We start from the raw sequence: 72089 nt of genomic DNA on the forward strand, positions 1-72089 counted from the left end.
TCAAACAGAATTTACCCAGCTTCAAATGCTCTGAACTCACTTTGTAATCCTTGTCTTCCATAGTATCAGCTGTTACCTCTTTGCTCTTTTTCTAATGCGTTAAGTACCAGACAACTGTAATATTTTATTTAGCATTATTTGCATTCAGACTTCAAATATCCCTTGAATAATAAAATATTTACATTATTGAACTTTACTTCTGTATATTCACTGGCATTATAAGATGTACCTACAGAGGACACCTGCCAGAAAAAGCATCATTGTTCCTATGTTTGTGGACCTCAAGTTGTACCTTTTCTCTCTCAGCCTTCCTCATTAAGACATCACAGCTGATGTGTTTTCTCCTCTGTGTTTTAACGCCTGAGCAGAAGATGTATTTTATTCATGATTTGGTAGGGAATGTGTCTGGTGGGAAGGAATTTGGACACCATTAAAGCAACCTGAAATTCCACCGTGGACGTTGGGAGCTCTTTTTCTTAGCCACATAAAGCATCTGCTTAAATTCTCAAGTGTGGAACGTGCAGACTTGTTAGGCAAGATTTTAACAGACTGTTTGGCACTGAGTGTAATTTTCCCAAAGACCTGGCAGTGGAAATAGTTGAAATAATGGTTTGTCAAATTCTCATCAAGAAAAATGCTAATTGATACCTCATCTGAATCGAGCTCCACACAGTACCGGAAAGGGAATGGGCATTTCCTGTTTCTTTCCTACTCAAAAAGAGACTCTTCCCAAAAGGCTGCTCAAGTTACATTAGATTTGTGCCACCTGTAGGACTGTTCTGTGGGGTAGATTAGTTCATGTCATACTGTATTTATAGGGTATTTCATGGAGTGATGTGTGGCTCCACAAGCCTGTAGTATACTCTTAGTGCCAGCATTGCTAGATGCCCTTTTACCAAGTGCCATTTTGAACCCCACAGCAACATTTGTGTCGTGGTGTCTTTCTTTCCTTTGTTGCTTGAAGTTTCTGGGTTCAGTTGAGCTCCTCAAGCCAGCATGGGGACATGAGGATAAAGCCCAGCTGTGGCTGTGGGACTGGAGTGCCAGCTGGCCACGGTGCCGTGGCAGCATTGCGGGGCCGCTGGGTGAAGCCAATCTGAACTTTTGCAATAAATATTAAAGAGACCACAACTTTGAATGGATTTGGAATCTGAAACCAGAAACCCAATCTAAATGTCAGAGCGGGTCCCTATCTGCAGACTAAACTGAACTGAATGTTCAGACCCCAGCTTTGGCAAAGAAATGAAAGCCGTAAATCCAAATCTGCTTTTTGTATTTCAGCCCCTCTCGTGATGCTAATAATACTTTGCCCTTTCACAATCTCCAATATTTTAGAAACTTTGAAATGATTTATCAAATGAGTCATACTTCCCAGTCAGACTCACAAGAACTAGTTTGCTGGAAATATCACCCAAAAGCAAGGGCAGGACTGGGCTGTGGCTGAATTCTGCTCTCTTGGTAGCTGTGTGTGGAACAGGACTGTGAGGTTTTGTCTGTACCTCTGTAACTCTTCCAGTGCAATCCCTGCGTGTCAGAAGGCCCAGCCCCATGGGCCTTGGATTCCCATAATTTCCAAGGTGCAGGTGTCTTTCCATTCCTCTGCTTCTGCCCAAGGGCTTCCAGAGAGAACAGGACAGAGTGGTGGAAGCTCTCGGTGCAACAAAGTCAACTTTGCTTTGTCACTGAGAGCCTTCCCCAATATTTGGAGTATTAAAAGATTCACCCGGGGCTCTGGGGGGAATGAGTGGCAGAGCTGAGGCTGAAACATGGAAGTGCTGAATCCATGTGTTCCTCTGAGCCTTTATGCTCAGAGAAAAAAAGGATTATTTAGCATCAAAGGTACCAGCAGCAGATACAGGGCATCTTCATTCATCATAAATAATGCTGTTAGTGAGGAATAATAGTATTCCTTAGTATTGGTGACGATATATTGAGCATTAGCAAAGCCTTCTGCTAGGAGAGTTCTCTAGTGAAGTGAATTATGGAATTTTACTACCTGAGTACAAGGACTGATATAAATGATCATTGCTGTGGCAATGAATTGGTTTAAAAAAGGCTTCATAAGGACTTGCCTAATGCTCATAAATTAACATTAAATATGAGATGGGTTATCTAATCACATGCTTTCAGGCAAATCCCTTTTTAATATGTATGTACACTGCTGCTGGAAATACAGAAGATATATCAGAGGAGATATTTCATGCCATAAACAGTTATGTTTGATAACTCTGTTATATTTTCATCGTTTTTGTCGGTTACGGAATTTCTTTCTTTACCATCAAAATTTGCACACAGAACCCAGGTTAAAATAATATTTAGTGATAACTTTAACCCTCTGTATGCCTGTGGCTTCAGACGAAGGAGGAATTTCACTGATCATTTGATATGAAATACTGGAATAGTGGGTGCCTTTGTTTTAAGGGAAAGTGGGGTTGAGTCGCTGAGCTGCTGCACATCTTCTGCAGACTGCTGAGGCTCAGGAGTATCCCAGGGCATATCCAGTGCAGCTCTTGGTTATTTAGTAAACAATGCCCCTGATTGCCACCCCCCGAAAACTTTGGTGGGAAAACTTGGTGAATACACCAGAAGCTGTTCTGAACTATTTTAATGCAGGGCAGATAAAGCTCATGGATTTAATCAACGAAGAGTAGGATGTCCAAAATTTCTGTCCTCTGGATTATCTGGGTAAGGGAACATTGGTGTACCAGGTAAAAGCTGATTTTTTTTTTTGTCCTGTAGCACATGCCACTGCCTTCTGGTCCATGCCATGATGAAAAACACCAGCTCAGGTCAGTGTTTTGAACTCTAAACAGAGGCATTTACTGTTCTCTGTGGTGCCTGTGATTCAAACTATTCCCTTCTCAACCTGATGGAGGAGATCTGCAGTAGAAAACTGCTTCCACCTGTTGGAGTGACTTGAATTTTAAGCTGGGTTAACTGTGAAGCCCCATTTGGAAATGTTTATAAAATGCTTGAATCCTCTGGGGGTGGTTTTATTATACACCTTGTAGTTGCTGAACATTTCAAGACTTAAACTTTATCTCTAAGTTAATCACCTGGGGATCAAGCTAGAGGACTGGATAACAGTTTTACTAATCAAAACAATTTTCTGAATATTGTTGAGTTCCAGGGACTTTTCCCTGCCATCTGAAAACACAGTGAGAGGACGCCAAGAGCAGAATTATAAAACAAACTTTTAAAATCATGTTGTACTTGGAGTTTGATTTCCTAGTCTGTACAGTGAGCAATAATAAACTAATTATGATTAGACTGATAAGGAGTACTCTAAGAGTCAGCCAGGAAAGTCTTTCATAAATAACCAAGAAGGAATGCTTGGTCTCACAGTTGACATACATCAGAAAAGCTTTTTGCCTTTTCAGAAAGAGCTCTCTAAAAAAAATCCTCAAAAACATCCAAAAACCCCCAAACAAAAACAAGTCCAAACCAGGGGAATAAAATATTTATTGTTAGTATTAAATAAATCCCATTTTATCTGAAATCCTGTGACATCTTTCTGACCCCACAGAACTGGCTCTCAGGCACGTTGAAGCAGCACTATTACTGTTGCTGCCATATAGAAAAATTCTAGACTTAGACTTCCTAAGAGAGCAAATAGTTTGGCTCTGGGTTTCTGTCTTTGGCCTATTTTGAACAGTATTTGGGTTTCACAGTTATAACAGGGCAGAATTTATTTGGCTTAATACATGAACATTTCTTCCCAATAGGTTAGGTCAGCTGTGAGGTTTAATCAGTGTTCAGATTTCTGACATGCTGCTCAGGGGCATATCATCTGAGCAAATAAACAACCCAGGAAAGGTCTGTATACCACGGGGATGATGTGGGATTGCAGGGGATCAGTTCCACTCAGGTGTTTATGGTGGTAGTGTCTTTTCATGGCAGATAAGAGCTGACATTCAGCATTACACCCTGTGTGGCACCAATGTGTAAAAAACAAACAGTTATTGTTGTTTCCCCTTTGGAGCACTCTTGTCTAAAAGTCTGAACTGAATATGTTTGCTTCTCTTTGAAGCATGCACATCATTCCCACTAACGTTGCAAAGGTTTGGTCTCTTTTATAATAGGAGCTTATTTTCAGCTCTTCACTTTAAAGAGAATCTTCATACTGAACCTGTCTCTGGGTGGTCCTAGTTCTTTTTCCTACATAGCTCCAAATTAAGGCCTCTGTTTTCTACTAGCCAGTGTGGCAAGAGCAGTAATGGGGACCAGAATCTTCTTTTTCCCTTGCTGTCCTACCCATATTTGACAGTACTTTGGAGAAGAAGGGGCATTCAGCCAAGGAATGAAACCTCGAGGCAACCATATCAGCCTCAAAGATTTATTTATTTAATTAAGTCATCAGCAGGATGGAAAAATACTCTCAGTTGCCAGAGAGAAACGTTCCAAGCTCAGGGAGGGTCAAAGTGCATGCCTGCAAGTTATATGTTACCAGGGCTTGAATGAGAAGCTTCACAAAATTCTGCCCTTTGGTCTGGAGTAATGATGCTGTGGGTGCAGCACTGAGGGAGAAGAGGGAGAAGGGCTGGGAAATGTTCTGGATTGCTCTCCCACTGGAGTGGTCCTGCCTGAGAACTCACTTGGCAGCTGCTTTAACGTCGAGGGGCATCGCTGGACATACAGAGCCAGCCTGGAAAACATTGGAGGAGAGGAGTGATGGGACAACATCAGGCAGTGAGAGCAGCCTCCTGATACAGGACACAGCTACTTGATCCACATAATGTCCTTCAGGAACAGCTCAGTTCCCTCAGTTCCCAAGTTCTGCACAACTTGCCTCTCTATTGCCAAGGCAGTGACAGAGGGCTCAGAATTCTCCATCTCATACAGCTGGAGAAATTGCTGCCATTGAGACATCAGTGGTCCAAAACAAAAATCCCCAATCCCTTTATCAGGAAAGCTCTCAGAGGGCTGGGGGGGGGTGAGCTTTGCAGTCAGTGATGCCAGAGACACAGGCCAGCAGCAGCAGGCACCTCTGTGCCTTGGCTCTTCATCTGCTACAAATTGGCCTCGTTCTTCTGGTCTGGCTAGGCATTAAATATTACTTGCTGTCATTTCAGATAGGACTGAGCATTTTTAAGAAAGATTTGGGAAGTACATATTGCCTCAGACAACTTCTAGTAAATAGCTCGTGTTTGTTTCTCTTCCCCAGTGGGAATGCTGCTGAACTTTAGAGACAAAAAATCCTCTGGCAGGAGCAATTTAGTAAAGTCAGGATGTATTTTAGTGGAGCTTCTCAACTTTCCAGTCAGTTCCATTGTTGATTTTTAAACAAGTCTTGCAAGCATCACTCTCAGCTTTTAATGCTCCTCTTATTGGCTTCATTTGTCTTTCTGAGGGGTGTGTTGCTGCAGTATTTTCCTGTTCCAGGACTGCACCAATTTCTCATGCAAATTAATCTTGTTAATCATCCCAGCCATGCAGTCCTTTAGCTAAGTTCTCTTTGCTCAATGAAACACATCAAATGCACTCAAAACATGGAGTTTTTCAATAACCAATTCAGACATATTTGCCCCAATAGCAGTGAAGAGGCTGTTCCTTGATTTTTCTTTTTTCTTCATTTTGCTTCTTTGACTTTCCTCAAAAGCTGGTCCTCCTGCAATCTGTTCTTATGGGTTCCTCTATGTGTGGAAGACTCAACAAGATTCACATGGAGGCAGAAAGTATAGGTTTGCCTTTGGATGATATCACAAATAAATGTCAGTCAGCTCTGGAATGTGAAAATCTAGCTAAAAAGATACTTTTGACTTCCTCCAAGATGCACAAATAGTTAACTCAAATTTTGTATGAATTATCAGCAACATAGATTGCTGCCTTGCTTGAAAAACCAGAAGAATTGGCTTCAAAATTTGCTATTTTCACCCAGCCCCAGTTCTGGTGATCTTCCCAGACACTGACCTTTTTTTAAAAAAAAAAAAAAAAAAAAATATTGCTTTCTATTCTCTCTGGCCTTAGCCAGAGTCATTACTTTTCTCTTTGTCATACTGAGACTCAATAGCATTGTAATTATTTCTGACATATGGTATCATCTATCCACCTCTCCTTCCAATATGTCCAAATGAAAGAGGAATGCCACTGCAGCCACTAGACCATGGTTTCCATTAATTCATAGCACCCCATGGCTGCCCATTCCTGGGGGAGCAGGGACCTAAACTTCGTGTGCAGGCTGATGTGCCCCACATGGAGCCCTGGAGTTTTGCTACCTCATTTCAGCTCCCTCAGAACTGGAAATTAAAGCCCCAGTTTCCTTCCCTAGTTTTGTGGCAGAAGGCCAATGATTCTATCTGAGAGATTTTTCTTTACCTTCATTAACCCCCAAATGTTGCTGTATTCAAAACATCCACAGAGAGTGTATTTATCATTCATTTTCTGTTCATGTTGATGTGGGAAAACACGTGCAATCAATATTGAATCTCTTTCAAAACAACTTAAAATGGGAATACATATTGCTCTCATCTAAAACTAATCAAGATGATAAATGATGAAAAATATGACAAAAAGTGATAATCCTGGGTTTAGAAGTTCTTTAGTTGTGGGTGTGGGTATGTGTATGGACCTCCATATATATCTATTGTTAACCAAGAAATTAGAACTCAACTCAAAATTCAATTAGAAAGGAAAAAATTGCCTTTAATGTTTAATTTTGTGCTCATAATTAAACCTCACATGCCTAGTTTTATGCATCTGCCATCTATTTAAATGTAACCTGATAATAGATTTTATTTACCTGTATCAAAAATGGCCACAAGTGCATGTTAAAAAAAAAAAGACAAAGGTATTTAGCCATATTAATCTGCCTTCCACAGTTCTTTTCTAAAGCAAAATAGAACTGTAAAGCAATACAAGCTATGGAACATACCTGTCCTTCTGTATATTTATGGTTCTCCAACTTGTTTGCTCTGCCCTTTCAGGCTGAAGGTAAATGCCATTGCATTGTTAGAGAAGTTAAAGACAAAATTAGATTAAAGACAAATTAGACTGTGGTTTGATGTATATCTTAATTCAATATTACCAAGCCTGCTAGGAGAAGTCTTGCCCCCACTCTGGACCATCTCTGTGGGTGCCAGCCCTGGGTGAACAGCTCTGCAGACACCCAGATCAAGGAGCAGATCCCTGAAAACCAAACTGTCAGACAGAGATATTTCTTTTCTCATGAATTGTCTGCCAGAGCACAAAAAAGTGGCCCAACAAGGGTGAAGGATGAGGATGAAACGCCATTTAAAACCAGTCTGGCCAGTACTCAATAGTTCTGGGATCTCCAGGACAGCAGATCCTAATGTGCCTGCACAGTCAAAAATATTTCTAGGCACTGTAACACATTGAATGGTTTGGACCATGAACATTTTTCATTAAAAAGTGGCTTTGGGGAACAAATTAGTTTTTCAAAGTAACTATTTTGATTCTCACACAGAAAAGGACTTTTTCACTTCTACATTTTAAAATGTATCCAAACCCATAATCGCTCCAAAAAGTTCATTTACTAATTACTGTTTATGAAGCTCGCAATAATATTATTTGTCCCGATTTAAGAAGAAAAAATCATGAGAGCTGCTGAGACATGAGATGGCCCTGTTCTTCCAAGTGTTTTGAAAGAGTAACTTCAACATTTGACTTAAGCCTGGCTTCTCAGGGCGCACAGAGTTAAGCAGCGAGACGTGGTTTTGCCTCATTAGGTCAGCCACGCCAGCCTGCGAGGCAATGCAGCTGGTTCTGTGATGCTATTAAAGAAATTATAACTACATGCACACATCCCTGTAGCATCAGCCCCCCAGTGAAGACACGAGATCACAGAATTGTTCAGGGGGGTGGCATCGGCAACATGGGTTACAGTTAGGAACATAGTGAGTCAATTTAAGGCTATAAATACCCTGGTTTTCTGTTATGCTTTTAATCTTTATTAAATTGAATGATTCTTATTTGTTTTCATTCGCATATGCATGTGTGTAATATATAGTTTGTTTCTGCATATATAGGCCTCTAAGACTGTAACAAATCTTGCAGAAGTCTTCTAGCACATAAATAGTGGGAGTCCAAATCCTTATCTGAGAAACCACACAGACACCAGCACAGACTCATCCTTCAGAATTTCCCTGTGCATTTTTGCAAATAATGACAAACCGGTTTGGGTTTGGTTGGTTGTTTTGTTGGTTTTGGTTTGGCTTTTTTTTTTTTTAAAGCATGCAATATTTTTTGCATTGCTTAGGAAGAAATTAGAACATCTTTTTTCTTTCTATCCTTCTTTTAATGGCTTTGCATATTACTTTTCATCTAAACTCAGTATTTGAACGTACTCTTACCAGGCGCCTGTTTTCTTTGTTGCTTGTAATTACTGAATAAGTCGGAATCATAGCCAAGGAAGTCTGTGTGGGATTACATCTGGAGTAGTGTACTGTAGCAACACTGCTTTGCAGAGCTTCTCCTCTCATAGATTTGATCTTAATGATGGGCTACACTTTCATCTTTAAAAAAATCATTTTCCGCAACGCACTGCTTTTTATACCTCAGCAAGAAAATGCTGTTTATTGTTCAGTTTCTCTTGCCTACAATGTTTGTATCTATAATTGAAACTTAAAAGCTACGAGCTTGAATAATTCAATCAGAAAGCATATTGTTTTTACTGTTCTCGGTATGAATCCAAACGATCGCATTATTGTGATGTTATAATATCAGAATGTATTTATTTTTACTTGCACAGTCATAGTAGGCAGTGTCTCTCTCTCTCTCTCTCTCCACAGAGAGAAAAAACAGCAATGAGGAGGGGAAAAAAAAAAAAAAAAAAGCTGAGCTTTATCCATGCTGGGTTCCTCTGGTGTAACTTAAGCAAATGAGATCTCTTGTCCCCTCCAGCGAGCGGCGGCTCTGTCGCTGAGGCTGCTTCTATCAGCGCTGCTGCTCGCTCTGGCAGTGCCCCCGAGGCTGAGTGTGATCCTGGCGGGGGGACACGCGTGACCTCCCTGTGTGGAGCCACCTCTGCTGCCCGGTGTGCCACTGACACCGCGCTCGTGGCGGCTCCGCACTCGCAGCTCCGCTTCCTCTGCCACCAAAGCGCCTCGCGGAACTGCGCGGGCAGAGCAGCTCCTCTGCTGTCTCAGGACACCTTTTCACCCCAGAATTAGCTGTAGAGCAACTTGAGGCTCGTGTGTTTTGAGCTCAGTGCAATTCTTTTTTTCTTTTTTTTTTTAATGGGAAAAAATCCCGATGTTTTATTGCAATTTCTCCATGTCAAGGCAAGCATAAAATAAGGGCTCTGAGGATAGGATGGATGAAACTGTGGTATCTAATGTGCCATGTATTTTAGCTCAACTACACAGCAATTTTTTGAACTGATAAAACATCAAATGTGACTTTTGGCTTAATGCGGTTGAAGCAGTTGGTAAGAATTAGCAATAATATGGAAAGTATCCATTTTTCTCTTTATTGCTATGTTTGGGCAAATCATTATATATAATCTACTCTTAGGCAGTGCTGTAGCTGTACCTGTGGAATTAGGCCCAGGAAGAAAAACTGCCCTTACTCCCTTAACCATGAATCTGAAATTTTCTGATTTGTATAGATTTTCATTATGTCCTTAGCATAATTTCAGCACAAACAGAGGGCTTAGCCAGGCTCCCATGGTGTGTCCTACAGGTATGGAACAGCTTAGCATCTTTTTCTCTGCTTACCAAGCTTAAGGCCTGTAAATCAGCCACTCCATTATGCAGTAATTCCCCTCATTCTTAATTCAAAACAGCAAAGTTAAAGCAGAATTTGGGTAATGAGGAACTATATCGTTTTGGCCTGTGTATGATCCTCATTCATTATCTTCTTTCCATTTAGGGGAAGGGGAAGTGAAAAACCCTTTTATTTGTAAATCCATCCATACCACTTTATAAGACATGGTATTAGGAAATAGCATGATTTATTGGACTGAGGCATTTCAGTAAGGCCTAAATGATAGAGTCTGCTAGGAAACTCATTTTTTCATGATGGGATCTGATGATGGGGGTAAGACCAGGAGCTTCTGCCAAGAAAACACACAGTAATAAACTTGCAGAAAGCTTTCACTACCACCTGTCAGTGGCGATGGTTCCCCCTTCTCTTACCTCAAACATTGCCCAAATGGGGAGGCACAAGAATCTTCCCACTGACTCTCTTGTGAGGTGAAATGAAGAAAGCCTTAAACTTCACAATTGCCAATAATGAGCAATCATTACTCAAATTACACCAAGCACTGATTAGGTTTAAAGTAATGAAGAAAACAACACGATCAATCATCATCAACCCAAAAGAAGTCAATCTGTGCTAGAGATACAGCAAGATCTTAGTGGAGGGCTCCATCTACAGGGTTTGGGAGATCAGAAAGAAAAAACCTTCACAACATCTGAAAAAGATTCCCCTTGCTCCCCTTGCTCTGCACATTTTCCTTACCATTCTCCAAAAACAACACATGTAAAAGGAATTTTTTTTTTCTCCTTTCTTTAGCTGCACAAAAAATTAAAAGTGTCTTAGCAAAAAATTAAGGCATAAAAACTATTTGGAAGGACATTGCACTGGTGTTGAACTGGAATATCTGTTTAAAAAAATTGACAAGAGTTAAATACCTAGCATCTATCAAATTGTAAAATTATAGTGAAAGCTCTGACTGTGTGAACAGCATCAATGGAAGCAGAGGTTTTTAATGCAATTTGTATTAATAGGTTCTAGCCACAGAAATAACACTGGAAAAGAACAAATTGCACAGGAAATTCCCATTTGTCAATTTTCATTGGCTGCTAAATAGAAAATTATAAATTAACCCAAAGCTTATTTTGAAAATCGAGAGGAAATCAGCCTACACCGTATTTCTTAGGCATGGAATAAGATTTTGATACCAGCTACAGACTCAGTCTATTGAAAAAGAACCCATTTGATTTTAAAAACAGGGAAATAAAAAGGAAGAGAGTAGCTATGTTGCTATTCCATGCACATGTAGATGTAAACTTTAAACTGTGCTAACGAGTAACATTAATACATACATTTTGTAAAAGATGTATTATTCTTTAGGAATAATTTCAGTTTAAATATATCCCCTTTCCATGTGCCAAAGGCTTTACATAACAATTACTTTAAAAGGAAATTATTTACAATTTAGGCATAGGAAAATACAAAATTAGGATTTCAATTCAAAGTCTGCTGGATCTATCAGAAGTTTCCCCACTGACTTAATTCACTTTTGAATTGGGGATAATCATTAGAAATAATGAGATACAAATGAAAGCCTAGTAAAAAAAGCATGACCAAAGGGAAATAAAAAACAATGCACAGCCATTCTAGTGTAGATTTCCATACTAAAGCCCCTTGTAAACAGGCTGAATTTAAGGGCAAATTTCCAACTTTTCATACTTTGAGCCATTCAGGACCATGGTTTGTCTCCTACTTAGAGTTCTCTAAATGGCTTGAGATAATCTGTAGGAATAATGTCATCATCACTAAAACTTTGCACTTCATTGGAATAATTTTTATTACAACATTTTTTCAACATCCCATATCAACAGTAAATTTAATTCAGTTTCTATAGCATGCTTAATATTTGTTGATAAATAGGAAATTATGAGCTAGTCAAGGAATTTTCATACTGAAACTTGTTTTTTATTGAAGACAAACTCAGAGATGAGCATGTGTCTATGTGTCTGGCTGAGCTACAGATTAATTTGAGTACTTGCTTAAATAAAGCACTGTGAGGAGCATTGTGAGGATAAAAAGTGGTTTGGGAGTTCACATATTTGTAGAAGTCATTTGGAAATAGTTGAATATTTTGACATCCTTTTGTCTTTACTCTTGGTAATACATAATTTTCATGCAAGTAATTGGGCTCTGCCCTTACAGAACTGTCACGTGGCCCCATAAATATTAAATGGCAATAAATTCTTTTAAAAGAAAAAATTAATAGATTGTTTATTAAAATTCTGACTTACTTAAATGAACTTGAATAATACTGATTACCTTTATCCCCCTTCTGTCTTGAAATAGAGGAAAAAAGTCATCTATACCAACATACATGAAAGATCATCTATGTTCTTCCAAGTTTTTGTCTTTTCACAGAGTTTCTCCATTTCTAAGTATGTTAAATTATTTTTGTCTTCATTGCTGGAGAGAGTCTTTTTACAAGGGCATGCAATGAGAGGGCAAGGAGGAATGATGGTAATCTGAAGAAGGGAAGGTTTAGATTAGATACCAGAAGAATTTCTTCCCTGTGAGGGTGGGCAGGCCCTGGCACAGCCCAGAGCAGCTGTGGCTGCCCCTGGATCCCTGGAAGTGTTCAAAGCCAGGTTGGACAGGGCTTGGAGCAACCTGGGATAGTGGCATGGCAGGGGGTGAAACTGGATGGGCTTTAAGGCCCCTTTCAACCCAGAAAATTTGGGATTCTGTGATTTAATGCAAACATTGAATCTGCTTATTTAAAAAACCCAACAAACCAACAAACAAGAAACAAAGTCTTGATGGAAGAAGTTGACAGCTACAAGTTTGTTTTGCAAAGTTCTTACATTCTACTTCTTTAAAACATATTTGGATTGCCCATCCTTGACAACAATATTAAACTATGTCATGGAAACTCAAGGGAGAAAGCCATGGAAATATCATCAGCAGGAGGAGCAGGGAGCAGCACTGATCGCTGAAAGAATGACTTAGCACAAGGCAAAGCAAGTCAGTTGTTAAGGTGTTCAAACCAAAACACATCCTTTGGTTCTGATTGCTTGTTTTCAGACCTTTTAGAAAAAACTGTAGAGGGCAGAGGCAAAAATTTATCTGTAATGAAGTAGAAGGTAGAGTCAGTCCTTGCAGCAGTGAGAACTCTCAAGGAGTTTGTGGACTTGGTGATCCCTGTGGGTCCCTTGACTGTAGTGCACAAGACATTGAATCTGGGGGAGCTCCTCTTGCTCAGCTCCATCCTTTGTGTTTAGTGAAGATATCAAGCAAGGGAATACAGAGCCAAATTTATGGGCAGTGGATTGGGAACTGTAGTAGAAGCAGCTGGGAATTTCTCAGAAAACACTTGTTGTAGAACACAGCCAAGACCAGCCTTGTTAGTGAAACCAAGATCAGGTTTTGCCAAACTGTTTTCATGAAGATTCCTCAAGTTTCAGACAAATATCCCTGGTCAAAGCCAGGGTGGGGTAGGTGGGAGCAGCAGAAGAAAGAGAGTGTGATGTCCTTTCATGTATAATTATTTAAAAACGTATAGCAGTGGAGGAGCTTGATGTATTTCCAGTTCTGTTCCTAAAGTCATTTATATCAGACAGGGGAGACAGTTCCTTTCCCAGCCTTACAGCATAAACAGCCTATGCTGGTATCTTCACCACACAGAGGAGAAATTGCTTTTGTACCCATGTGTTTGTTTTGAGAGCAAGTCCCAAAGAAGATAGGTCATGAGATAGTGAACAAGGTTTGCAGAGATCACCTCTAAGAAAACTCCAACCACCAAAACACCCTTGATAGGAAAGACTAATAATGTTGTGAATAACTTAGAATAATTGCATTAGAAACAGGAAAACATGAGCACATGTGGGTTGAGCCAAAGCTGGAATTCTGCTGATGCTCAGCTTGGTGGTCCTGTGGGCAGGCAACATACACAAGCAATTGCCCAAGGCAACAACATTCTTTATTAGATTGATTAAGCACCAGGTTTACTTATTGTCGTTAGTAATGGATGCCAGATTTCTGCTTTGCCTCTGGTAATAGGAACCAGCAGAGAGGAAGGAGTGTTGCTGTGAGTGTTGGTCCTACTACTTGTGTGGAATTTTCACACCTACCTCGATTTAATGTGGAAACAACCAGAAATGGTCCTCACCCAACACTTGCTGCATGATTCATTGTTTTTTCAACCTAAAACTGAGATTTGTGGAGGCTGATTTAGGTGAGATAAGAAATAAAGGCCTTTTGTTGAGCCATCCAAGGGACTCCCAGGTTTCCTTTGCTCTGTTATCTGGGATTTCATCAAGGGGAATCATTCTTGGGTGGAGAAAAAGGGCAGCAAAGGAAATAATTCCATTACAGATCTACTTTTATTATTCTTTTTAGCCAAAGGTACAATCCATGTGATAAATTCACTGACCAGACTTGTGCCTACCCCAAAGAATCACGAGTTCCTGACTGTAGTGTGTATTGTGGGAATGCTTCAGATCTCTGGGAAGGAGGTGTGGAGCTAAGGCAGCTGATGGAAGTGTGAATGCTTGCTGGGCTCTGGAGCAGGTCTATGTAAACTACATAAACTGCTCAAAAGCTGTTCTTTGAAAGCCAGACTCAAATCCTAAATCATTTGTGTGCTCTTGAGGACAGTGCCCATATAGTCCATGTCAAATCTCTGTCCTTCAACTATGAATGCCTTCTAGCAAACTTTTGCTATTGCATTAGTTTAAAAATTATGTAAAGATGTAAAATCAATGAATTCTTAGTTCACCATTGGTTTGTAACATAAACAGTCTCATAATTCAGATTTTGATTCATTGCATACTATCTAATGTAGAAGATGCAACATATTTTATCAATAAAAACTGTACTTATGTTTCTGTTTTAGTTAGCTGGGAAGCTTCTATTGCCAATAGTTTAAGTACAAGTGTGATTTGATTACTTTTTAAGGGTTTTACATATCAAACATCACTCATATATCTTTTTCACTGTAGAACAAAGATTATTAAACAAGAATTAATAGTAATGCACTATGTTAACACTTAAGTTTTAAATTGATGGGTAGAAGATGCCAGTAGATGAGCTTTTTAAATACTGGGATTTTTGCAGAGGAGAATGTATACAAATATAAATGTGTGTATGTATGCTATAATAATTTCAATCTGTTACTTCAATATTGATATAATGGTTTTTAATATACTGCAAAGATTATGATAAAATTTAATAATTTTCATCCAATCCCCAAACTGATAGTAGAGAAACTGCTCATTCCTTTGAGATAGAAATGTTAGAACAAGAAAGTAATGAGTGTCTTAAGAACAAAAATTCTCTCTCCTATAAATTTAGGTTATTCTTTTTGTATATTTATGATAGATTCAATTCCTAGCATTCAAGACACTTTTGAACTTTTGGAAAATATGCTGATATGTTGAATTACGTTTCCTGTGTTTATGTTCCTGGTCTCTGTCCACCTTACTTTACCTAAATTCAATTTTCAAAAATTATAGGAGAAAGGAGTCTGTGCCAAGTCATTTTGTAGGATTTTTGAATAGGGCTGTCCCCAAAGATCAGCAATGCCTGATGATTAAAAAAAAAAAACAAAAGTAAAACCAGCTGTATCTTAAACAAAATTACACCTGGCATTATAAGGAGGAAAATTGGAATTTTGTGAGGATTTAGGGCTGGTGGTCATCTTTTTGTTATGGGCAAGTGGAAAGTGGTTGGTTGGTGTATCTTCATTTTCTTGTTTTATCAAGTTCATGGTTTTCAGGAGATAAATCTCAAGCAGTTCAATTGAAGGAATTGGAAGTTGCCATCAATAAAATCTGGACTTGACTATAAGAACCCATTGTGTTACGTAAGAAACATTAAAGAAATCCTTTGTCCATACAAGTCAGCCACAGCTTTGCCATGGATTTCAGTTGTTCCAGAATTTTACCCATTGTGATTTGTTTCAACAAAAGTATTTTCATTTTAGGTAATGTTTTAAATTTTTTTGTGTTTTCTTGACATTAGGAGCTATTGCTGAGCAATAGCAGGGTGTTTCTTTGGTCTTTTTTGCCTCAAGTTGCACCAAGGAGGTTTAAATTGGGTAAAATTTCTTCACCCAAAGGTTTGTCCATCCATAGTACAGCTGCCCAGGGCAGTGGTGGGGTCACCATCCCTGGAGGGATTTAAGAGATGTATAGATGTGCACTTGGGGACATGGTTTAATGGTGGGTTTGGCAGTCCTGAGGGAACAGTTGGACTTGATGAAATGAAAGTTCTTTTCCAATCTAAATGATTCTGTGATTCTACTATGATAGAAATGATTTTCTATAGAATTCTACTGCTTTAATTATCATTATAATCAAAATAACTTGACTGTACATGATACAATGCCAAATAAATAAGGGCTATGAAAGGAAAGGATGTGAACTTTCGAAAACCTTCAAGACACAAAAAAAAGTACAAAATAATCAAAGAGAAATGCACATACGTGTGTGAGATGATATTGGCTTGGTTCTGACAAGAGCTGCCAGTTTTGTCTGTGTCATCAGATGAAAAGCACTGATGGCCACATGGACACCAAATCAGAGTTATCTGGAAACTGCAAGTGTTTTTGGCACAAAAAATTGAAAGGAATGAGGGAAGCACAGGGACACAGTGCTGAAGAGGAAGACAGGAGATTTTCTGTCTTTCCACAGATGAACTAGGATACAAAATACGGAATCTTGGATGGGCATTTTTATTTTCTAATTTGGTCAAATAATTTTGAGCAGATATACTATATTAATATTTTCCTTGAGCATATGTGTGTGTGCTTTTGGTGTGTGCTTCTCTGTGCCTGTCTTCATACATGGAACATTTCATGCTCTCTGGCTGGCTGTGATGAGTGAGAAAATCATTCTTTTTTAACTGTATTTTTTCTTATTTCATCTTGTATTATTGTCCCTTGTGGATAGTTTTATAGCTGTTTAATATAAAATTAAAAGAAGACAACTGTAGAAACTTATGGTACAGCAAATCTGGTTGTTCACTTTCCATTTGTGAAGTAGTTTTTACCTTTGGGGTACATCCTTTGTGCTCCTTGAGAGCACAAAGGTGAGTCATGCTTTAAATCAATTTGTTTGGAAGCACATAGAAATGACTTGAAATGGGAGGAGCAGAGCTGACTCTTGTAGAGATGAGGCTGCAGCAATTTCTGTTGTCCCCACAGAAAGAAAACTGGTGTAGGTTGTGTGGCCTAACCCTTAAACCATCCTGAGACACATGTCCTGTGCTCATCTGAGAGCATTTAATCCTTAATCTTACTAAAGCCAGGGTTAGGTGGACACCCAAGAATATGGGTGGCCACCTAGAGCTAATTCCTTGAACATTCTCTGACACTTGGAAGAGATTTCCTGGCTTTATATTATCATAATCCAGATTGATGTGGGCTATATAGACTCCTAAACCATGCAGATGATTTTATGAAAGCACAAGAGTGAGCATATGCTTCTGTAACAACCCAAATACAATAGATATGTGTAATACATACACATACACATGCATTTATAAGAGACACACATCACTTATATGTCAGAGGTGCCATCTATTTTGAGAACATTGCTTCTGTGTGTATCTATAAGAAAAAAATTAATGAAATTGCAATGCACACGTATTCGCCCCTATTTCTTGCTAACTTTTGCAATTTTGCACTCCTTACAGAGACTTGAGTTTTCTCCTCATTTTTGTAGAGCAATAAAGAAGGGGGCTTCTATGTTCACTTACCTGTTGTCAATTACTGATGCCTCATTACACAAATCACTTGGAAAGCTGATGAGGTTTTATCTAACATAGAGGCCAGGTCAATCAATCGTCATCAGACCTGTGGATCTGCAATGGACATTGAAAGGTTAACCCAGATCTTCAGGGCCTCCATCATGTCAGCAAAAATTAGCAAGAAGGTGGCCAAGCTGTCAATAGAGCACAGAGACAATTAGTTAATGATTAGAATGTTAGCACTTGGGGAGTTGATAACAAAATGAGCCATCTTGGATACATTTGCATGCATTTAGAAAATCTATATGGCTTGGTGGGATGGGAGGGAAGTCTGTGCATATGGTGCAGTAAGGAGTGCCATAAAGCAGAATTATGTGTGTCTGTCTGAGTGTATTGTAGACTTGGCTGTGCTAAATGAAGCCACTGTATCAGAAAACCTGCACATTTCAGTTTATGAGAGTCAGGTACTTGGCTTTACTGATCTACTTAGTAGCCAGCATTAGCAATGAGACTACTGCCCTGTCATCATAACCCCATTTTCAGCTAAATGATTTTGGATTTGACATCTTCTACAGTAAGCACTGGCCTTACCAGTTGTGATTAAACTTGAAGCTTGTTAAATTAGGGACACGGTAAAATTAAAAGACTTCCTCCTGTTTAGGATTTCATCACTTAATTTTATTCTTGACTTCTCTTCTTTCATAAGAATATTTTGTAAGACTTATGCCTGCAGTTGTAATTTCATTTTATATCCCCTGTTGGAACAAGAAATCCTCTGTCCATATCACCAGGCCAGGGTACCTCCTTGTGCTGGCTCAGGTTTCTTAACTAGTTTAGGCAGGGAAAATAAATGTTAGACATTGTCTGCATAATTACTTGGACAAGTGGGTTTTGATCGTTTCAAGGTCTCCTTTACCTTTGTGCTCTCCATCAGGTTCAGACACAGTTCTGATGCTCATGACTGCATTTAAAAATTGCTGAAACGTTCTGCCATTGAAGTATTGCAGAGATTTATTTCAGGCTGCTAGGTTTCTCTCTACCTTTGATGGAAGACTAGTGTAGGCTCTGTATCTGAATTGCATTGTCCACCATTATAAACACCCCCTTAATAAGAGACATCCACTCAGTGCCTAACAAAAGAATTCCTTGGATTCTGAGAACAGCTTTAAGAAGGTATATCATATATGCTATAGGTTACCTTGTGACCCAGTTGCCTTCCTATTGATGTGCTCATACCTGGACTTGTGTCCCTGAGTGCTTTGACATACAAGTATCCAATTATATTCAATTTAGATTCAGGTGGCAAAGACCTTCACTTTTATTTAGCAAGCATAGATTTCGTAAGTTTTAAAGGAAATGTCATGAAGGGAAAGGGAAGATTTTCAGATGGCTGACTCCAGCTTTATGTTTTCTACCCCTACAACCCTCTGCAAGCCATAACAATTGAAGTCATAATCATATTTATACGAGATTTAGTGAGAAAGGGGCATGTGATGACCAAGTGGTGGTTTCTGCAACAGTGAAAGTGAGACATTACAGTCTCCAGCATCTGTTCAGACAGTTTTCAGCCCTACATTTTATAAACAAAAAAGGCATATCTTTTCCTCCTGTGAGCAATAAAGGGGATGGAAATGTGCTTTAAAGACATCCGCATTTGAATTGTCGCATCTGAAGCAGAAAGTCTAATTGTCTGGAATATTAGTCCTCCATGCCATTGTGATGAGGCTTTATGGGTATCTTCCTCCAAGTGTATTGGAAAACTCAAGTGTGCTTGACACTGAGCACTAATGTTTCTCTCTACACGTTGATGTTGCCGTCACAAAAATGTGTCGTGCCTTAGAGCTGTAACTTCCAAAGCAATTACACACAGGAAATATTTTGGATTAAGTGAAAATAAAAATATCATGGCCATTAAACACTTTCATTACCAGGCTCATGATCAGTGTTGGTGTGTTTAAGCCATAGTCATACTGTGCTGTCTTTATTCTTTCAATATTCTCTTGATTTTTTCATTATTCAAAGGATTTTCTTTTTATCCACTAAGTTCAGGTTTAAATATATAACGGGACAGATTCCACATTATTGCATCTGGAGTTACTCAGCTGTGATGTGCCAGATTAACCAAGAGCAAGTTTTTGCCCACAATGTCATAGGAACAGGCACAAAGAGAGAGGCATTTTCTATAGAGCATTGCAACCCAGCCTGTTGGATTGCACTAGTGGTACCCAGACTTCTGGAACCAGATGCATCCCTCCTTTTCACCTGCTCCTCACCTCCTGCAGGGGAAGCCTTTTTCCCCTGGGAGGTATTGTCATTCTGCATCTTTGACCTCCAAACTGACAGAAATGGTTAAACTTCCTTGATGAAAGTTTTCTTCTTGGCAGTTTGTTGAAATGCTGCTCATACTTTAATGCCACGATGTAGATTCATTAAGGATGCTTTCTGATTCCCTAAAGAAATTCCACAATAGCTGTTGAGCTATTGCAACTATTGCCTTTCTTGTTTCTCATTTCTCTCTTGCACTTTGATCAGAAGCTTTGTTGAAATGTGTTGGTGTTGGGCCAAGGGAAGTTTTCTTTTTTGTCTCATGCCAGCTACAATTGAAGTATATTTCTGAGTAGAAGAATGGGCTAAGCAGGGAGTCCTGCTTGGGGAATGTAAACACTATTGTGGGCAGTATATTAAGAAATATCCTGAAGTTAAAGTCAAAACTTCTATCTAGATGGGAAGAGATGCCCATAGTAAAACAAAAACACTCTGAGGATTTCAGCTGAAGTATTTATTGACATCTATTTAACCACCAATCTCAGAGTGTTTTTACATGAAAATAATAAAGTCCTGAACCACTTCTGCCTAGTTTTTTTCTAGAAACAAAACAAAAAAAAAAAAAAAAAAAAAACAAACAAAGCAAAACAAAAAAAAATCACAAAAAAAAAAAACAATTGGAAAAGGACATTTTAATATTATTTTCCCTGTAGGTAAAAATATTAAGAAAACTAGCATGAAAGCTGTTCCCTTGAGATATCTTGGCAAGGAAGACCCATGAGCCTCATGTACATTTGGATAACAACAGCACCTCAGAGCTCTTTGAAGTTATACCCTTCACTACTAATCTGATTTCATTCAAAAGAGAAATCTAGGATGATGTTTATGAGGGTTTGCAGTTTCACCATGGTTTTGATCAGAAACAGATGGTGTATCTGAAACAATTAGAAAAACTTTTGTTTAGAAGCAGCCCACATGTAATTGACTGTTTGATGTAGACATCATAGCATTTGGTGTTGGGGAGTGAAACTTGTACATGCATTTAAAATTTGGTGTGCCAGGACCTCAGCAGGTGTCAGCTGGCTTTGCTTCTGGAGGCTGTGTCAGTTCCCATGAGCTGAAGATCCCAGCCCACAGTCCCTCCAGATGAACAATCAAATCATCTTTTTACAAAATGGCCAGAACCGCACCCTTTCCTAAGAATAATGGCATAGAAGATGCACCAGCCCCGGGCAGCTAAAAAATTGAGTTTGTGGCTAGAAGATGATCCTGAAAAATTACTTTTGTTAAGGATTCCTTTGACTGCAATTCCAGCTGGGCATTGCTGGGCCTGGAGTGTTTGTGAAGACTTCAGATCACGCCAGGCACTGAGATCAGGGCTCTGGGTTTGCTGCATCTTCAGGCACTGTTTACATCTTCCCTATGAATTAGTTCTTGGTTAGGATCCTGCAACTAAACCAACATTTTTCTATCAGAAGGTGGGAAGTTCTGAGTTATTGTAGGGGGAAAACACAGTGTACACAACATTAAGAATGCAAGTCCACTTTTCATGACTGGAGACTTTCAGGGGTGGCCGAAATTTAGACACGCAGCTGTGGGAATGGTGGGATCAGGAAGACACCAGCTGGAGACCCATGCCTGCTCTGAAAACTGTTGGTGATCACTCTTCTATAAACTCTAGTGAGACATACCATTTTCTCCTGGGGGAGTGTATTTGCAAGAGAGTTCCGTGAGAGGATACTTAAAATATTCTGCTGTTCCCTGTGAGTTTTCATTGCTAGAAGAATTTACCTTGGGCCTAAAATTCGGTGTCAGCCAATAATTCTTATGCATGGTTTCACACATCTGTATGTTCAAAATCTATACGTTCAGTATAGTTTTTTATAGATTTTGAAGGAAGAGCAAAGAGAACCAGCTGACCACTTAGTAAGGTCACCTGCTCAATAGACAGTGGGAATTTAACACTGCGTTCTGGGCGACCACATCTCTCTCTCACAAAGGAGATAAAACATTCTTTCAATAGGAACAGGAATAGACATGAACACTCTCTGTAATCCCACTATATATACACAAAGCCAGTTGTCTCAAATTAAATGCTGTTGAACAAACTGCTGTTTCCATTAAAACCCCCTTTAGCACTCCACTTGTAACAGGATGAAAATATATGTCATAATGGGCCCAGGTACACAAAAGTGCACATTTAAACCACTTCAGATGCATGTGTAGCATAAGAAAAACACATAAACATGAATAAACCCATGTATAAAATGACTTTCACCTATGAGGCCCAGATTTATTCCACCTAACTGTAGGCACTTAACCAAGATGCTTAAGGATATTCTCTCCTGTGGCTCTCCATGTAGTCAATGGAGTGAGAGAGGCACCTTAAGGAGGCAATTTTCCTGTCTAGGATCTGAATTGTCCTTATGAGATTCCCCTTTTCCTCCAGTGCCTGTTTAGTTATTTGCAGGGCAGCAGTGTTTTTTCTGGTGGAGGCTTCAGTTGGCTGCCTCGTGTGGGGGAGATAAATCTTGGCCAAGCAGGTTGGGTTGGAAGGGGCTGTTTACGTTGCACTGTTGCTGTGCTTTCTTTGAAGTTATGAACATTCCCTCAGGACTCTTAGTGATAAAAAAATAGTAATTTAGAGATAAGCTAAGAAATCTTTAGGGTTTCTTTAAACCTTTATGCCATCCTTTCTGCTTTCGTGCACAGCATTAATATTGCAAAATGCACTGCAATGAACTAGTTCCTCAGAATGCCAAATTTTCCTTCAATACCTCAGTTCTCCAAATACAAAGATCAGATTACTTGACTCAAAGGCAACAAACAGTGATTTTAAAAAACATTTGGCTATTTGTATTTCTAGTAATAATTTTCATGAGTTGCTGCAACAGCGTGTAATGAGTGTAAAAGTCAACAAAAAATGTTTTAACTAGCATTAAATTTGTTCCCTGCCAAAGTAAACACCATCATGATTCTGCTTAAAGAGAAAATCCATCCTAGCATGAGCAATCATTGTTTCCTTCTTGCATGGACTGGGAATGTATGAACAAGGGGAACGTTTCTCCTGGAATTAAATGATGGTTGAAGTAGACATCCATTTTCCCACTGCCTAAAATGACTTCACATCCTGCAAAGCTGTCAAGATGGCATTATTTTCTTCCAAACACGTGAGTTTGAATTCTTTACTTCTAAGTCTGGTTTGAGTATCTCTACCTTTGCTGCCATATTCTCCCAACAGCAGGGGAAGGTGTGTTTAATTTGCCCTTGTGTGAGGCTGCTCCTCATTACCAAAGGTGTAGCTACATCTTACCCCAGATATTCTTTGTTTGGGCAGTAGTGAATGTGCCTGTGAGGATCAGACCAATTCCACCTTCTTCCCTAGACTGAATCAGGCAGTGATCAGAACCAGATGCTTCACTAGCGAGTGAGAGAGACTCCCTAATAAATAGCATGATATAATCTGTTCATTGAGAAAAGCTGTTTCCTTTTTCCGTGGAGATTAAGTACTATTTAAAGTATTTAATTTTCTGTAATTGAATCAAGAGTCTTAGAGTACAGCTTCAGTAATTTTTTGTCTCTTGCTAAATTTTTTATCCTCAATAAATATCTTGTGGCCTAGAGCACCACAGATTAATTTGTGCATGCTGCAAGAAGTAAATTCAAATATCAGTTGTCTTTCATTTTCACAGAATATCCCTTCTCCCTGTGTGATAAAGTAAAAACTCAAGTTTTATCTGATTCAGGTTTTGTTTTTCTTATTTTTTTTAACTCATTCTTCGTTTCCTATAGCATCCTCAGAATCTGAAAATGCATACCTTAAGGTCTTACAGAGGATTTTGAATAAAAAGCAAATAATGAAATAAGTCATTAGGACTAGATAATTTTGCAGCCAGCTTCAAAAATACCTTCAGCATTAAAAAGGACTGGTGCTTTTTTGAAGTGAAGTCTACTGCAATATTGCCACTCATTTCCAAAAATCTGTGTACAAATCTGTTTCTTTGCTTTCAGTTGGTCACATTTTTTGAAACACTTGTGTTTTAGGGGGGGGAAAAGTCTTCTATATTCAATCTTTTCAGGGAAATTAAAGCTCTGAGAACAGTCAATTTTGTGAGGAAAAAAAGAAGAAGAAAAAGAAAGTTTCAGACAGATTAAAGAGATAAAGATGACTTCTGAATGGTTCTAGCCTAGAAATTGGTTCAGTTTGCATAATTGGACCCCAGCCTGTGAGATTGTAGAATTGCAAGTAGCAGATGACAGATATTAAATCAGTTATTCCTTTGACTGAGAATTAAGGAATGGAATAGGGTGTGCTACAAGTGAAATTAGTAATTGGATTCAGCTCTGTAGAAATAGAATTGACTTGCTTTGGAGCTAGTGAGAGCTCAACTCAAAACTTTTGCCAGAAATTTGAAATAAAATAGTTTTTTAAGGTTTGGAAAATGTCAGTGAGATGCTGTAGTTAACTTTACCATTGTTTATTTACTTACATTAAGGCAAAGCCCAGAGAGCCAGTGAGACCTAATAAAAAAAAGCATGTAAGGGCCTAAAACCTAATGTCTAATTTTATAGATTTAAGTAGTCCCCATTGGCTTGTTTACATGACAAGTGACAACAACTAAATAAATTCCAGATTTAGGGGAGTAGCACGATCATGGAATGACTAAGACTCACAAAATTTGTCTCCTTTTCTGCTTTGCCATGCTCTAGTGATTATGGTTCTTCAATCTTTCTCCTTTTTTTCACATTTGTGTATCTGCTGCCTAAAAAACCTGTTCCTGATCACCTTCACCAGTGTTGAAGTAGGTGATTTGGATAAAAAATCTAAAAGGGCTATTTCACTGATTGTGAAAGCTTTTTTTTTGGGGGGGGGGAATGAGATAGTGGAGTAATGAAAGGGTAAAGGTAGATATTTCTCTGAGGAAGGTTACAGAACAGCATCCTGTCTCACACATTAAGGGATGCCAGTAAGTACTCACATTTTTTCCACCAAAAATTAACACAAAGAAATAACATCAAATAAATATGAAGAAAGGTCTGTATGATCTTGGAATTCTGTTAGGTTCTTTCAGATTATGGAGCTTTCCAGTCCAAACGAGTACCAAATTTGGGGCCATACTTCTCAAAAAACCAATTTGAGCATGTCATTACACGTGAGTATTTTGGAGCTATCCAGGAGAAGATATTACACACCATTTTCACTTGTGGGCTGTAGAAACCAGAAATAGCTTTATGAAAATTCGGGCATTGGTGTAGAGTCAAAATCAATCAACACTGTGGTATGAGAGGAGCCTCTTTAGACACTAAAAACAATGAGGTTCAAAGAAGTCAACACACTTACATTTAAGGGAGCACATCACAAAGTGAATTGGGTCATCTCAGGGAGATATAAAAGCATTATTCTTCTGAGATTTGAAAAAAATACATAATTACTTCTTCCACCAAGCATGATTCTTTTAAATAACCTTCATTTTTGTCCCTTGGAAATGAAAAGAGGTTTACATTAAAAAGGCATTTCCTCTGACTCTCTGTCCTTGAGCAGCACAAAATGTAAACTATACCTTTCCCTTCTTCCTTTGAAGAAAAAGGAGTTTCAATCTTCTTCTGTGAGCACAGTCCATTTAAATAAGGAGATGGAGTCCCATCTTTTCGATCAGCTTTCTTTGTTTGACTTGTCAGTAATAACACTTTAGCTGAAATTGTACAGGCGTCCTGCTAATTTAGTAATTATTGACACGGTGCTGGGCAAGAAATGATAGCAAACACAGGGAACTGTTAAGAAGAAATGAAATAAAAGATCTTCATATCATTGTGAATAATGGTTGAGATCATTTGGTGCTCTAAGTAGGCCCAAGACACCTTTTTCCATTTTCTCGACACATTTATAATTTATGCTTTGTAATAGTTCCAAATATTTTTAGGACTCCGCACTTTGTTTGAGAATCCGGAAGAACTGAATGAGAATCACGGAGTGCACACACAGACAGATGAGTGAGGGGTGTGACCTGCCATAGCTTTTGATTTAAGAATGATCCCTCATTTTTATATATCCCCCTGCCTTGTTTCTCAATTTATCGTTGGATTTAGGGCTGCCTTTGCTCTGGCTGAGCAGTTTTTTTGGATTGCTTTTGGATTTTGCCCTGTTGGCAACATCGTGGCAGCTTTACTTAGCACGAGCAGCTTTCCAGGGACCTGGTGTGCAGAGGTTTTGGTGTCATTTCAAGGACCTCTGAGAGCTTCCACTCCAGGAGTGCATCATTCTGCCCGTTGTGTTGGATCCTGGAGCCCTGAACACATCCAGTGCTTGCTTTGTAGGTGAACAGGCTGTTAATATTAAAGCTCCCTATTGAAAAAATATGGGCTTGATGGTCTTCATGGGTCCTCTCCAACTCAGGATACTCTATGATAAAATCACAGTGAACTTGCACATGCTTTAACTCCTTTAAATTCCCTTTTCCATCTCCTCTAACTGGACCTCATCAGAATAATTTTTTAGACCTTCAATTCCTATAACCTTTATAAAGCTTGTTAAAAATGCTGAGGTTTCTCAGAAATGAAGACAAGACTCTTAACTAAGAGTTCTTTATTGATGCCAATCTGTATCTCAGCTGTGGGCAGCAGATCTTTGTTGCCACCATGGAGCTCTTGTACATAAGGACACAGACCTGTTGCTTCCCATTTGAATTTTAACTTGGGTCCTGTCTAAATGGCAAATGTTTGGTGCAGCCTGGCAGTGCCATTGCACTGTGGAATCAGCTGGTGGTGGCACTGGAATGGTGTTTTCAGGATTTCATGCAGATAGCAGGTGTCTCTGGCTTCTCAGGGTCTGTCATTACCTAGGCTCAGCTCTTCTTCATGGGCTGGAATAACATCCACAAAAACATTGTCTCCAGCTACACCAAGGGAAATATAGGTTGGATATTAGGAAAGAGGATGAGATGAATGGAATGGAATGGAATGGAATGGAATGGAATGGAATGGAATGGAATGGAATGGAGTGGTGGAGTCACCATCCCTGGATGTGTTTAACAAAAGACTGGATGCCATTGTTTAGTTGAGGTGTTGGGGCTGAGTTAGACTCGATGATCTTGGAGGTCTCTTCCAACCCATATTCTGGGAGTAATGTATTGGGGTACCCAGGGCTGGTTATTCCACACTGAACTGAGTGTTTTCTAACAGGAGGCAGGACAGGGCATGCAGAGCAGTTGACCTTTAAATCAAAGGCCTTAATAAAAGGAAATAGAAGGTGATGTTTTAATGGCAAGATTGCATCAGTGTCTGTGCCATATATTAGATTTCAATGCAGTTGTATATTGATTTATACACAAACTCATATGAGAGCTGTTCCCTCACACATTGGTCATGGCTGATAATACTCCTGAACCGTGGGATTCTGCACATCCAGGGACAAGAAACCCATACTTAGTGGCTGGTTAGAGAGGACAGAAAAGGTTTATTCATGTTGGAAATAATGAGGGCTTCTCTCCCATGATCACTGCTGTGATTGTAGCACAGGTGTGTCCTACCTGCCTCAATACCCTCCACCAGTGTCACAGAGAGAGTTTTAATCCAGAGCCACTTTATTTTTTGTTTTTAATCCAGAGCCACTTTATTTTTTGTTTATATTTAAAGATTTTGTATCTTTTTGTTTCTGTAAAGTCTCTGCAGCAAGAGGTTGCAGTGATAGAAAGAAAGCAGTGAAGCTGCATTAAACTTTGCACATTTCTGACTAATCTACATCTATCTGCCTGTATGCACCAATTATTTGGATATGAAAAGTAGAAATGCAGTGACAGATTTCATCATAGACATGCCTGCCTGCTGCCCTAAGGCTACACCCTGCACACACAGAATTCCATGAGCCACCTTGTTCCCATTCCTGGGAGCTGAGGGTGTGTCTGCCTCAAAATTTACCCTCTGGCCAGTGAACACTCACAGCTGATTTGTCATAAAATAGATGTTACATTTAATTTTTAATGTAAATATAGATAGGATTTTTTTTTTTTTTTTTTTTTTTAGTTAAAACTACCCAAACCTTTTGAGGATCCCTATTTTTCCTTTCCTGCCTATAAATATCCTTGCAAACAAACAGAGTGAACCCTCATGCTTTTGTGTCATTAGCTTATGGTTTTTGGATTATTTTAGGCATTTTCTTTTTTCTGCTTTTTTTCCCAAACTTTTTTTTTCCCATTATCCTACCTCTGTTGGGAGGCCTTTGAGGTGGTTTAGGGAAGGGCAGGGAAACAAAAAGGAAAATTATTACTTAAAGGAATTTCCTGAAGGAATTTCAGAAAATATAAATTAAAATACATCTCTTGTAAAGCAAAACACTCTAAAATATGTGTTAAGTTTTATTTCTGTGTGGCACTCTGTGCATATGAAGCCATTAATGTGCCCTTGGTTTATACCCACCCTCTTCCAAATTCCATTAGGACCTAAATTTTTTAATCATTCCAAGAGACTGCAAACTTCATGCAAATTGTTTCAAAATTTTTTTCTGTTTGTTTCATTTATGTGTGTTAAGTCAAATAAAATATTTAACAGAGCTTGGATGTGAATTGGAAAGGACCTCACCATTGGATGGAAACAGAAGATGTAGCGAAGAATCATATTAAAGAAAAATTTGTATCATTTTCAGACAAAAACTGAAATGAAATCTGTTTACTAACCCACCAGCTGTCACTGCTACTTCTAGTTGCAATGTATTGCATACACTGAGCTATAGACTTGCAGTCACAGGCATTACTGTAAGGTTTCTGCTGGGAAACTGAGCCTAATGCCTTTTCAACTTCCATTTTTTCTACTAGAATGGAAAATTTAATTTTAGTGCCTGCATGGTTTTTGATTTGCTGCAGCAGTTTTATTTTTTTCTTACACGTTAAGGCGGATTTTATTTAAAGCAAAGAAACCAAAGCTGGGGTCCAAGTGCTAACAAAGGTAAAAACGTTCAAAGGCATCAAAATTTACTAAATACTGTTGCAGCATGGCCACGGCTATTCTAAATTCTTTCAAGGTGCAGGTCTTTGATTTTAAAGCAAGATGAAATATTGGTTATATACTTAATATTTATGGCCTCTCTCAATTCACTGGCTGACAAATTCATTGCCCTGTGATGGACAGTTTGTGCTTGCCTTCTGAAAGTAAAAACCAAGGAGATTTTCACTTGTGTCAGGAAAAGAATGAGTACCAAGCATTCCAAGTGCTAGAAATGTTTAAGGCACACACTTACAGATGTGCCAAGCTAAAGCACATAAGCAGAGTTGGTGCCCGAGGCGCTGTGATGAGGACTTGGTCTCAAAATGAAGAACTAAATGCAGATCTTCTGCCTGCCTGTGCTTGAGCTGCTGCAGAGAGAGAGAAATTAAAAAAAAAAAAAAAAAAAAAAAAAGCAGTCAAAAAGAGAAACACTATTTGAGCTTAAAGGAGAAGTTTTCCTGGGATCTTGAATATTTTTGTTGAAAAAGAAGAAGAAAAGAGCAAAATTTCGAAATATAAAACCTTTTATACCACGAAATTAAAATAGCTTTGTTTTGACACTGTCAAAATGAAACACACTGATTTCATTTCGATATTTTTTCAAATGGTTTTGTTCTACAAAATATTCAAGTAGAACTAGGGAGAATGTGAGTTTTTGCCAAACAGTTTTGCTTGCCTGTGTTTCTATTCTGCTGCATTTATCCCACAGTCAAGTTTCTGATTCAGAGACCACCTAAGCCAAAGCGGGGCTTAGCGTTGCCTCCAGCACATTCAAAACAAGTTCCTAGTGAAAAATGAAATTTTCTGGGCTGTTGCAGTGGTCTGTTTTCCCAAGACTGCATTCATACTAAAGGCAAAAACTTCATAAAGCCCTTCATTTATGTGCATGCAGTTTTATGTGCTGAGACAAATGTGGTGTTCAGGCAGGGTGCGGGGTGTAATGGAATACTCTTGCTGGGGGCTCTGCTTTGTTCCCACTGTGGAAAACTGACCACATCCCCTGTCCACAGGGGCAGCTGATGATAACACACAGGCAGTGCAGCATAACAGGGTTTGCACCCACATGGGCAGGCTGCTTCCAAAAAACATTCATTTCTTGGTTTTCCCCAGTATCTCCAAAATAACCCTGTCTGGGTGCTGGCGTGGGGAGTTGCTGTGCTGAATGTGCAGCAGAGCACTAATGGATGTGCCCAAAACTTTCTGACCTGGGGATGGAGCATGAGAGAGAAAACCAGCAGACTGAATTGTTTCTATCCCAAATGTAAATATCCATGTATAAAAACACCCCTCAAACCTGAAGCCCCGTACCGACTGGTCCTTTTTAATCTTAATTTTGAACAGTTGCTACTCCAATTAAATTCTACCACCTAGCATTTTCAAACAGCTCTTAGTTGTTTCAGCAAACTCTTTTAATGGACAGCTGTTTTTGACAGCTCCTCCTGATTTGCCAGCGCTGTGTCATCTGCCAGAGCAGGAGGACCCATTTTGTATTCTGCTGCTGGCACTGAGGGGATATGTAAATGTACACATGAATCAGTTGTCACCAGCACAGACACACTGTGGCGAGATGATCAGAATGTGTTGGGAGTTTAGTTGGCTTAAAGTGGGAGGAAAAGAAAAAAAAAAAAAACCAACACAAAAAACCCACCACGCTTAGATTTCTTGAAGTGATTTTTTATTTCAAGTCTCTCCAGTTTATTTTCACTTTGTGGCGCTTGTTAGATTTAGTTCAGGAGAGTGCAATCTGCTACTCGCAAATCACCAACCTGAAACTCAAAAGTTGAGGAATTATAGAAACATTTCAGGTAAACAACGTCAGAACTTCAGCTACACAAACAGAATTTTATATAGGGCTCTGCTTTTCAAACATTTTAACCCCAGTGAGAGAAAACTTCACGTTCCCAGGAGCACAGAGTGGAGAGAAAGTTTGTTCAGCCTCCCAAGGCATTCTGGTAAATGGTCAGAGCTGCTGCAGCTCACAGGGTAATGCCTGAATTTCACACTACACAGAGAGTCAGGGTTTTTATAAAGGATAAGGAAATCACAGGTGGCGTTAATGTTATCAGATTTACTGCTGAGATGCCCTGATGGTACAGCCCCCACCTCTCTGTGTCAGCAAGTGGGAGGACCACAGTTTGGTCACCCTCCTGTTCACCTTTGTTCATCTCACCATTACAGTCCACTGACAAAATCAGATGCCTCTCCAGTTAAAGAGAATGCATGTGGGATTTCCATTTAGGAGATGCTTTGAGGTTGATTGCTGAGGTTTGGGATTGTTTTGGCCAATATCTGCAAATCTGAATTACTGGTATGAGTCTGAACCTCGTTTTAAACACCCAGAGAAAGTGGCAGGATAGTTTAATGTCCTGCAGACTTTTAAATCCTGTTCATGCTTGAATAAAAGCAACATTTAGTGCATTAAGTATTTACTTCACCATAATTTTATTCTCTTAGAAGATCTGAGTGCTTGAAAGATGCTACTGATGCAAGAATCCATTGAGCAATTGAGGTCCCCTGTGCCAAAGACAAAACCACTCCAGTGTGTCACATACCTTTTTCCACCAGTTCTTCTCAGAGATGTCCATCTCTGACTTGAACAGTGTTGTATCTCATTTCCAAATTTAGAGATCAGTCAGTGGAAGTCCTCTTGATCATCTCATTCCCATAAGGTTTGAAATTCATTGGGAGTGCTGCACCAGCCCCACCACAGACAGTGTCCAGATTTCTGCTTCTGTCCCAGAAACCAGAGTTCTGTGTTCAGTAAAAAAAGGTGATACTGTTCAACTACCCAGCTTGGAAGGAAAATGGGTCTTTATTATCACTGTTATGTAACAAAAAGAGAAAAGGCAAATGGGTAACACCACATGGCCTAGATGTTAGAATGAATAGAAAAATGGTGAGAAAGTACCAAAGTACACACAGAAATCTTTCAGTCAAGGCAGTGAAACATCAAAAACTGTGCATGTCTGCATGTGCACATGCATGGATTGCAGGGTAGGGGTTAATACCAGCCCACTGTGCTTGGGTATTCCTGGGTGGATAAGATAGAATATTTAATAACCATGCAGAAAAATCAGAAGTGCTCAAAAACATTTCTGTTCTGTGTGTGAGAAAAAGCCAAAGTACACAGGACCATGATGCTGCTGAAACAGTTTCTTTTCCAGAAATGCCAGAGTTGATCACTTTAATAACATTGAATCTGAACAACCTGTATCCAATAATTTTCACAGAGGTGGCCAAGGAACTGTCCGAGCGTTTAGTGTTGATTTTTAATGCCTTGGAACACTGGTGATTTTCCAGAGGATCCAAAGAAATCTTAAGTTGTGCCAGTATTTAGAGAGTGAATGGAGTGACCCAGGTAGCAGGTTTAAGAAAGGCAAGGTGACAAATACCAGTTAAAAATACTGTGACAAACCTTCTCCATGGGGCAAATGAGGACAGTTTTGATGAGATTAAAAGTGGTTTTGGTAAAAGCAGTGGTGCCTAAATCATATTGGGACTTGCATAATCACTCAGTGATAATCACAGGGGTATTTTCTGGCTGTCATTTTGGGGCACCTTTGTAAACAGTTTGATATTTTTCTCTTTAAATCTAGAAAATAATATTTTAGTCCTTTAGAACACATCCAGGCCTGTAACACCTGCCAGCTATAGATTGCTCTTAATAGGGGCTGTCTGGATGTAAAGAAATGGCACTTGATTTTCTTATAAAAATGCTGTAAAAGTGAAGTTTTACATTTCAGGTAAAATGGCATTTTTACTTTAAAGAATATAATTTAACTTGACACAGCTCTGCTGAGCTTTACAGTGGCTTAATCAAATACAGCACTGCTTTAAAAACAGGGATTGCTTCAAACAGTGGATTAAGTTATTGGTCTTTCACATCTCGAGTGCTGAAGCTCGTTAGGTCTCGGGGTGAGAGTGAAAAGTGATGTTGTTTCAGCTCAGACTGAGTGTAATAGGAGTTAACTCACAGGCCTCTGTCAAGCTGACACTTGGGTGGGTTTTTTCCACTTAAAAGAAAGCACTCTCAGGGTTATCTAAGTTTGCAGAACCTGCTCCTTACAAAGTCAGTGCTACTGGCTAAACAAAAAGGCTTGCTGTCCAGCACACATGAGGGCTCCTCAGCATCTCAGGCTCTTCCTCAGCTGTCCTGCTTCCCCCTCTCATTCTCCAGAATCAATCATGGCCTTGTAGTGCTGTTATGGCATGGTTTTAGCCAGTTTTGTGAAATGCCTAATTAAATAAGCATAGGTAAAGTCCTGTTTGACATGAAGCTATTGATTGACTTAATGCATCATCTGAAAAATGTTTTCATATCCTCCTGTCTGCACGAGGAGGGACTTCTGCACTCTTCAAGACAAAGCTCCTTACATGACTCCCGGGTTTGTGCTAATGAAGTTTGTGCTTCCCAACCAAAGAGCCCCTTCACAGGACATAGAGCTTTTGAAGGAGATTAAATCAGGTTTTGTTACACACAATACCCATAGTGTACCTCTCTGCTTGCTCATACACTGATCAATTGCTGATCGATGCTAATGGCTGCAGTGTCTGGTTTTCATCAGTGTGCCTTTCTTCTGCTGTGGCACTTCAGCATGTCACTGTGCTCTTCACGAGAGGCTTGTTGAAAGCAAAAAGTGTAAATCAATTGGTCTCTGTGTGGTAAACAAAAGCTCTTGGATCAGTCAGAACGAGCCCTGGAGCACCAGATAGCACTGGGGTTTAGTTTTATTTAATTAACAGAATGTTTTAATCAGGAGACTGTTAAAAACCCGAAGCTCCTTGTCCAGCCACAAACCTTTTCAGTCATGATGGGCACCAGAGGGAGGAACTGCATTCCTGTTTACTCCTCCACTGTGGAGTTTTAATGTCTGAGAGGTTTCTCACCAAACACACATGGCCTTGTCCCAGTCCTGTCACATACCCCAGGTCTGCCAGAAAAAGGGACATGGCTTCAAACCAGCATCCTGCCAACCATGCTGCAGGTTTATAAAGCTTTGTGTTATTTGATTTCCTCCATTTTAACCAGGTAGGAAGGTTTAAGGCAAGTGGTGTCAAACAGCAGCAGCTCAGTGGGTGAATACCTCCCACACCAGATCAGGAGTAGCCAGTCTAAGACCAGCCATCATTATGTTAAAAACATATTGCCTGTGTAAGGGGTGGGAACTTTGGGTGTTCAGAGCTAATTCCAGGCAAGAAATCCATTTATGCAACTGGGACTTGGGTTTTGATGATGTTTCCATTAGCAGGCAAACCCTGTGTGGTTCTGCCTGCTTTTAAATGAATTCAGCTAAGGAAAAATCAGCAGTGTGAATGGGACTGAAGAAATCAAATACCAAGTTATTATTAAGAAAAGCTGAAAATCTTTGTTCCAACATGTAATGTTGAGTTTGGCTTTCTAAAACAGTGCTTTCATTTAATGCTGATTTATGACCTTGTTGCAGTTATTTATTACAGAAGTATTAGTCTGTTATAAGTAGATATGAAGTATTGTAGGTGGTGAGTAAATATGATTGCTGTTCATTCACTGCCTATGACAACCATCATATATTATTTACTGTTAATCACATTTTACCTAAACAGCAATGTGTCATTTATCAATCAGTTATAAAATATCCTGGTGCGAGTCAAGATCTAAAAATGCCCTTGATTGTTGCAGAAAGCTTTTGTTTTGTGTGTCCTGTACTAGAATTTGAGATGTTCTCTTCAAAAGCTCAGTCAAAACGTTAAAAACTTAGATAACAACAATTTGATAGATTGAGGAAGGGGGAAAACTATGAGCATAGGACAGCATAATTAATATGAATGTTTTAGATATATTTGAAACATTTAACTCCTTTTGAGATGGATGGCTATTAAATATGTGCTATTTTGGGATTTGCCAAAAAGTCTCTGAGGGATGTCTCACGTGATAATGGCTTTTGGCTTTGCCATGTACAGTAATGAGAAAATTCCAGGAAAGTTTTGCTGCCAAATGTTGCCTGGCTCAGAGGACAGAGAATGGTTGGGCTGGTGCAGACAGGACAGCTTTCAGCTCTTGGGGAGGGAATCTACAGGTCTTTTCCAGCTTGATGGAATGGGAGGAGGAGAAAGGAGCAGCCACTCACCAGACTGAAAATAGAACTTTTAAAAGTCCAGAGCAAGAGCTGTAAAAAAAACTTCTTAAAAAGTGCTGTTGTTTTTAACAACTGGTACAAGCAGTGAATTTTACAGCTGCAACTATCAAACCAGGTCATGCCATGTCCTGCACAACCCTCTCCATCCCAGGCAGTGCTCCCAGGACTAAAGAGCATGGACTGAAAAGAAAGGTGAGATATCAGGTTGTGTTGGTACAACCTGGAGCATCCTTGCCAAACAGGTGGCACAGGGACAGAGCAGCAAAATCCCATCAGCACCCCAGGCCCGTGGACTTGAGCAGGCTCTGCAGCTGTACCAGCTGGGACCCTGCAGTGAATCTGGCCAGCCTGGTGGAAGGTGGAACACTCATGGTTTTTCAGGAAGCACGATGGCTTGGGAGCAGTGGGGTGAGAAAAGATGGGCTCTGATTGCCCCTGGCACAATGTACCACCCTCCTGAACTCCAGCCAGGGGATACAGGCAGCCACAGGCTGTGAGTGAGAGAGGCCTGTGGTTATTTTACATTAACTTGCATTACAGGACAGAAAGGCACTTGTATTTATCAGCTTTCAGCTGAGGGTTGAGGCCGGTGTGGCTAAAGACAATATAAAAGTTTTCCCTGTAAAAATCCTGTAATTGAAGATCTCAAAGCATTTTCCAGCCATTAATAAGTAAAGCCTCAAGTACAGCTACCAGTATTTCAGTCCCTAATGTTCAACAGTGCTTGTAAGTGCTGTTAAAACAATAACAGTTGTATCAGTGCTCTTGCAATCCCAGAAATATTAATGGCATCTTCCCTGTCAACAACCTCCCCTCCTCCAGGCTCTACTTTCCTCTCATGGGCAGGAAGCAAAATTTTGCAAGGCAAGAGCTTGCTGGGGAGTTTGGGTCATTTGGGATTTTGCTTTTGTGGGTTTTTGTGTGTGTCCAAGGCAGGGCACCAGCCAACTGGAGTGCTTTCTTGTGCTAAGAGGTGTTCTTCCTGATGTCTAAAACATTTGGATGGATGGTTTTTTTTTTTTTTTTTTTTTTTTTTTTGCCTTTCTTACTGGAATGTGTTTGTGGTCACAGACAACTAATGAAGAGAACAAAGGAGAGACAATGTTGTAAAATCATTAGAAAAGGTAGGCACTCTTCAAACAAATGCATTTTGCTATTAAAGTGCCATTTTCAGTCTTATTTGCAGCCCCTACTGTTCCTTACACTGGCTCTTCACTGGGGACAAAAAATTCATTAAATGGCTCTTCATTTTGCAATATCAATATGTTTTAAGTCAAATTGTGCATTCTTTGCTGTTAATTCTCTTTTAAACACAAAGGACCATCAGAAAGTTTAGCTGCAGGGGAGCTACAGGCAAGAAGGAAGATACAAACATCCCTCTTATGAGAAATAATAATAATAATGAATTCTTTTAAAGTTTAAAGGAAAATAGTGGCTTTTTTGCACCAAGACTGTAAGACCTGTTCATTGATCTTTTCAAAGAAGCAACAACAATAAGGAGAAATGAGAATGAAAGGAAATGAAAGCAAGGGAATAAAAGCCGTGAGGAGTTGGGGTGCATGGAAGCAACAATCCAGAATCTGACAGAATATGTGGATATTGATGAAGCCTGGGATGCAACCTAGATGTGATCCCAGGAAAAGGAAAAGGCTTGGCTGTATTACCTGACTTGACTATTAACTTTGCTTAACCACCAAGTATTTTTATTGAGAAATCCTTTTTTATCTTTATCTTTTTTTTTAATTCAAAACACTGCTCGTCTCATTTGTCAGACTACTCACAGCTCGTGCAGATTTCTGGGTGGGTTGGTTCTGTAAGGGAGAAGTCTTAGCTGAAATGGGACCTTGAATGTCCTGCAGAAAGCCAAACTTCCACCAGGATTGAGGTGGAAGGGAGAGAGATGTGCTGCCCCTGTGGAACACAGAAGCTTTGTGATAGAAGTTTGTGGTTTGAATCAAATTGAGCAACTAATGATTTGTGCTGTGGATGTGTCTGCTGGAATGTTTTCATCTGCAAGTGACAAGTGGTTCTCCTGACAATCAGTGTAAGGGGGCAGAGTGCCATAGCACAGTGTCTAAAGAAAAATTTCAGAAATATTCAAAATGGCAAGAAAGACAGGGAGAACCTAGTGAAGAGGTTTTTACACATTGTGGAGTTATGTAATTTAAATAAAAATTATATTTGTTTGTGCTTAAGCAGAAGGAAAATGAGAAGGGTCATTGAAAAGTTCAATTTGCTGTCTTTCCAGTGAAAATAGACCCAATCTGGAATATTTAAAAATCACATCTGAACAGATTTTTTACATTTGATGCACACTTGGTAAATTCCAGATTTGGATTACACCTGGTCCTCTAGTAGGGTGCAGAGCAGGGCATCTCATCCTGGACAAAAGGTTTGCCCAAGTTCAGAAACCAAACCTATTCTGTGTGGTTTTGGGGCAGGACAGTCACCAGATCCTGTCTGCCATGGTGAGTAGAATGATGAGTAGAAACACTGTTCTGGCTGCTAGTTAAAGGAGAGGAGCAGTGCTGAGGTGAATCCACTTCCCAGCCATCTCCTGGTGAGGCTCCATCAACTCATTTGGAGGAGAGATTTCCCTGACCTGATCCATCAGTGCCACACCTCTGAAAACACAGGAGGTTCAGCATGGGGAAGGTGCAGCTCTGTGGTTTCATGGTTCTGGGGTCACCAGCAGGGAGAAGCAGCAAAGGCTGACACCCTGAGCTGTGCCTGGTGGTGAGGAGGGGATGCCAGCACTGTCCATGATTGCTTCCAGCAGGAGTGGAAGCCATGGAGATGTCCAGCAGATGTGTGCAGGAGCCAGTCTTGTTCTCATATGACTGGGGGTTTAGGCTCCTGCTGGGCACAGACCAAAGTAAGTCCTGGAACAAGACAGATGATGAACTTGGGCTCTAAAATCCTCTGTGCTCCTCTGCCATTTTGGCCAGTGATGCTGTACCATATGTCAAGTGGGCTGCAAATCCCCATAAAGCAGCAGTTTGCTACACCAGACCCAGAACAAGGGAGGTTGTAAAAGGAATAAATGGCAAGTGGAAGGTGGAAATCATGCCAAATGTACAGCACAGGCTTATTAACAGCAGCACAGCAGCCAAAGGGAGGCAGGAGCTGCATATGGGAGTAGGACTGTGCATGGGGAAAATGGAGAGTGGCAGCACTGCCAAAGGGTTTTTCCTCTCTTTTTGCCACTTCTGAAACACTTCAGACATTCTGGGGTTTTGGAATGAGAGCTTTGTCTTCGTTTTTGGAACCATGCTTTTGTATTTCTGTATAGAAGGCAAATCTGTTATTTTCCTCCTTTTCTTTACTGAATCCTTGGACTGCAAAACCACCTTAGGTGTTGTGTGGACATAAGCTTTAATCATAAAATCATCCAATCATAGACTGGTTTGGGTTGGAAGGGACCTTAAAAATCATCCAGTTCCAGCCCAGTCTGCAGATGTGAGCCTGGAAGGGCCACAACAAGGAGTTCCTTTAACATCACCTGTTTCTACTGTAGGAGAAACAGTCCCAGGCATCTCCAGCAAGGCCCAGAAATGTTGATTTTTATAATGGGAATTACTATAACTTACAAAGGTCCCACAGGCTAAGCACTGTTTATTGAAATCTTTTTAACTCAGTGAATGCCATTTTGCCTAAATCACAAAGTCTTTAGGGAGCAGATAAATTTTTTAAAAAATGTCATTTGTAAATTTAGAGATGTTTTTACTATGACTTTAGCAATACATTTCAAATGGTCATTTCAAACTCACTTTCTCTTTTTATTTCTAAGTAAAACCAGGATGCAATATTTCAGCTTGTCTGAAATAAAACAGTAATCTGTAACAATTTCATGTTAACAACTTCATTTCCCAGGAATAATTTGATCATTGGTGGGGAGGGGAGGCTGCTTTTCAAATACTAACTGAGCCCACAGTTGGAACTTCTGTCAGAACAGAAATTCATTTTGATAGATTTGGAAAGTTATTGGGGTTGGCTTCCATGTTTAGACTATGCATTTTTCCATTTGTCAACACTTCTTGAAAAAGACTGGATTTGTGGCAAAATTATTATTGAGGACATTACTGAATTTCTCTGCAGAATTTAGGACTTCAGTGTATAAGGAGTGGAATAACTGACATGATAAGGCAGTAGCCAACAACACAAAACACAAAACAAACAAACAGGGGAAGAAAAAACAAGAAAAAAAGAAGATAAACCAAGGAGCACTTGCTGATTAAATTTAATCCTGTCTGGCCATAACTTGTTAGCCTTTCTCCTGTTGAGTAATATTTGATTTTACTGATGCACTTTAAAAGTACAGTTCAGTTCACTGATACTGCTGGTTGAATTTCCTCAAACAACACACTCTTATTTTAGTCTCATTTTACTGATGATTTTCTATCTCACACCAGCACTAAAGAGGGAGCTGTGTGTAATCTTAAGTGTTTACACATTACTGGACCTAAAGACATAACTTCCTACCTTCCTGTACCCTACAGAATAGCAAACCTGAGTAGTTTAGACAAAATCCATAAAAAAGAAAGAATAGATCAGAGAAATCACAACAGGGGCTGAAAGAAAAAGGGGACAGAGAAATCCATTACAAATGAAAATAATAAAGTCTCTCAAACTTTGAGGAAAAAATAGAGGCTTGTTTTGTTCAAAGATAGTGAGATGTGTTCATTGATCTTTTTAAGAGTCAAGGAGAAATTGGCCAGGAGCTGAATAAAAGAAAATGAAGTTCCCTTAATACAATCCATGGAAAGACAACTCAGGTAAATTGATCAGTGCAGCACAGATAATTTCTAACCTTTCCCTTCTTTGGAGAAGATGTTTGGGGTTTTGTTCTGATTTTTTTCTTCCCTCCCAAAGAGTATAAAAAGCACACAGCACCAATTTCATGTGTTTTTTGGATGGCTTTTCTAGCAATAACTGGAGAATTTCTGGAAGTAAGCATGGCAATGGCTTTTCTTCCATCTCCCTCTTTCATCACACCCTCATTGCCCTGAAAAATATTGATACATGGAGAAAGTTTGAGGGCTTTTTTTTCCCCACTTTTTCTTTTTTAAACTCTCAATTACTTCCTTCTCTGCCTTCTCCTTCAAAGAGATTTTTGAGCATTTGGCAATTAAAAAACTGAATTATTACTGTGTGTACCAGGGAAAGCTCATATTAACTGAAGTGCAGGAAGAGCCCAAAGGCCAAAAGATGTTTGGTCCTTGCCAGCCCCTGCTACAAGCCTGGCCCTTTACCTTGAACAGTAAATCTGCCTGTAGTAGCAGCAGAAATTTCATTTGCATCCTTTGTTTTGGCTAAATGTCAGATGTCAGGATAGCAGGAGAGTGTTTGAGGCCTGAAACTGCTGCTACACAACTGCAGCATCCTTCATCCAGAAGAATTATGCTGGAAATAGGCTGAAGGCCCCCACTTCCCTCCTTTTTCAAACTAAATATGCCCTGCTCCCAAAAATGTGAATAAGAAACAAACTCATTTACGGTAAAACAAACAAACTCCAGCTCTTTGGAGGTATTTCTTTCCCAACTCTGAAAAGATCTCTGAAAATCAAATGCATGAAAACCAAACTCGGCACTTGGGATTTGGGAGCTTCCCACAGCCTTGAGTGCAAATCTAAAGCTGTTCTAGCTTTGCTTACTGGGATAAAACGCTGCTATTTGCATGTTAGCCACAAATTAACAATTAGAGTGTGGCAGTTAATGAAAGAAAAGAAGCAATGCAGCACCTTTGTGAGTAGGCTGTAACCCATGTTTGTAGAGAGAGCTTTGTAGAGTCCCCCTGGGTTCTGTAAATGAAATGGGCCTTTGCATATGCTGCATAATTGTCAAAACAGGAGGCTTTGTAGTCACATAACCCAAAATACAATCCATCCTATAGAGCTGCATCACATAACCAGCAGCATCATAATTTTCTTCTCCTTGAGCAAGTTGTTCCTCACCCATGAGACAGTGCTCATTCAGGTCAGGTGTGAAGTTGTGTGAAGGTCAGTGTGGGAAAGATCAAACCACACCTGTCTAGATCACACCAGCTCTGCTAATGAAAAGGAATATTCCCTGCCTGGCTTGCACACAGAAATACTTACTAAGATCTTACACAGAATGGGAAGATGTTCCACAGAATGACTGGGTACTAAACTGTGCAGAAAAGTCCTCGAAATAAATCATTATCACAAAGTTTTAATGCAGACATCTCTCTGACACAGCTTTCACTGCATGCAAATATTTAAGCTCGTGCTTAAGCTGGTTCTGATGTCCCTTTGCTGGACCTGCAGAGGCCATTAGTGATTCACAACAGGATATTATCCACTGACAGATAATCATTGTCTGTTCAGAAACTTCTCCTTTTGCAGTACAGCTGGCATCTATCAGCTGTGCTAGAGTGGTGCAGGGAGACTTGGACAGTGTGGAGGGGTTTTTAAGTGGAAATGTAGAGTAAATATCAGCAATCACCATTTGAGTAAAATTAGCAACAAGCCAAGACTTTCCTTGCTCCTGTATAGGAAAGGATGAATCAATTTCCTTGTCCTTTATTACTCAAGTTACCCCTGCACAGAATTGTTCATGAATCTTTCTATATAAATTCTAGAATATGTTCTAAAAGCTTCTAAAAAGTTATTTTCATTTTTCATATTACTAAACATAAATACACATATTCTAGAAAAGCAAATGGATTAATTAAAGGAAGTGTTAAATGAGATATTTATAATTTTCATTCAGATGAAATCAGCCTGATTTATACCATGAGGATGTCACATCACACAGACTTCTTGATGTGTCTGTAAGGGACACACAAATAAAGAGATTCATTTCTTCACAAACCCAGTGAACTTCAAATTTTACAAGGTTGTATGAAGTCAGAGTCACGGGGGATTTTGGGAGCTAAGATCACACGGAAGATGTTTTATGACATGATGGGAAAACTGGGAAAAACTGAACTTTCAACCTTTTTTGTGAAAGCATATGAATACAAAAATCAAGCTGATATGCAATAGCAACTAATCATCAAGAAATACAATTGTTAGTGACTTGTGAAAGAAATCACCAACAGATAAGAAAGAATTGGAAAATATTACTGGTTTTCTGCACCTACTGCATTTAAGTCTGGAAAGCAGTACTACTCAGTGAGCTTTATGAGACAATCAGAGATGTTAAACAAGAAGGAAATCAGGTCTTCACCTCTCTTGGTTTTTAGGAAGAAAGCAAAGAGTATGTTGGTTAACACTGGCAGACCTTTTCTGCATAGCACGAGAAATAAAGATTTAAGTAATGGTGCCATCAGTGACAAGCTCCAGCAGAAGCCAGAGCCAGGGGATAAAAATGAGTCTATGGCCTCTTGGAACTTTTTTCCCTCCAAGATGCCTCTGCCAAAATAGTTCCATTTACATCTGAGTACCTTTCTAAAGCCCAGAAATTATCAAGGCCTTTCTGAAAGTAAATTTTATGCATACTGTGGCTAAATACACAGATGAAGATAATGCTGAGGGATGGCTACTAGTGATGGAAAAGGTCTTCTGAGCCCTGCAAGAGTGGAAGACTTTTTCTTTCCTCATCACTTGCTTGAGCCATGCAATCAGACAGATCTCCAGACTGACAATAACTTTTGTTTTTCTCCTGGTTTTGACCTGAGTGTAAAATGTACTGCACCAGTCTACTTGCTAATACTGCCACAGATTGTTTTTACTTCCCCTGTTTCCCCACAGTGCCTGGCAGCCTTTCCCCTGCCTTTCCCCTTCCTGGTTAAGGAGATGGGAGTTCTGGACTGCTTCTCAGATAAATTGCTGTAGATTCATCATTCTCCATCTCTGTCCTGAGGAAGCAGTCTCACATCTGATGTTAATCTTAAAACCATATTCTATATAATAAAATGCCTTGTGAAAGCTCTCCCTGCATCATTATATGTTAGAATGACAAGTTTAATCATCCAATGGCATTTGCACACCTACAGCATCATTCCCAAAATCCTCTGATTTTTTTTTTTTTAATGTGAAATCTGCAAGGTTTAATGAAGCTTTTAATGGACTGCATCAAACACCACCTCCAGCCCCCTCCCAATTCATAAAATGGATATATAGTCCTTGTTGGAAGAAACACCCTTTTATTTGGCAACAGGTGGAATTCCTTGGTGGTGTTTCCAACTATCTCTGATTTCTGTCACTTAGAAATAGAAACACTGCATCCAGAAGTGTCAATTTTTTTTTTTTTTATTTTGTAATAAGCATAAAATAAGCTAAACTCATCCAAAATCTTGATCCATTTTGGTACCCAGGCACAGTTACTGCAGAGCCCAGCACTCTGGCAGACATTTAAAGATGGAGAGGTGTAGGTAGATTTGTGTTAGTCACGTAGAATGAGGAGTCAAATTACAGTAAGAAGACTATAAACTGAGTTTATTTTAATTCTTTTTTCTTTTCTCAGTTTATGCCACAAATGTTCTACTTTTGACAGAATGTTGGTTATTTTGCCATTTTTTTCTCCTTGTCTGTTTAATAGAAAAATCCAATTATTATGTAAAGAGAGCCTTGCTATAATTGTCACAAACAAGTTAGCATAACAATGAGGAGCAACAACTTTCTGAAGTCAAAGAAAGCACTGATTTATGACTGTCTCTGAGGTGTGATTGATATAGAATGTTTTGAAGGAATATTTTCAACATTTCTTCTTCATTTTACAGCTGCTCCCTCAGATCATCCTAGCTGAAGCATGTTTGCAAAGGAAAGTTGCTTTGGAAGAGGGAACTTTTCCACAAATTCATTTTCTTTTCTTTAAAGAAGGGGGGGAAAAAAATCCCAACCGAGCCTACAAAAGCCATTATTTAAACAGCCTCCTTTTTCAAATGTTTCCGGCAGATGTTTATGCAGAGAATGTGCTGGAGCTCCTTCAGTAAGACACAGAAGTGACATTTCTTGAGGGTTTTAGCTGGAGAATTTGTCTTTCACATCATGTCTTTAAACATCTGCAAGAGGCAACAGAATCTTTATTATGCTGCTAACTTGGAGAAAGGCGCAATGCACAGTCCTGGGTCCTTAAAAGATGGTATTTAATGGGACTGACAGATGAGAAATATCCAGCTCTAATGTTTTCCTTCAGTAGAAATTCACCTCTTGACCTTATGGCTCCAGAGTATGGCTGCTGCCTTCTGAAAAAGAACATTTCCTTCCATTCAGATGTGCTTTCCATGGTTTTGTTGTTTTGTTTTTCCATATTGCTCAGTTATCTGCTTTAGGGGAAGGTTTCCACATCAGGATTCAAGCAAAAATAAGAATATAAATATTGCAAGAGCACTTGTGCTAGGTCTGCTTTATGGCACTTGTGCTTCCAACCTTCTTTTAATTTCCTCAGCTGGATATTTTTCTTCTTCCTCACAAAAATCAAAGCTGCCTTTTCTTTTAAATGGATTTTGAAGGAGTGGTATAATTCAGCTTTCCTATCCTTAGGCTTGAGTTTTGTTTATTTGCTGCTGTGCAGAAAATACAGACCGGGGCCATTGCTCAGGGCTGCCCAGGTTGGCCCTTCTACCTTACAAAATAACCTTTTTAAGGAGAATCCAATCCCTCTTTTGGTTTTCTGGCTTGTTTCAGATTCAGGTTGGAGGGGGGCAAGGTTTGATGGTGGGGTTTTGTATTTGGCTTCTATTGTATTTCAGTTGTCGAAGCTTTTTTCCCTCCTCCTTCTTTTGCTCTTTTTTTCTTTTTTTTTTCCCTTTTTTTTTTTTTTTTTCCTCCCTGAAGGGTTTTCTCTGGGAAAAGTTTTCTGGGCTTCCATCCAGCCAGTGTCACAATTCACAGCTGTACTGTTTGATTCAAGTGCTTCAAGCTGCCAGTGAGGTAGAGCCAAATGAGATTAAGGGGTTTTTTATTAAAGCAAGCACCCGCATGTGCTGCTACGGCCGAGGCTGCATCCAACAGGAACCCCAACTTCTGCAGACCTTTAGTTCTCAGGCATAAAATATTTATGCCAGGCTGAAACCTGACCTAGATATACTCATCTGGGAGGAGCTTTGCAAAGGAATGGTTTGGCTTTTATTAAATTGCATCTTCCAGGAAGGAAAATGTACTGATTTCTGGATAAGCAGCAAAAAAATTAATACAAATAGAGATTTAGCAATGTGTGTTTAAAGCAGCAACAGGCATAAATTATACAGATCTTTTAAATGATGGATTTTAAGGGAAGGCAGCAAGAGATTTATCTGTTAGCTCCCTTCTCTGGCACATGATGGATTTGAGCCCTCCATGCTGGTCAAACTCGGACACTTCCAGCACTGCCCGTCCCATTCTGCCCACTCCACCCCAAATGCCTCCTCTGGGGCACAGCCACAATGCCCAGACATTTAATTTACTTTTTCTGTTGGGATAAACCATGCAGAGCTAGTGATGAGAAACTAAATACCACTGTTACTTTTATTGTGGGTGTGAGCCAAATTCTGAACCCACATCTTCTGAGGGAGATGCATTTTTAAGCTCCCTTTCCTTTTGAAAAGCACCAAAATTAAACCAGTTCTTTTTATACTGATTCTTATCTTTTGTGTCAACATTTCTGGAGATAAATGAATTGATATTTTAAACACAGGCATACATGTGTCAATGGAAAACATGAAGTGCTGTAGTAGAGCTGATCAAAAATGCTTAAAAATAAAAAAAGGAAGAAAATTAGAAGCTTTACAGAATAAAAAAGAAACAGCAGCACTCTAATCTTTTTTTCCCATAACTTTGAGCCAGCTATAAAGTGGATCAGAAGGTTTTGAAGGGTATTGACATTGCAAACTTTGGAATTCTCAGACAGAACTATCTTTTTGCAATCTTAGATCACTTTTTTTTTCTGTCCTTTTTGCCCCACTGGGTTACTGAGCAACTCGTAGAATCATAGAATAATAGGTGGCCACTCCTGCTTGTCCTGTCCTTCCATCCCTTGTCCCCAGTCCCTCTCCAGCTCTCCTGGAGCCCCTTTAGGCACTGGAAGGGGCTCTAAGCTGTCTCTGGAGCCTTCTCCTCTCCAGGTGAGCACCTCCAGCTGTCCCAGCCTGGCTCCAGAGCAGAGGGGCTCCAACCCTGGAGCATCCCCGTGTTCTCCTCTGGACATGCTCCAGCAGATTCAGGTTCTTTTCCTCAGAGCTGCTCTCCATCCATCCTCTTTTTGTGCTTGGGATTATCCTGACCCACGTGCAGGGATATCCCCATCCCCATCTCTGCTGCTCACAAAACCTCAGCTGTGTTAGAGACTGAAGTGCTGAGAGACTGCTGAAGTCTCCAAGACTCTGAAATCAAAGGCAGCAACATTAATATTCTGTGCAAATGTGAAGAAGCCATGAAAGCTTTGTTTGTTGCTAAAGAAACCAACTAAATCAAACAAGTTGAAGAAAACAAAGACTTGTATAATTGTTTTAATTAAAACTGCCACTTATTCCAGAAAAAAAAATGCAGCCCAGTCGTGCTCTCCAAACATTTCTTGCTTAGACTTGCATGCTCAAAATCTGTGTATAATAAGTGAAATAAAACATTGCCAGCCATTTTCCAGGCCTGTTCGACACAAAAGCTCCAAAACAAATTGCAAGAAACCCATGCAAAACTTTGTGATGTTTACTTCAGATTTTATCCCAGAGGAATTTTTGGAACTTGCCATTCAACTGCGAAAGCATGTTATCTCAAATGAACTGCAACGCTCCCTAACTCTTCAAAGAGCATCATGGCAGTTGGCCATCAAGCTCACTGTGACTTCAGACATTCAAAAACAGCATTAATGCCAGGATCTGGCTGCCCTGTGTGGTTATTTTGGGTTTGGGCCCTCCATGCATTCAGCCTCTGGTAAAAGCCATGAGACTGCTTTGCCTTTCACGAGCTGCTTACCCCCTTCACCTTCCCACTCCACAAGGTTATTCTGGCATCTCAAAATAAGTCAGATACAGAAGGAATCCTGGTAGTTTCTCAGCTCCTGCAACCCAGCCCCTGTTTTTTCAATGCAAACTATGAGAGATATAAATACATCTTAATTTTATTTGAAGGAGAATGTCTGACCTTTCTACAAAATAGTGTCAGTCGAGGTTCCTGTATTTCTTGTGACCTTTACAATGTTCATTAGGCTTTTGAGCATGCAAGTTCAGCTTAAATTTGAAATATTTTGCCTTCCTCAAGCCCAGAGTTGCTTCCAGTGCAGAATTTGGTCCCACGTTCACTGTTAGTGTATGAGCCCAGCATGTTGTCACTGTGTGGCAAGGAGGATGTTATAAAATCTGAACCACACTTGCCTTCCCCTCTCAAATAATCTGTTCAGATACTGCACTTTGGCTTGAGCCTGTCTTTTATCTCCTTTTCTCAGCACTTTGGGAGCTCTTTATCTCCACCAGTACTGACATTTGTGTACAGGAGTGTTGGGAACCATTTTTTGTATATTTCAATTCGTTATGTCATTTCAAAGATCCTATTTTTTTCCCATGCTTCCTAAGCATTAGCATTTTAAAACTTGAGAGAAGAGGGGGGACTATTCGAAACATCCTACAGGAAGCCATAATTTATCATCAAAATACTTGCAAATTTCTTCTAAACATGTTACATTGAGCTCTCTGGAGACTGCAAAGAAGATTATAATAATGGTATTTTTTTTTTCTTTTCTTTCTTTTTTTTTTCCAGTGGCTGGATGACTGAAATAATTTCAAGTCTTTTTTTTTTTTTTTTTTTACTAGAACCTGATCACCACCTGTTTGAGTGAAGAGACTGAGGACTGTTTGAAAGCAATGCCTTTGGCAACACATACTCTTTGCTCAGTCTCTCTCACATCTTCATTTTATCATATAAAAGGCTTTTCCAAGTGGTGCCTGAGAACAGTAAAGACCTCATTAGGAGCTGAAAACTGTTGGGGATTTCAGTGTTGATAATGAAAATCTTATTTATGGAATTGCTGAATACGCACATGAAGTCTAAAAAGCAATAGCCTAATAGATGAAATAATAGTCCAAGGGAAAAGGAGTAATGTGATCACATCATTCCTATTTTCTAATGGCCATTTCCTTGCAGAGTCATGTTGAAGGAGAGTCAGAGAACTGTAAGGTGCAGTTGTTTCTGGCATCTTCCAGGCTGGTTTCAGGACTCACAGAAGTTTCCTGTCCAGTTAATATTTTGGTAGGATGCAAAAGGTGTGATCTGTCAGATCTGGAAGCATTCTTCTGCCTTTAGCCTCAGGTGAGAAAAGGTGTGAACCCCTACCAAAGGAGGAAGAAAAAAATAAGTATGGATCAGGAAACTCCCACTGTTTTCTAAAACAGGGCTGTAAATACATGGTAATTAAATATATGGTAAATACAGCTTTTCTGTGACTAAACCCATCAGATGCATGCAAAGCCAGGGTATATTTACCAGGGAAATGTGTGCTGTAAGGGAATAATGGCTATACAGTTTCCTAGCTCTAGTTCATTGCCTGCATTTATTCCACTGAAATCAGTAATCATGTCAGAATAGAGCTAGTTAAATATGATGGGAAATAAGGGCCTTTAATGCAAGCCTCTCTGCCTGTCTGTCCTTTTATATGGCACCTCCTAACACAGTGTCTGAGTGTGGAGTTCTTCACCCTCATCTGATTTAAAACTTAAAATGGATGTGGTGGGGACCTCTGGTCCAGAGCAAGCTGCCCGAGATGAATCAGCTGCTCAGACTGGCCTCACAGAAATGGTAATGGGGTTCTGTGCTCACAGCTGAGTTATTTAAACTGCCTGATTTGGTCCTTGGACATGAATGGGTTGGCTGCTCTGTCTCAGACCCTGGTGCAGGTGAGGTCAGCCTTTGGAAAGCTGGATCAGGGCAGTGCAGCCCTGGAGCCCCTCGGAGCCTTCCCAGATCTCAGTTCAGAGTGCTGGATCCTCGGATCCATGCTCTGGTTTGATCTCCCCTCCCCCAGGAGGCTGGGGGGGGCTCACATGCTAGGAGCACATGCTGGTGGTGGTGCATCTTGAGGGAGGAGGGTTGAGGACTTCTTAGGAGGCAGCTTTTCATCAGCAAGTGCAGGCTTAGATGAATTGGAAAGATTTCTCTGGACTACAGCAATTTTGCTGAAATTGCTGAGAAGCAACATTATCAGGCAAGGACTCTTTTAATTCAATAAAGATAGAATGCTTCAGCTGACTTTTGTTTGATTATATTGTGAATTCTAACGTACTATTGTGCACACCTTGAAGCCATTAAGGCAAAATGAAGAATTCAAAGAGGATCAAGATTAAATGTTTTCTACTGTCCCAAACAAAGCATAATTCAATTAAAGTACCTTTGATGATCTCTACACTGCAGCAATTTCATTTTTGAGATATAGTTCATCATTTAGATTATTACTCCTGCTTGAAAGAAAAGCAAATTTTGGCATGCTGATGTTTCCTGCAGACCCAGCAGCCCACGAGAGGGATTGGAAAATTCAGACTGAGAGCATCTCTCTTCCCTTTCCCCAAGTCCTCTCTTTGATGCAGGACCATGGCAGGAGGGAGAGGAGGGAGGAAGATAAGAAATGGGTTTATCATCTATAAATAGAGACAGCCCTTCACACTCACTTTCTTGAGAAGTCCTGGAGCACCAGGGGAAAGAGGAACAAAATAAATCTGAGAGAGGCTGGGAAAGTTCTGTACATTTCAGGAATGTTCAGAGGCAAAGTTAACTCTGGCAGTCCAAGTTCTTTAAAAAGACACCATCAATTAGTTTCTCCAGTTTAATTCTGTCCTGTTGGACAGAATTAAGCTGGAAAGTTTGTTGGGCAATAAGCATAAGAGGGTTGTAGAATATAAATCATTGCCCCTGACACCCAGGGAAAGCATCATTTGTTTTATACTGAGGTGGTTGTGGTTACTGCAGATTGCCTGGGCAGAACCTTGGGCAGAATCAGCAGCTTGGTTCAGGCCTAGATTTTTAGATTATGGGAGTTACAAGCTGAAAGAAATTGTTAGGAAATTTAGCAAAGGGAGGCTGTCATCACACTTTGACCTAAAATGGAATTAAACTCTCCAGTAGCAAACCTGTCAACATTTCTCAAAAATATTTTTAAAATTGTTTTATATGGACTGTGCTACATTGGATTTCTTCCTGCTTGTTTTTTTGTTTGCTTTTTTTTCCCCCCACAGGTGAAGAGGATGTGGAAAATAGACCATAGATGGAAATCTGTGAATCCTATGCTGGCATCTGTATAAAGGATCATTTTGTGGGAGGTAGGTAGGCAAATAGGCCATTGCTGGTGATGATTAAAAACAGTCTTATGGTTAAAAATATGATAACAAAAAGCCTCTCCTCTAAACCAACAAGCAAGTGACACCCAGGCCAGGAAGCTCAAAATCAACAAAATAAACCTTATTCCAAAAGCTGGATTCAGTTTTTAATTGACTGATTTCCTACCAATAAGAGGACATTTCAGGCTGGTGGGCCCGATGAGAGGTCCTTGAAAGCCCAAACTGAACAAGCATGTGAAATATTTAAGGCCACATTTTTATATTTATTAAAAACAGCCTAAATAATTAAACTAGTTGATTCACTAGTGGCTTTCAGGCTCATGCCCAGAGTGAAAGGTCATGACCTGACATACCAGGGCCCCACTTGGTACTGATGATTGACAGGAAAAGGAAATAAGTTGATATCTTTCACGTGGGAATCACAGCTTGTAGCAACTCTGAGCAAGTGGGCTATTTGGACTTTGTGGGAAAACTTAATTGTGTTATTATTCAAAATCTTCGTTCCCAAAGTTGGTTCAATGGTGATTTATTTACTTATGTGATAAAACAGCTGTGTACTGTAATAAAACACAGGTCACTTGCTGATGTTTAATGCACAAAAGTGAAGATATGTTTGGTTTCTTTTGCTTTGAACTCACAATCAAGCTAGGCAGCAGGGATGACTTTGAATTATTAGGAATTTTCTGTTAGTGCATTGGAAATATTCAATGTTCTCATCATAGTATGTATTTTTCAGTGCTTGGTTATGGGGAAGGAGGAAGGCACCATACACTGAAATATGAGTGCCTCTCCACCATATGCTTTCATTATTTCTTTATAATGATAAAAAGGGGCTGCATTCAGTGCCAGACAATGTCATGGCCCCAGAGATTTCAGTGGCCTGCAGAAGAAAGGAGAAAAAAGCATTTATGATATGAATGAGGATTTGAAATGGCTTTTTAAAAAAAGGCCTAAGATCCACTTTCACCCTAAATTCTGAAATCACTTGAAAGATGTCTAGATGCAGGGTTTGAAGAATAGCAACTTTCCACCAGGCTCTGTTTTGTATGCAGGATGGCTGCCATCTCCACCAGGCTTTGTTAGGAGGTCAGATAATTGTACCAAGCAATAGGTCACAGCCCAGCTTCACATACTGTGTGATTTGTTCTAGCAGTGAGCCCTGTCATCTTGATCCAGAGGACGTTTTCAGTGCCCCAGTCATTTACAAGTCAGCCAAGGGATGCACTTTGGTTTGTCCCTCCAAGCTGAGAAGTTCAGTGGGTTTTCTGTGAGCTGCCCTGTCTTTGTGCCTCTCTGCTCCTTCCCCAAAGTGTGGGCATGACATGAACTGGGCCAGGCTGCAGGTCCATGCCACACTCCAGGGATTCTGTGGCCTTTTTGGAATGCCATGCACTGCCAGCTCCTGCAGCCCTGTGTCTGGGCTGTTGGATGATAACAGTGCATTAAAAGCCCCATCAAGTCAAAAGCAGTTTTACCCCAGAGCAGGCCGTGGTGGGGAAGCTTTGCACATTTCAGCTCAGTGTGACACCACAGTTTGGGTGATAAAGCAGACAGTGCTGGCATTTCCCTCAGAATATCTCCAGTTCTTTTCTGAGCCTTTCCTCATGTCTTATTCTCAATTCAGAGCAAAGCAGCTCTGATTGGGGAGCTTTGGAAGCTCTGCCACTTGTTCCACAATCACCAGGAGAATTTTAAGCCTTAAAATAATCTGATTCTGCCACCAGTAAATAGCCCAGCTACGCAGTAAATCAAGATAAAAGTTGCCTCACAGACTAAGTAAGAGCTGGTGGCATTTCTTTTTCCTTTTTTTGATGTTATTCCTCCATATTTAACATCTGGCAATAGTGCATGATATTTTACCACCAGCACAGACATCAGATCCTGCCACAGGAGTGCAGGTCTGTGATAAGTAAATCATCATCACTGGCTGAGCAAGGAAATCGAGAAAAATGGGTCCAGGGGCAAAAACATGCTTAAATTGAAAACCTTTCTGCAGCAATACCAACCTACATCCTCTGAACATTTGGGCAGAAGGGGGAGGAACTCAGCTCTCTCAGTACTTCATCTACATCCTTGTCCTGAAAGGAAAGGGCTATTTTCAACCCAAATCCAGCCAATTTCTAGAATTTATTCACTTCCAAAATGGAGATACAACAGTCTGGAGAGCAGCTATCACCAGGGCTGTCGATGAAGCAGCAGCTGCAGATATGTGGAAACTTGTCCCCTGTGTTAGAGGCCACAGTGTGACCTTGCATGGCCCATGAAAGTGTCTAAAAACCATGATGACACTGGGTTCTGACTGACTGTGTCTAGATTCAGCCTGAACATCAAGAGGAGAAAGGCTCTGTGTCCCGTGCCAATTCTCTGATCTTTCCATTCCTCTCCTCCTCCCCACCTCCAGGCTCTGTGTCTCAGCAGCTCCCTGAAGTGAGCACCATGACATGAATCTGGAAGTGAAGAAGCCCACAACTCTTCAGAAAAGAGCAGTTATTCTTAGCTTTGTTTTGCTGATGTTTTTCTTTCTTTTCCCCCCTTTCTTTTTTTTAAAGAAAACAGAAAGCCTGCCAAAATTTGGGCTCTTTGATGTGCTTTGGAAAGAAAAACAATGCTATCTATCCAAGTCCTCTGAAAGGAACAAAAATATGTCTTTTTCAGGCATGAATTACTTGAGAAGAACAATCAATACACTTCACAATTAAGATGATCAAGAGTTTTTTCACATTTTTCTGGAAATTGTTTATTAAGAAAATTTCCGAGACATTTGCCTGTTTCAGTTAAACTTTCTTTGGGAAGATTTCCTGAATTACAAGGTAGGTGAAAGGCAGGAGGGGGAAGAAAGAGAAAGATGCTCATATTTGCTGTAGAATATTCAATAATCTAATAATACCCTGGGGGGAATATGCAAGACCCCATCCAAGCTTTTCTTCTGTTGTTTTGGATTGAGTAGGTGAACCTGCCTCATCCATTTTATTCATCCTGCTTTGGGATGAGCAAAACAGTTGGGTCACAAAAGCAAGAGGGATCTGTTCTGTGCTGTTTGTTTGTTGATTCAGCTCTCTCTGGACACGTTGCTTTATAAAGCTCTTCAGCTGTAAATGAGACACTGACTGCATTGTCTCATATTTAGGAAATTTGCTTTAGATGGAAACATCCCAGGTTGGAATCTTTGGCTGGTAAATGTAGGGGAGCTTTTGAAGCTGCAGTTTTGGAAGTCATAAGCTAATAACTAAACTTCTGTTTGCCCTCTGTTTTTAAGTTTTCTCCTCCATCACCCCAACAAATCTTGAAAGAGCTGATTTATGCAATGAGAATTTTTGACATTTTTATTAAGTCCAGGCATTTAATAAAGACATTCTTTCTTCAATGTGATTAAACTGAGGTAAAGAAGCACTTGTGCTGTTTCTCTCTTCTTATTGAAGTTTTTAACAGATTTCTCTTGTTTCCCTTCCTGTGGCAGGGCCTGTTACATCATTTCTATGATCTGCTCTGACTTTCCACTGCAATGGCTGTATGGGAAATGCATCTGCTTCTACAACTGAGCTTTAAAGAGGTTTCATCTATGTCTACTATTTCTGGTCCAATGTTTTAAAAAAAAAAAAGAAAAGAGAAAAAAGAGTAGAAGTTAGGCACAGACTGCAAAGGACAGAGACTCTTGCTCGAGGTTGGTATGAAGGTGTTTGTTCTCTCACTGCCTGTGCTGCACTTGCTCCATGGATTACTTGGAAAGATCAGGGAAATCTAAAATGGTTTGGAAGTGAGCTTAAAGATCATCTCTCATTCCAAGCCATGGAATGGAAGATCACTCCCTTCCTCAAGTTCAGACTACTTAACTCTGAGAAATAGAACAAAGCCTGGCTTCCAGATGAAACATGTTGTGTATTTCTTGAAGGTTTTTCAGTTTGGCTTTGCATATCCAAAAATTTGAGACTTCTACAATATCTAATCACCCTGTGAAAGTCCAGGCCGGGATTTCAGACTTTGAGGATAGCAAGCAAATGCCTTAAATTAGAGGTTTCAATTAGAGAATATTAAATTCTCCTCTGTAACAAGAGATGTTTTAGGAGAAATGGGAATAGCCAGGTGGGAGTAATTGGTTTTGGAAGAGCCGAATGTGGGAGCTCTGCCCAGCACTTTCTTTTATTACAGCTGTTTTCCTTCCACAGCTCAGGAAAACTCATATTCATGCACAGCCTTACACTTCACTGGGATTCCCTGACTTGGAGACTGTCAGCACTGGCTTATTATACAAGCTCTTTGTTTTATCCTACACAATACATCTCGCCATACACAATTTGGCCTCTTAACCTGCCGTGAAATATTTCAAGGGCTCGTTGCTGGAAGGCCTCGCCTCTCCTGGCTGTGATTTGTGCATTTTCCTGACAGCTTCTAACAGCTCGTGGTGGGTTGCAGCACAATGAACTCACGCTGCAGAGCAGCACACTGAAAAAGATCTTTCAAATTATTGTTCCGGTGCAAAAGGTGCCCAATCACCTTCCACCTGCAGATTAGCTGGTTGCTATAGGAACACACTGTAGCTTTTCAGTGCTGTGCTGCTGTAGTGCCCAGATTACTGACTCTGACAAACACAATGGGGGGAAAGAATCACGGGTTATTAGTGCTGCTGCTGATGTGGTGTTATAAACCTGGGGTGGCACGGAGAGGATGAATAGAGCAGGAGCCTTGAAACGCCAAGGACGGGAGGAGGAGAGGGAGCAGAGTGAAGTGGAGCTAAAGTCATCACCACGGAAATGTTCTCTTTGATCTCCTTTTCCCCTCTGAATAGGTATTTTCATAATGTAATGCCAAATGCAAGCAATGCTGTAACTGATGGCAGAGCCACTGGTCATGTCTTTATCTTAGTAGGGGGCTGCTCCTCCTCTCTTCCCTTTTCTTCCAGTGAGTGCTGAAATCTGAACCTTTTCATTCCTGCAGGATTAACTCTGACCAAGGTCAGAGCAGCTAGTCACCAATATTCATCATGGGTGAGTCAGGCCTCCTGCCTCCCTGGGAAATATCACCTGAAACATCCACCTACACACAGGGCTTTAATGGGGAATTTTGCAGCGTCAGAAACGGGGAGTGAGCAGCTGAGATCAGGCCTCTGTCTACTCTGGTGGCCATAACTGAGACTCAGGAGTTGATGCTGCTGAGCACCCTCCTGCAGAGCAAGCTGCCTGTGTGTTTCATGGGGGAGAAATAACTGCTTGCAGCTCTGATTTGTAGATGGTCTAAAATTCCCAGGAACAGTTTTGCTACCACTTGTGCTTGGGCAGGGTGAAGCGAAGGAATAAAATATATACTTGTCCATTGCCTGTGTGCCTTGAGCAAAACAAGCTGTGTTTAGTCACAAGTTCACCAGATGGTACTCTGGGGGTTATTGCTGTTATATTACATTACTGCAATAGATTAGACAAGGCACAGTGATTCATTCCCTCTCCTCAGTGCTTTTTTGGTGGCTGTTTCCCTCCCAATGGAAGCTCAGCTGACCCTGCTGCTCGTGACCCTTGGGACCCCTGTGGGCTCCTGTTGAAGCCCCAAACAGCCCAGCACCAGTGACAGCACCAAACCTTTCCAAAGGCCTGGCTTGCAGTCTGAGAAATGGCTCCACTTTCTGATTGGAGACAGCTGATTTGGGACATCATCTGTTTTCAGCCCTGGCTGCCTCCTCCCTCCTTCCCTACTCCAGCTCTGCTTGTTTTGCCTTCTCACTGGGGTCTCCCCGACCTTGCCATGGGACCCATGTGACCCTCCAAGCAGGGAAATGGCCTTGCTCAACCCCTTGTTTGCCAAATGGACTGAAATACAGAGTTTGCCCTGTGCTATAGAGCCCGAGGACTATCAAAACACCACAGAGAGGTATAGTTTTCCTCCACTTCTGTTACTCTGTAGGCTGAAACCCTCAGTCCGGTGAATTATGTGCTGGCTGACACCTAAGAACCCGTCCTGGCTTGGTGCCACATGTGCACACAGGGCATAGGTGCTGCTGTTGGTCAGCTGGACAGCCCCTGGGACCATCTGCCACCCCTCTCTGGCCTCCCTGTCTCACCATTAAGTTCACTGACCAGCTGCTTTCCCTCTTTGCCCTTGACAAAGCTCCCAAGCCACAGTCACCCCTTGCTGTGAGAGGAGACAAAGAAACGCCTCAGCCCCTGGCTCTCCCAATGGCCTTGAGCTTCTGATCCCAGGTTTCCCAACACTGCCCTCATGGTACCAGGACACCAACTTGTGCTTTCCTCTAGTCACAAGTTCAGGATCAAAATTTGCTTCAGTTTTGCTTGAGGCATCTGAAAGAGCGATGGAAAAGGTTGGTCAGAGCGTGCTTGGAGGAGAATTTCACTGCAGGTGTTACTGTAATTTCAGGCAACTTGAAAACTGTAAATTGGGCCCTCTGTCCCTTAGATTATGCTTTTCATTTTATGATCCTCTGGAGGAAAATGAATTTCCTAGGCTGAGCTCCTGTCTGCAAATTTAGAGGGACAGAACACACGCTTCCTCTTCAGTTTTAAGTGGCTTTAAATGGGGACATAGAATAGAAATTGAGAGAGACACCTAACCAGGGAAGTATGGAAACCTAGCTCCAATAAAACGATGGGAAAACCTTCCATCACCATCATCACAGGTATGCAGGACCTTAGCAGAGCTCAGGAGTGCTGTGGGAACACTCCTGTTATGCTTTATTTTTTTATCAACAATGTTCTCCTCCACTTTGACGTCAGCCTCAAGATTGCTGGCTGTGATGCTCTGCACCTTTCATATTTTCTTTCCAGTCATAATATTGCTTCAGTCATAACCTCAGCACTTTGAGGAATAATTGTCCCTGACAAGGGGGTGAATCACTGGCAGAGAGTTGATAAGCATTACATACAGATGACAGAAGTCAGGACATATCGGATTACTGCTGTGAATATAATAAAAGAGAGCCTAAACACTTTGGCAGCTCAAAGACAAGCCATTTCATAACTCTCTAGTGGGGCTATTATCTTCCATTTACTGCCACTGATAACCAGGTTGCAACTGTCTCCCTAGGATCTAGTTACAATTCACTTAACACTTAGAGGACCAGACATATTGGAGGACACTCAGATGAGGATAATTTCTTAAAGATCATTTATTTTTAAATTTTTTATCTTCCTGCCTTCCCCTCTTTATAGTGCGATAAGAACCTAAATGAGGAAGCTTTGAACTTCTTTGGGGAAAGGAGAGTTCATGGTCATCTTCCCTTTAATCTTTCACTCCTGAGTTTCTTTTGAAGCCAGTTGTTCATCTCCAGCTGAATAAGTGACAAGCAGGTTCCCACCTCTGCTACCCTTGTCGTACATGCACACAGCCCTAAAAGCTTGTTCTGATGCTGACTCCATTAGGTTTGCACGTGGGTGTTATGTTTTCATTTTTGCAGCCAGGAAGGGGCACCCGAGCTTACAAATCAGGGGGTGTTGGTGTGTATCAGTAACAGATAATTCACAGCAGTGCCAATTACAATCCACACTGGTGGAGTCTGGATACAGATGATATTTATATGCACTGTGTGAGATTTTGTTTCTAAACCTCACTGCCTAAGAGGAGTTTAACACTTCATGCTCCTAGATGTCAAAGTTCTGTCTTTTAGGCTAAAGAGAAAAAGAATTATTTGGCTGTGGCAGAAATCTGGTAAATCAGCAGTGACTCTCCTTACTAGCCAGCACACCAGTGAGAAATAATTATTAATCTTGGGGATTAAATCCTTCTATGTGAAGGGAAACTCTGTATTCTGCAAAACTTTCCTCTTGTATCCATACCACGATCAGCAAAGGTAAGCTCTGCTCAGCTTTCAGCATCTGAGGAGTTTTCAGATGCAGCCCAAAAGTTGATTCACCCTTTTTCAGGCTGAAGACTGAAGCCTTTTTTTGTAAGCTTGGCCACATAAATCCACTCCAGGCTACCAGAGCCCCCTTCCCAGCCACTGGGGGAGGTGTATCTCTGCCAAAGGTGGATCAGGGTGATGGGAGGACAAAAGCTCAGTGCTGTTGGCGACTCAGAGGTTGTGCATTCATAAATGAACCCCTTATCCCATGCACAAGTGTTCTCCTTACATTCCCATCGCTGGGAGCTCTGCAAAGAAGCCTCTCTGCATGTGTCTGAAGGGCCAGATTTGGTGATCTAGAAACTAAAACATCCTTCTATTACTGCTTTAACCCACAAACTTTACATCTCAACTGGCCAGAAATAGGTCCTTACTGCTGTAAGCCACCACAAATCTGTTTTGGAGAGAAATTGTAGCAGGCTTTCTTAAACTACAAACAATAAGAAATGCCTGATTGCCTTTTCCTTATGATTTGCATCTGTGCTTGATTTTTCACAGCACAAGTCCTCTTCTGCTACAAGGAACCTGTAAAGAACAACAGCAATTCAGGAGGGAGGAAAGAAGTTGAAACAGGAATTCCAAGTGGTTTTCTCCTCAGGACTCCTGGATCTCACCACTGACTTTCCAGCAGCCAGGCCAAGGCAGGTGAATCCCTCCCTGCCCTGCTTTATCCATCTGTAAAATAAGCATGGTCAGCCTTACCTGCTCCACCACCTTGTCACATGGTGCCCCCAAGAAATATCTGTGAATTGCTGTAAGATTCTGAGACCAAGGGAAGGCTGGAAGTGCCAAGTGTTGTTGTTGTTATTGTATTAACAATGTTGGCTGTTTTCACTGTTCATATGGTAGCCTGGCTGGAATTGGGCAGGAAGCCCAATAATACCAACAACCAACAAGAAACTAAAATAAAATGTTTTACTTAATGAGAGCCTCTGTTTAATCAGAAGCCTGTGTAATTATGTCACAGAGGGCTAAGGATCTAATGTTTTCCTAATACATTTGCTTTTAAAGGGACGATTAACCCAGCATATTTCAAGATGATAAGCTGCTTCTTTGTTCAGTTCCAGTTATTTTTTTTTTTTTCTGCATTCCCTGGTGAGTCCGGAGAGAACCTGAGAGTCAGAGGATTTTTCTTAATTGCACCATAACTATCTTGTATGTCTGATGCTGGAGCATTTTCTAAAGACACAGGTTATTAGTCCTGGGTTGGATGGGTTTGCAAGAGAATTCAGATGCTGAATTTATTCTGGTTTGGCTCCTCTGAGGCATGGCATACATTACAGAAAGCCCTCAGTATTCCTGCCTAAAACAGTCAATATTCTTAGCAAGCAGTTTGATCAGGAAGAAGGAATAAAATTATACCTTACCCTGAAACAAGTAAATCTTGGTTTAAGTATTAAAGATTGGGTTTGGCTTGCTTCTAAATGTTATGTTTCTGCACACATTTTGCAAGATCTGTGCACATGTCTGTCCAGTCAGTTCTTTTTATATGTTTTGAGGAGAATAACTAACTAAAAAGCTCTTCATTTGCTAAAGACCACTGTCTTAGGAGATGATAAACATCAGTCCATACTGAGATTCCAGGAAACATATTTATGCTGCATGAGATGGAGGAAAGGTCTCTGCTGTGTACATGAGGTTCTCTGATTTACCTCTCTGTTAACAGGTTGGATCAAACACATTTTGTCCACAGCTTAGAGATGTTTGATCAGTTCTGTTCCTTAAGATCTGACTGTCAAAGATCCCATAGGCCCTCTGGGGAACTTATCCCAAATTTTGGCCAGGAAGGATGTTTGCTAATATCCAAGCAGGCTCTTCCAGGACAAGTTCTGGTTTGCCATAGTGAGGATGGAAGAATCCCCACTGGCTTCCCCTTTCTTTTGTGAGTAGCCACAACCATCAACCTTGTGGTGACATTTACTGGGTCTTTTTTCAAACTCTTTTACAGTGTGGTTGGGGTTTGTGTTTAGATGTGAAAATGGTGAAGATGGGATACCTTTCTCATGTAGTAGGGTAGTCCCACATATTCCTTGTTTGCTGCAAATTGCTTTAAAAAGGGGGAAAAGATGGAAGCAAAAGAAATGTACCTCCTTTTTATATCAGCTATTGGCCACACGGGACTTTGGTAGGAAGGAAAGAGTTAATAAAATTATTATCAGGTCAGCAACTTAGAAAGGCTCTTCCACTTTGAAAACCATTTTCTTAATTATTTTAAGTTAACACTTAAATGCATAGAAAAAAATCACGTGTAATCTGAAACCCCAGACTTGGGGACAGGACTGGATTGAGATAACATTAAAGATTTTATTGCTGTTACATTATAAATTATTTCTATTATGATGGCCCTATGGGTATTACATTCTGTCAGTTCGCTTTCACTGTTACATCACTTAATGTTATTAACACACTTTAGGGTATAACATTACAGTTTTATTGTGGAAATCTTAAACACTTACATCCAAAGTACTGAATCAAGTTATTATCCTAGCTGACCAGATCTGGTCTATTATCATTTTATCACTCATAAAAACCTGTGATTCAATTTGATTTAACACTTGAGGAAAAATCATGGCTCATATATGCTTAAACCTAGTTGCAATATTAATACAAAGCAACACATGGATGACTTCATTTTATTAAAGTTGAGGTAGCCCTGGGAACTGCATTTATGATTTTATGCCACATGAGAAATTTGATCTGACCTGTTGCCATTTGCGATTCTCCAGTAAACTGATAAGGTTTTCTCACCAGTATATTAAAGAATTGTGAACGTTTTACCTTTCTTACTGCATTCATTAAACGCTCAGAAACCATAAATTTATCATAATGCTCTAACCATGGAAAAAGGTGCTCTCCCTGTCTTGGAGTCCTACCTTGTAGACTGGAAAAATGTTGCACTTTGGAAGGCAAACTGAGATTAATATTAGAACAAAAGGAGTCCCTTATTTCTGTGCTTAGAGTGTAAACACTTTTCTGTGCAAGACGACTCTGTTGTCCTCTGTGTAGTCCAACAAAGCTCTTGAACCCTTGCACAACGTTTAGAGGGAGAAGTTGATCCACCAAAGTCACTGGCCAGCATTGTGCAGACACTTGAACACTGATTTTGGTTTGTTGGCTTTGTTTGCTGCCACTGCCTGAAATATTCAATATCTAGTTTAGGTTATCTGTTATGTCCTTTGAGGGGAAGACCAAGAACTGTGTGTGAAATTTAAAATGCCAAAATGAAACATTTCATATGTTCCACTTCAGGGGAAGGGAGCAGGCGAGGCTGTGCCAGCGTGGAAGAGCACAGTGCTGAATGACCTTAGCAAGGAGTTCTGCTCCTGCAGCCCAATTCCCACCAGAGCCAGAGGAAGGGGTTTGCAGATCCAGGAGTTCACTGGTGCAGTGACACTCCCAGGCAGGAGGGTGGATGTGCTGAACCCACCAGCCCCGCTCTGTGCCATGCGCACAAAATCACCCTGGCAACAGAGCTGACAGCTTGGAAACAGCAGCTGCTGCTTAATGAAAAACATTAGAAAAATAACTCATTCTACATCTCTGTCCTCTCTCTGCATTCTCCTATTTATCACCAAAAAAAAAAGTGTTCAGCAACCACCACCCAGAACTTTAAAAAGCCTCAAGGTGTGAGGGTCAGACACACAGGTGTGCAGGCAAAGAGGCGAGTTTCAAAAGCCAAAAATAAGGTGACTGTTTAATTCCAACACACACATTTTTCTTCTTAAACCACAGCTAAATTGTTTGCCACTGAGCAAGTGGGCCTATGTGCATCTTGTGGGAGCAGTGGGAATGTGCAATTATTTATTCTTGCATCAAACATGCAACAAAAAAGCAGCAATGAGGCCAAATGTGTGCTAAATTCCAAATCAGCATTTTTGGTTATTGCTGCTTGAAGTATCTCTGTTTCTGCTCAGAGTTAGGCTCACTGGAAAGAAGTAGCCCAACAAAAGCAAGCAACTGTCTCTGGTAAAATCTTCCCCTTTTTATTTTTTAATAAAAACAAATACTGATTTCTTTTTTTTTTTCCTTCTGTTGGAAATGTTCTGGAAAAGTCCAATAAAGACAACTGTAAAGCAGCTTCCCTGGGTAAAACCAAACCAAAGGAATGCTACATCACCATGTGAAATAACAAATTAGGTGGAGAGACATTAACTGGTGTCATTCATCAGCCTGAAGTGATACAATTTATTACAGGATAATAATGGCCATAGTTGCATAGGTAGTAAAGGTAAAATTACATCATGACTTGCATTAGCAGTATGAGATTATATCCTGATTAATGCACATTAACTTGTCATGGGTACAACACATGTGTTTGTAGGTGGCCAGATGGGTTACACCGCATCTCACGCTCACATGTGCAGCATTTATCACTTTCTCCTTATCTCCAGAAATCAGGTGGCTGCATCCACCACAATCCTCAGCCCCCTCACTGCCTTGATGCAGAGCTGTCTAACATCAGGGTGTGAGTAAGAAACCCTTGGAGATAACCCCTGGAAATCTTAAACAGCTGCACTAATCCTGCTCCTCTCTGCAGGTGGAGACCTCATCCAAGGAAATTCCAAGGAACTTCTCCAAGGTGAGAGCAACCACATCAGCTCCTCTGCTGGCAGGCACCACTCACCTGGGCTGCTTCCAGAGCTGGGGATCACAGCTCCTGCTCCCAGGAGAAAGCCCCCAACTCCCTAAAAAGCACTCTGGATGAGAAACCCCTTCTCTCTTTTACTCTGATTTTGCAGGGGAAATAATTAACCTACAGGGACAGCTGAGAAGGATTTTTACTTTTAGTTGCAAATATTGGCGGAGGCGCTTCAACTTCACCTGAACTCCTCTGTGGGTGCAGAACTGGGTTATTTGTCCATGTGCTGACATGCAGGTTTGCTTTTTCATACTGTCCCTCCTTCTGTTGTGTTTTTTTCTGCTGTGTGACTGCAGGTCTGGCTGTGTGCAAACATGAATAAAGCAGCAAGGTGGCTGAGGGGAGACAAAGGGCCCCCAAGTTTGAATCTCTGTTCCATCACAAACTCAGTGTTTGTCCTTGAGACACTCATTGTGATTTCTCTTACCAGATTTCTCAGTCTGAAGGGGTAGGGATATTACATTTTTAGGCCAGCCTACCTCACACTGTGTGTGATATTTCAATTAGCTGTTTGAAGTTGTAAATTGCTGAGTGATGGCAGAACAGAACTTCCCAAAATAAATGGCATCAGATTTTTCTCTTTTTTGCATACATTTTTAGTAGTGAAATCTACTGGAAAGGATTGGCTCACTTTGATCCTTCCTGTGCTTTATTTTTATCTTTGATGGCACTCCCCAGTTCTGACACCAAATGATGGTCATTTTCCAGCATTTCCAATTTAGAAGCAAAAGCTCATACAATAAGGAAAAAAAGCCAATAATTTTGTTGTAATGAAATGTCTTTTCCAGCTGACAGAATTGAGCACTTGGATATAGGGCACCCAGCAGTGGGGAACATGCAGATTCTGAGTCCCAGTTGAGCACATCTTTAGTCTTCAAGAGAAATAGGAACCATGTTATGTTTGGCTTCAACTGTTAGAAAATTCTATAGTTCTTTAGAATTAATTTAGAATCTTTAGAAGCTCTTTAGAATTGCTTCTGCTGAATGGAATTTAGCAAATAAATGCCTAGCAAACACTGTGCAAACTGTCTGTATCAAACAGTTCCAGGACAGACAGTGCCATTCATCATTTCCACCCCTGATATTTTTAATTCTGGGGTGATTAGCTAAGGATCATTTTAGATGGTACTTCTCCTGTCTAGAGTAGACACTTCACTCTGTCATGTATTAGGCATCTATTTTTTGTTATTAGCAATTCACTTTATTATGCCCTGGTCTCTATTTTCAGTGTATTCTGGGAGATGCCATTGATGATGCTACAGAAAGCCAGCCAAGGCTTCATTTACACAAGTAAAAATGAAAAGTGACATCAGCATCTATTTGAGCTGTAGGTTCTGATATAACAAAATTCAAAAATAAGTTTTTACAACAGCATTAAGTCTGTGTTTGAGTGCACCCTAGGTCTTAGACTAGCCTAGGAGAGAACAGAATCTGGTGTTCTCTCTTTGACATGTAGTGAAAAACTCATGTATTATTAAAAATAAAATCATTCTCTCTCCTTCTTCAGGAGTGGTTTGTGTATCTCTTGAAGTACTTCAGGATGACAGAGCAGAGAGACTTTCAATTGCACCAGCTGAAATAACTGACTTGCTCTTCAGTTGGAAAAGTGAATTTAAGATTCAATGATCACTGCTTACAATGTCCATTGGCAAAGACAGGAGGAAAACATAATTTCCTTTGTTAGCAACCTCACTGTTAAAAGAAAATGTCAAGTCTGAAAATGTAAATACAGTAGACTTGGGGCATGTTGAGAATTCAGACAAAATACTTTGGGTTGAAGTAGTTAATTGGCAAGTCTGAAACATTTCAATGTTAAACCATTAAATGTAAGGTAAAAAAATAAAAAAAGTAATTACATTTGAGACAGGCATCCAACCCAGAAACCAAAAAAAAAAAAAAAAAAAAAAAAAAAAAAAATTCCCTAAATTAAAAAGCCCAAATCAAGCCATTCTTTAGATAATGTTTTGAGGAGGGAAAAAAAAAAAAAAAAAAAAACCAGTGAATTTCTCATTCCAAATCAGAAAGGAAAAGGAAGTTTTGTGCAGAACTTTGTCCAAGCGCAAAATTAGTTTCTGCTGTTGCTCAGAAGACATCCCAGCTCATCCCAGAACCAGCATCATCAGTGGCTCATGCCTGTGTTCATTCCCAAATTACCTCTCCAAGGTTCCCAAAACAGACACAGGAAAACTCTCAACCACAAATACCTGCTCTGCCCTGTGAGCAGGATAAATGAGGGGAAGGCTGTGCAGGTGGCTCCTGCTGTGTTTTGCCGTTTGAAATTCCATCTCAGCCCCATTTCTGACGCCCAGGCAGGAAGGCTGTGGGAGCTGAGGGGATCTGACATCCATGACTAAGGCACTTCATGCTGCTGTCACGAGCCCAGAGCACAGCCAGGTAGCAGCTCGCCTGGGAGCATTACAGAGCAGAAATTGCAGGGGTTTGGGGTGCATCCTTCGAGCTCCAGGAGCTGCTTTGCAATGTTTTTGAGCACAGAAGATGCAAGGCAAAGGCAGGAGATTATCCCCCCCTCCCTCCTCCAGTCTCCATCAGTCCCCAGCCCAGCCTGTAATTTGGCAAGATGAATGAAGTGTTTTCGGAGTGTCATCACTTCTGCCTCTGGCAGATTTGCTTCCCCAGTCTGCCTTTCGCCTTTTGGACCTGTCACTCAGCCCTTTGGCAGAGGGGAGGAGGGGGAGGGAGGAGGAAATCATCTCTTTGCTAATCACCTATCACAAGCAATGAAATCCCGCAGGCTCCGTGCCAGCTAGGTACATTTCAAAGGGAAATGGAGGGGGGCAAAGTGTCACTCAAGGCAGATATTTATGAAAGATGACAGTTTGCAAATATCTCAATCTTGGACAAGGCTGCTCCAGTGACACAGAGGAGTGTTGCAAAATTGGAAGAGTCAGCAGCCAACATTTATTTCATCAGGACCTGTCCAATCTTCAGTGATCGCTTGACAGTCTGGGGATTGCTGGCACAAGCCGGCCCCTTTCCATTGGTGGCTTTCCTTTAGTTTGCATGGATCAGTCTAAAGAGTTGTAATAAATATGTAAAGAAGGATAAGAGGAGCAGTTTTGCAGAGCTGCATCCTCAATGGGAGCAGGGGCACGAAGCTGTGCTCCCCCTGTTTGGGGGGACCAAAAGCAGCAGTGGTAATTACAGCCCTGTCGATTGCTGCTGCGTGGGGACAATGAGGTTTGGGGACAATGAGGTTTGGGGACAATGAGGTTTGGATACCTCTCACTCGTGGGGACTCCCCCCCATGACTCCCAGGCTCCCCCCATTGCCACAGCAGCTGCTGGGGCTTCTCTGAGGAACTTGTCTCCTGTGTCCCCCAGCTATGGGTGCAGTACAGGGGAGATGTCCCCTCTACCCCCAGGGCTTGGGGGCTGCATTGAAAATTTGCTGCTCGTGCAGGGATGAGGTGAATGATCTAGGAACTCATTTCCACAGCTGAGAGTGGGCTCAGGAGTTCACCTGGGCCTGGGCTCCACCCTCCACACCCTGAGATAACTGCTGAGAGCTGCTGGCCCCAAGTGGTTGGCCAGGCAGGGCTCCAGTGCCTTCACAGTGCAAGGGAATATGTCTCTCCTACTTCCCTCAGCCCCTTCCTGGAGGCTGTGGGTGTTGGTTTGGGCCATGGAGGCTGGCTTGGAGCAAGAAAAGGGATTTGCTGCGTGGAGTAACTCAGGTAGGACAGTGGGAAGGCATCAGCATAGGGAGGGAGGGGGGCAGAGGGTTACAGGAGGGGGAGCAGGGAGAGAGGAGCTGTGTTGATACTCAGGGGAATGTGGGCAGAGCAGGGCAATGGGGTGAGGGTTGCCACTGTGGGAGCAAGGCAAGGCACATCCCAGTGCTCTTCCATCAGCCATCCAGCAGGGAAATGCTCCTGTGGGTGACATTCCAGCACTGCCTCTCTGCCTTGTTCTGTAGGATCTGGAGATCAAAGCTTTGAGGGCCTGAATCTCTGAACCTTCTGCCTATTAATTGCCCTTGTCATTTCACTTGTCCATGTCACAAACTGATTGAGAGGACAGCAATGCACAAATGCCTTCTCCTCCAGGAGCCATGGCCCTACAGATGGAATTACCCTGTTGTGGGCTGAGAAGCAGCAAACAGATTCTGAAATGCTGTGTTGGAAAGGTCTAAAGTGAACACAGTTATTGACAGCAGCAGAGGAACCAATGCAGCTGTTGGCACAAAAACTGGAATTTCCAAGTGGAGAAATTTCCTTTCTTATCACTGACAAAGAGCTGTAGATGACAGTTGGAATAGTCCTGTCTCAATATTCACTATTTTCATGGGCAAATATGAGGCCTAAAAGGAGAGGCTGATTCAGCTGCTTGCTATGTGGTCTTTTCTTGCTTCTTGTGCACGGAGAGCTTGTGTGTGTGTGACTCATGGGGAGTAACATGGATGGAGGTGGATTATGTTAGCAGAATGCAAAACTGCTCTTCTGTTTCAGGGTTTTAGAAATTCAGTTGAAATGGATCTTGAATTCAATTAAAGGCCTTGTTCTTCCTTTCTTTATGCCTCGCATATCTCGGAGTTTTGCATAATTTAAGCTAAACTGTGGCAAAAAACCAGCACCCTTATTTTAGTCATCCCAAAGTTAAGTGTTTTCTCTGAGATCTCTGGAGTTCAGTAAAGATGCACATGGGTGACAAGTGTAAGATGCAGCAGAGTTCTTGATGAAAGAGGCTACCATTGCTTTTAGTCTAGTGTATTGCTAGAATATCCTGAGACAACACATAACTTGTGTATATCAGTAGAACTCTCCAAAATTAATAGTGAAACAAAAAAAAGAAATGCACCAATGAGCTCTCCTTGTTCAGAGTCCAACAATGTAAAGTGGGAGTATTCATCAGAGGTGCTTAGAAGTGCAGCTTGCTTTTCATCAACACTCAGTTCAGTGGTGTTTATAGGTGTGCTGGGGCCAGCATGTTGTGATGTAGCCCCAAGGTTAATTTTCTGGTAGCCAGAATGGTCAAAGTTGCAGTTGTGTGCATGGTTTGCTGCCTGCTCAAACTGGCATGGAAAAATCCTCCTCCTCCAGTTCCTCCCTTGGCTGCCCTGGCAGCCCAGAAGGGCTGAGTGGGCTGAGACAGAGGTTAGCACCCTCCCTCCACTCTACTGCAAATGTCTTTGCCAAAACAAATTATTCTTACCCAAGGATTCCTGGGTAAATCTTCCATCACTGGGGGAAAAAAATGAAGTGCTATAAAAGGCTAGTTAATCACTGCACACCCTGCAAGGAGCAGAAGGCCATTCCAGAGTAATTGGAATTATCTTCATTATTCTTATTTTCAATTACATTTCAAAATCAAATAACAACTTGCCTTTTAGACAGTTTCATGATCTAAATCCCAGTTCTATAATTTTTACTTAGTGCTTACTTACACAAAACTTCTCCTTGATTGTAATGGGCTCTTTGCTTCTCCAAGAAACTTCCTGAAGCAAAGAAATTTTAAAAGTTTTGGTCTTTGAAACAGCAGAATCCCAAGCTGTCCCCACAAATGCACAAGTAGTAATTGCAAGTCACCTGTCCTGTTATTTAAATCTATATTCAAGTAGCTGCTTTGCAGGTGCCACCCTGACACCAATTAAATGCACAGCTGTGCATCTGTTGGTGTACAGGGCTCGATTGCTGGTGGGCTGGAGCTCAGGCCATGGCTCTTACTGCAGAGTAAGCAGAAGGATTCTTAATAATTATTAAACAGTTGATGAAAAAAAAAAATTAATGGCTGCATCTAAACTTGGCAAAGCGGGTGCACAGTCTGTTGTTTGGTGGCTTTCCTGGAGGGAGCTGGCTGTGCTCTGGCCCAAGAGCTGGTGTTGGGCTGGAGTGGGCAGGGAAAGTCCTCAGAGGTTCTTTGGCTCCTGGGTGCAGTGTCAGACCCGTGGATATCCTCTGGACATGGACTCCAGGCTGATGGCAGTTTTGTGTGAGGTTTAAGTTGTTTTTCACAGCTGTACACAGGAGTCTGCACATGCACAAAATGTCTGTATGTGCTTAGAACCTTGTGTCGACACCAGCCATCCTGGCAAGATGGGCAGCAGTGAGGGAAAAGGAGCTTCTGCTTCTCAAATCAACACAATTCCATCTCTTCAGAAGGCATAAAAGTGATACAGCCTATACAAAGTTCCATGCCTGTGTTTTCATGCCACATACTCAGTCCCAGAGTCCTCTGGAATCTCTTTTCTGCCTTGCAGGAAGGCAGGGTACTTCAAAAAAAAAAAAAAAAAAAAAAAAAAAGAAAGACAAAACCCACAACCAAAACTCCCAATGTTATTCAATGGAATTCATCCCACAGGACAGGAATTCCCATACAGGTCAGGGAAAAAAAAATACCACCTCCTTTTCTGAATATCACTTTTCATATGGTAAATCCCTCAGAGTCTTTATTGTGGAATGAATAATAGATTAATCATTCCTCTGTGTGCAATGCTGGGGCTCTCTAATGTCACTGATTATTCTATATTGAATAAATAGTGTTGCTAGGTTGATATGTTTAAGGCAAATGAGATGCTTATTGGTATCCAAGAAGCCAGTTAACAAGATCCATTTTCCTCCATTGACTTCTACTCATGTATTAATGAGGTTCAAAAATGTCTTTTCTGTGTGTATCAGATAAACGTGCCTTTGTTATTCCCAAGAAGCACACAAATATTTGCTCCATTTATGTTTGTATTAATGTGTCACTGAAGCTAAATCTTCAGAAAGGGAATAAATGCCATCTCCATTAAGCCACTTAAGGGGAGAGTTCTGCAAAACTGTGCTGCAGTTGTTGCCATGGCAAATACCCATATTTAGGGAATTGTGTGGCATCAACTCCAGCATAAAGGACCAGAAGAGGGAAATGTACTTCTCCCTAGACAGCTGTCACCTGCATATATGTATTTAAAAAGTTCCAGTGGCTGAAGGGGCCCTGTGTTGGAAGGCAATTTAAGTGTGGAAAGTGGGGAAATGCAGAACAACCCAGAGACTGTGCAGAGGGAGGAAGAGACCAGAGAGCCAGCAGTGGCTGTTGGATGAAAGGGACAAGCTTTCCTGGGCAAAAGGCTCTGCTCTTTTTCCCCACTTAACAGGAACAAAAATATCCCATAAAATTGAGTCTTGTGCAGTCTTTGTTTTGCTGGTCCCTTTTTCTCATCCCAAAGTTATAGGAAAATGTAGTTTTGTTGACACATGAGCTTTTGCTTTTTCTTCCTTGGCTTTCCTGCAGTGTTGTGAGTGTCTGGAAAACAGTCAGACTTAGGAGCTGAATTATCTCAAAATCACAGGGAGCATTAGCTGAGCTTTTCCATGTCTTGGTGTGATTCTTTTTGTTGAACGTGCTTAAAACAGTTTGTCCTGTAGCAACAAAAATGTCAGCAGGTTTTCAAGTAGAAATTTGGAAAATTGCATTTTTCAAGTCTCTAAGTTTAAAAATTGGGGGGGAAAGAAGGAGAAATTGCAGAGGCTTTTCTCTGTGGTTTTACATGACACTATCCATTTTGGTTTGTAATTGAAAAATATCTGAATCAGTTTGATTTTTACTGTGTTTTTCTTCTATCAAGATAAATGAGCAAATTAACTAAGAAAGGTGTTAAGATTGTTTCTGCGCTGCAACATTTTACAATGTCATAAATAAAAGGAAAATACTGGAAGTGACTTCTAAGATGGTTCCTCTAAGATTTGGTTGTACTCTAACACTTTGTGTGGTTAGATTACCTGAATGAAAGAAAACTCCAAAAACATGCTTTAAAAAATAACCTAACAAGGTTTAAAATAAAATCCTGACCGACTCCATGCCTGTTTAAGTGAACATCTTGAATGGAGAATGAATCACACATGGATGTTGAGACAGGGGAGGAAATATTAATATAGAGGAAAACCAAAAAGTTTACTTCTTTCTTCACCTGCCTGGAGCAAATTTCCTGAAAACATCTGTAAATGCTGTATAGTGGGAAAGCAAACCTGGGCCCATACTGTGCAGGAAGCTCCAAGCTTTGTCTGCAGAGCTGGATACAATAATATCAGGGTGCTGGCAGAGTGAAGGGTATCTCTAGGTATAAATCCAGATCCCTTTATTCCTTTTCTGGTGAAAGGGGAAACTGGGGACCAGGTTGAGGAACACCTGGGAGCCATATGGAATTCACGGATTTTTTTTTTTTTTTTTTTTATTTATTTAATCAAAACTTTGCAGCTCAGTTTCAAACACGGCAATAACTTAATACAGAGTAAAACTTTACTGGATTCAGTGTAATAAAGCCCCCTGAATATTCACACGTTGCCTACAAATGGCAATTGTCTTCCAAGGCAAGCTGGAAGAATTGCTGTTTCTCTGTGGCCCTGATCCAAATCCACAAAGTCAGCAGGGGGGCCTCTGGCCTCCAGATCAGGTCTGAAGTCTGGTTGATGTCTCAGACCTTCCTGAGTGTTTTGAAAATGTATTGGACCAAAAATGATTCCTTCTCCAGACGCTGGAGTGTGAGAGGTCAGGCTCCCCCAGCTGATGCTTTTGTTTACAATTCATGGGGAAGAAGGGGGTCTATTTTCACTTGTACCTTGCCCATACCCAGACTCTTCTGCAGACCTATCTGGGGACATTCCAGGTGATGAAAAAGCCAGGAGGAGAGTTTTACCACCAACATGCCCAAATGTCTGGTAAAACATCCACACACACAGGGAATCATTCCCAGTCCTGCCTGGGTGTAATCAGCTTCAGCTCAGTGCTGTTCCCAGCTAAGGCTGACTGGTTTGAGCCAGAGGTTTTCCAGCACCAGAAAAAATACCTTGGTAGTATTTCCTTAATACTTTTATTTCCTGAGTTGCCAGAAAGGATCCTGTGATTTCCATGCTGAATATCACTGATTACCAACTACCTTCCCAATCACCACTGTAAAGACAGAGCAGTTAGATTTACCAAAATATGGTTTTAGTCTTCGTTACAAACTGATGTTTTTGTGGTATGGAAGTTTTAGAAATGGTAATTTTCACTCCTTTTCATTTGATGCCTTATCAGAAATACAAGAAAGAATATCTTGCTTTTTTTCTCACTTCTTTGTTTTCTAGATCAGGCAATTGGGAGTAACTGGTTTCTTGTAATAAAAGTTGGGGTTTAGGAGACAATTTTAGCTCGGTTTCACATCCAGCTCTGAAAACTGAGAACAAGAACTACATTTGCATCTGGTTTTGTGTGAGAGAGCATTTCTTGTTCCACAGTCTGGGGTGTTCCTATCCTGGGAACTTTCTGAGCTGAGATGTGTAAAAATCAAATTCTTACAGGAGGCTGGCTTGGTTGCTTCTGAGAGTTTTGTGAAACTGGGGTGCCAAACACAAACCTGCTTAAGGATTTCTGATCATCTGAAGTTTCCAAGCCAGCGCTCGACCTGTCAGACCACTGAACTTGGTACCTGCAGTGTCTGCATCTTTCAAATAAACTGGAACTGGGTTGGAATCTTCTCTAACTCCTAGAGAGTTTGAAATCAAGTTTTACATGAACTGGTTTCAAGTGACCATGCAGTATGTGGTTGGTGAACATAGAACTGCAGTCCTAGAAAATCACCTGGTGTATTTTCTGAGGTGACTGACAGCCTTGCAGGTACTTGTGAGCACTTAGCACCTAATGAAAACCTAGCTCATGGAGTGCTGCATCTCACACAG

At 40.7% G+C, this 72089-nt stretch overlaps 1 long non-coding RNA gene across 1 annotated transcript; it reads left to right on the forward strand.

The window, feature by feature from the left end:
* Nucleotides 1-22696: 22696 nt before the first annotated feature.
* On the forward strand, nt 22697-58721 carry LOC132333254 (uncharacterized). Its single transcript, XR_009488106.1, has 5 exons — nt 22697-22835; nt 49857-49940; nt 52614-52768; nt 53416-53619; nt 58297-58721. It is a non-coding gene; the product is annotated as an uncharacterized LOC132333254 (long non-coding RNA).
* The last annotated feature ends 13368 nt before the right edge of the window (nt 58722-72089 follow it).

The sequence above is a fragment of the Haemorhous mexicanus genome, chromosome 13 (genome assembly GCF_027477595.1).
Source record: "Haemorhous mexicanus isolate bHaeMex1 chromosome 13, bHaeMex1.pri, whole genome shotgun sequence".
Classification (NCBI taxonomy): Eukaryota; Metazoa; Chordata; class Aves; order Passeriformes; family Fringillidae; genus Haemorhous; species Haemorhous mexicanus.